The 69537-nt window shown below is 31.3% G+C and overlaps 9 protein-coding genes across 23 annotated transcripts in view; 3 read left to right on the forward strand and 6 right to left on the reverse strand.

Annotated features, from left to right (window-relative positions):
- Nucleotides 1-1240: 1240 nt before the first annotated feature.
- LOC113859888 (REF/SRPP-like protein At3g05500) lies at nucleotides 1241-1666 on the reverse strand. Its single transcript, XM_027492553.1, has one exon. It carries the CDS (start codon nucleotides 1664-1666, stop codon nucleotides 1241-1243), a length of 426 nt encoding a protein of 141 aa, XP_027348354.1.
- A 2141-nt stretch (nucleotides 1667-3807) lies between these two features.
- LOC113857666 (endonuclease MutS2) lies at nucleotides 3808-8546 on the reverse strand. 4 transcript variants are annotated; one of them, XM_027489779.1, is made up of 6 exons: nucleotides 7787-8546; nucleotides 7317-7411; nucleotides 6204-7188; nucleotides 5585-6109; nucleotides 4795-5253; nucleotides 3840-4496 (listed from the first exon to the last, which is right to left on the reverse strand). In XM_027489779.1, the coding sequence occupies exons 3-6, from the start codon at nucleotides 7143-7145 to the stop codon at nucleotides 4185-4187; spliced, it is 2238 nt and encodes a 745-aa protein (XP_027345580.1). In that variant the 5' UTR covers nucleotides 7146-7188; nucleotides 7317-7411; nucleotides 7787-8546; the 3' UTR covers nucleotides 3840-4184. The 4 variants fall into 4 exon arrangements, with proteins under 4 accessions (XP_027345578.1, XP_027345581.1, XP_027345580.1 ...); XM_027489777.1 differs by lacking the exon at nucleotides 7317-7411 and having other exon boundaries at nucleotides 3808-4496; nucleotides 7787-8436; XM_027489780.1 differs by having other exon boundaries at nucleotides 3819-4496; nucleotides 6204-7411; nucleotides 7787-8388.
- A 158-nt stretch (nucleotides 8547-8704) lies between these two features.
- On the forward strand, nucleotides 8705-12017 carry LOC113858743. Its single transcript, XM_027491486.1, has 5 exons — nucleotides 8705-8983; nucleotides 9380-9433; nucleotides 10444-10547; nucleotides 10954-10992; nucleotides 11556-12017. Exons 1-5 carry the CDS (start codon nucleotides 8908-8910, stop codon nucleotides 11646-11648), a joined length of 366 nt encoding a protein of 121 aa, XP_027347287.1. The 5' UTR covers nucleotides 8705-8907; the 3' UTR covers nucleotides 11649-12017.
- A 335-nt stretch (nucleotides 12018-12352) lies between these two features.
- Nucleotides 12353-18082, reverse strand: LOC113857919 (general transcription and DNA repair factor IIH subunit TFB2). 4 transcript variants are annotated; one of them, XM_027490220.1, is made up of 15 exons: nucleotides 17578-18082; nucleotides 16853-17020; nucleotides 16169-16237; nucleotides 15853-15946; nucleotides 15608-15708; nucleotides 15450-15495; nucleotides 15306-15365; nucleotides 15143-15211; nucleotides 14934-15017; nucleotides 14731-14814; nucleotides 14115-14200; nucleotides 13758-13848; nucleotides 13112-13192; nucleotides 12959-13033; nucleotides 12353-12880 (listed from the first exon to the last, which is right to left on the reverse strand). In XM_027490220.1, exons 1-15 carry the CDS (start codon nucleotides 17688-17690, stop codon nucleotides 12746-12748), a joined length of 1356 nt encoding a protein of 451 aa, XP_027346021.1. In that variant the 5' UTR covers nucleotides 17691-18082; the 3' UTR covers nucleotides 12353-12745. The 4 variants fall into 4 exon arrangements, with proteins under 4 accessions (XP_027346021.1, XP_027346020.1, XP_027346018.1 ...); XM_027490219.1 differs by having other exon boundaries at nucleotides 12354-12867; XM_027490217.1 differs by having other exon boundaries at nucleotides 12399-12880; nucleotides 13758-13872; nucleotides 17578-18075.
- A 6956-nt stretch (nucleotides 18083-25038) lies between these two features.
- Nucleotides 25039-26783, forward strand: LOC113859051 (GDSL esterase/lipase At5g14450-like). Its single transcript, XM_027491868.1, has 5 exons — nucleotides 25039-25331; nucleotides 25480-25683; nucleotides 25915-26087; nucleotides 26170-26440; nucleotides 26522-26783. The coding sequence occupies exons 1-5, from the start codon at nucleotides 25079-25081 to the stop codon at nucleotides 26755-26757; spliced, it is 1137 nt and encodes a 378-aa protein (XP_027347669.1). The 5' UTR covers nucleotides 25039-25078; the 3' UTR covers nucleotides 26758-26783.
- Nucleotides 26784-29542: 2759 nt separating this feature from the next.
- LOC113857802 (E3 ubiquitin-protein ligase AIRP2-like) lies at nucleotides 29543-33338 on the reverse strand. Of its 3 annotated transcripts, none has more exons than XM_027490011.1 (5): nucleotides 33084-33338; nucleotides 32196-32338; nucleotides 32051-32117; nucleotides 31725-31959; nucleotides 29543-30202 (listed from the first exon to the last, which is right to left on the reverse strand). In XM_027490011.1, exons 2-5 carry the CDS (start codon nucleotides 32301-32303, stop codon nucleotides 29992-29994), a joined length of 621 nt encoding a protein of 206 aa, XP_027345812.1. In that variant the 5' UTR covers nucleotides 32304-32338; nucleotides 33084-33338; the 3' UTR covers nucleotides 29543-29991. The 3 variants fall into 3 exon arrangements, with proteins under 3 accessions (XP_027345812.1, XP_027345810.1, XP_027345811.1); XM_027490009.1 differs by having other exon boundaries at nucleotides 32196-32346; XM_027490010.1 differs by having other exon boundaries at nucleotides 31725-31906; nucleotides 32043-32117; nucleotides 32196-32346.
- A 10041-nt stretch (nucleotides 33339-43379) lies between these two features.
- On the forward strand, nucleotides 43380-45695 carry LOC113858274 (stem-specific protein TSJT1-like). Of its 3 annotated transcripts, XM_027490825.1 has the most exons (6): nucleotides 43387-43465; nucleotides 43575-43721; nucleotides 43803-43906; nucleotides 44021-44258; nucleotides 44397-44517; nucleotides 45130-45577. In XM_027490825.1, the coding sequence occupies exons 2-6, from the start codon at nucleotides 43695-43697 to the stop codon at nucleotides 45321-45323; spliced, it is 684 nt and encodes a 227-aa protein (XP_027346626.1). In that variant the 5' UTR covers nucleotides 43387-43465; nucleotides 43575-43694; the 3' UTR covers nucleotides 45324-45577. The 3 variants fall into 3 exon arrangements, with proteins under 3 accessions (XP_027346624.1, XP_027346626.1, XP_027346625.1); XM_027490823.1 differs by having other exon boundaries at nucleotides 43380-43423; nucleotides 43550-43906; nucleotides 45130-45351; XM_027490824.1 differs by having other exon boundaries at nucleotides 43575-43906; nucleotides 45130-45695.
- Nucleotides 45696-46624: 929 nt separating this feature from the next.
- Nucleotides 46625-53546, reverse strand: LOC113859077 (trafficking protein particle complex subunit 13). 2 transcript variants are annotated; one of them, XM_027491894.1, is made up of 12 exons: nucleotides 53034-53455; nucleotides 52860-52944; nucleotides 52255-52385; nucleotides 52012-52114; nucleotides 51843-51857; nucleotides 49800-49945; nucleotides 49450-49645; nucleotides 48997-49071; nucleotides 48631-48747; nucleotides 48419-48463; nucleotides 47251-47349; nucleotides 46625-47143 (listed from the first exon to the last, which is right to left on the reverse strand). In XM_027491894.1, the coding sequence occupies exons 1-12, from the start codon at nucleotides 53303-53305 to the stop codon at nucleotides 47123-47125; spliced, it is 1305 nt and encodes a 434-aa protein (XP_027347695.1). In that variant the 5' UTR covers nucleotides 53306-53455; the 3' UTR covers nucleotides 46625-47122. The 2 variants fall into 2 exon arrangements, 1 of the variants encoding a protein (XP_027347695.1); XR_003503502.1 differs by having other exon boundaries at nucleotides 46635-47143; nucleotides 48631-48788; nucleotides 51811-51857; nucleotides 53034-53546.
- A 2504-nt stretch (nucleotides 53547-56050) lies between these two features.
- The window catches only part of LOC113859076 (mediator of RNA polymerase II transcription subunit 16-like), a 20466-nt gene continuing 6979 nt past the window's right edge, over nucleotides 56051-69537 (reverse strand). Inside the window, exons 4-16 of one of the 4 annotated variants that reach the window (XR_003503501.1) lie at nucleotides 69327-69439; nucleotides 68890-68991; nucleotides 68403-68493; nucleotides 66414-67007; nucleotides 65067-65685; nucleotides 64814-64893; nucleotides 64554-64636; nucleotides 63619-63855; nucleotides 61477-61648; nucleotides 60540-61058; nucleotides 60263-60439; nucleotides 59547-59921; nucleotides 56051-58252 (exon numbers count right to left, since the gene is read on the reverse strand). Coding sequence is in view for 3 of the 4 variants with exons in the window: in XM_027491891.1 (XP_027347692.1) it covers nucleotides 58109-58252; nucleotides 59547-59921; nucleotides 60263-60439; nucleotides 60559-61072; nucleotides 61458-61648; nucleotides 63619-63855; nucleotides 64554-64636; nucleotides 64814-64893; nucleotides 65067-65685; nucleotides 66414-67007; nucleotides 68403-68493; nucleotides 68890-68991; nucleotides 69327-69439 (3320 nt within the window). In the remaining variant the exon portion in view is untranslated. Of the gene's footprint in view, nucleotides 58253-59546; nucleotides 59922-60262; nucleotides 60440-60539; nucleotides 61073-61457; nucleotides 61649-63618; nucleotides 63856-64553; nucleotides 64637-64813; nucleotides 64894-65066; nucleotides 65686-66413; nucleotides 67008-68402; nucleotides 68494-68889; nucleotides 68992-69326; nucleotides 69440-69537 lie in introns of all 4 variants that reach the window. The other 3 variants (XM_027491893.1, XM_027491891.1, XM_027491892.1) reach the window with 3 other exon arrangements.

Consider the following 69537-nt stretch of genomic DNA (forward strand, 5'->3'; position numbering starts at 1 on the left):
ATTTTGGGATGCTAAACGAGTGAAAGGAAAAAATAGATAAGAAAAAAAATATTATATATAATTTGGATCAGTAATAGTTTTTGTTATTAATATTTAAATACTAATAAAAATCAATTGTAAATTCTTAAGCACTTAATAATAATATAATAGTCACAAATAATATATAATCAAAAATAATATTACAAAAAATATATATAATATGTAGATACACACATTATCTTATTATAAAAGAAATGCTATATCCTCTTACATGTCTTTTTAATAATTCTTATATTTTTTTAAAATATTATATATATATAATCTTTAAAATAATAAAAACATATTTAATAATTTCTTTATTTATCAATTAATAAAATTTATAAGCATACAAGATTGAATATGATTTAGAATTATTCTATAAAACATATTATAGGATAATAATAATAATAATAATAATAATAATAATAATAATAATAATAATTAATATTATATTCCCCAAAATAAAATATTAATTAGTGTAACAATATAATAATATAATAGGTACAAACATAAGTATTTACAAAATAATGTTCTAGATATGACAGTAATAAAACGTATCTGGCTAAAGTGACATGAGTTCAATGTCTAGTTTAAAAAATACACAATCATATAAATTTCTGGGCAGAAGAACATTAAGTATTTTTATGTTGTCTTTAATTGAGACTATTTTTTAATTAATTTTAAATATAATATAAACATTTTGTCTTTTTATAATATTCCTTCTAAAAGATTTTATTAAAATTGTATTTCAATATATACAACAACATTCAGTACAAATATTTTATTCAAATAACATTTTAATTTTAATTAATAAATAATGTTAGCAACACCTAAAGAATATCATATTATAATAGTTTTTTAAGAATAAAAAGTTAACCAAAATTAAATGTAATTTAATAAAATGCACCTTATAAAAAATTAGAAAAAGATATTTTACAACTGATTAAGATAAACCGCTAATTTTAATTACAAAACAGTAATGAAGCGTCTAAAATGTGGCATTTTTGTTCCATTCAGAATGATGTTCTTAAAACAAAGGTAATAAAATCTCTCTTTATTATTATATTATTTTTTATTTTTATAAATTTACCATTAACTAAGATTCCCTCAAAAGATGACTTGAGCCTTTTCACAAAAACTGGGAAAGAAGGCACAAAGATAGGAAGAGAATAGAAAACATACAAGGATTGATCGCAGTATCGCACCCAACAAACCAACTTCTTCATTCACTAAACACCTTAGCTATCCTCTCCACACCCCAAACCCTAAATCCCTTCTCCGCCGCCGCCACAAACGCCTCATCATACTTCTCCGACACCCGAGGGAACGTCGAAACCCGCTTCAACCGCCGCCATGCCACCGCCGTCTTGCCCTCGTACCTCTCGTAGAGCACCCTCGCCGACGGCTCGCACTTCGCGTAAACCGTCCTGGGGATGTCGGAGGCGGTGGGCCGAGCGGCGACGGCAGGGCTGTGCGCGGCGGCGACTGAACGGTCGGGATAGCGGACTGCGTGGCGGAGGAGCTCGTCGGGAACGAGGTGGAACTTGTCGTAGACGGGACTGATGACGTTCTTGACGGCCTCCTCGACGGAACGGACGCCGGGACCGGAGCGGTCCTTAGCGCGAGCGTAGACGGCGGCGGCACGCATGTGGAATTGAAGGGTGGGAACCTGAACGAAATCAAGGTACTTGAGGTTGTGGCGTTGTGCATGAAGAATATAGAAAGGAAATGAGTAAGAATAGAAATATATAGGAATGATGAGTTGTTGAGCTATTTATAGGAATGGGAAGACTCTTATGTAGCATAGCACCGTCTAATTCCTTCTTCACTTCTATTTAAAGCGACCATACAATACAACATAAGAACATCTGTAAAATATAGATACAGAGCGCAACAATGCGTCAAGATCTTAGGGTGATGGAATTGGAAAGAGAAACCATTTGATGCATTTCAACTTTGTATTCTAATACTCAATTGACGCACAAAAGGGTGTCAACGGAAAAATAGTTACTAATATTCAGATAAACTTTGGTCAACAAAAATAAATTTTATCTTAAACTATATATTTAGTCTTTTCATAATATCCCTTTTTATAATTTAGGTCATATAATTTAAAAAATTATATATTAATTCTCATAAAAAAATTATTTTCAATTTCGTTTTTGCCTGCAAGTACATTATAATAACAATAATTTTTTTTTCTTATTTGACAAACGATTATCTAATGTATTAGATTTAAATTAGTTTTAATCATACATAAAATTTCTTTTTGTAATTTAATTCTTATAAAAAAAATTATATCAATTTTTATACAAAATTTTATTTATAATTTTATCTCTATTGTTATAGTAATATTTTAATATTAGTGTTATGATATTTTTCTACCATCTTCGTAGGAGTATTTTAGATTAGTTAAATAAACTTTATATTTTACTTTATACTTTTTTAATTTATAAATAAATAAAAGTAATAATAATTTAAAGAGTGATTATAATTTTTCTTACAAATGTACTAAAGATATAGAGAAAAAAAAATTCTTAGACTTTAACACAATTTAAAGAACATGATCAAAATTTGAGATATTGAAATAAAAATTATATGAAAAAGAATGATGATTATGATAAAGTAGACAAATAATAATATTTAAAATAAAAATATTGAAAGTTTAATGTTCATATAAATATGATAAGAGAGTGCATGGTCAACACAGACTTACCTAAAGTGCCTATATTGCTTGCAGCCAATACAAGTATTACCTAACTTACATGAGATTCAACAATCAAAATGATCGGTAGATCCAAGAGAAAATATAATTTTCTTAAAAAATGACTTAAACAAATATCTTATTTCTTTTTTGTTTAAAACATTGGCACAAATCTAAGTTATGATTCAATGAAAAGGAAAAAGATAAAATAAAAAAAAAAAGTAAAAAATAAAAACCTTTATTTTTTAACAATTTGAAGAAAGTTCTTACAGAGAAAAAATATTTACTTATATAATTAAGTTGAATGTTATAAATTGAAAAAGTATGAAATAGAATATGAGGCTTCTTTAAAAAATTTAAAATACTTCTTTAAGTATGATGAAAAATATCACTTGATACTAACATAAAAATATTAGCATAATAATAAAAATAAAATTGTAAATAAATTTTTGTATAAAAACTTATATACCAAATTTTTTTAACATATAGAGACTAAATTACAAAAAAAAAAAAACTTGTATAAGGACTAAATATATTGCATTGAATAACTATTTACTAAGTAAGAGAGAGAACTAACATCATTATAAGGTATAATAATAATAAGAAGAAAATTAAAAATAAACTTTTGTATAAAAACTTAGTATACAATTTTTATAATTATATGGACTAAAGTACAAAAATTGATCTTATATAGATTTAAGAGTTCATTTAAATTTAAATTTAAATTTTATTTTTCCTTTTAGGATAAAAGAAAGGAATGAAAATATTAATTAAATTAAGAATTTTGGTAACCAGTGCTATGAAGTTTCGGTTAAAAAATTAATAATATAGGTTTTTATTAAAAATTATTTTGAAATGTAATAAAAATCACGAAAAAATAATGTATGATAGTTTCTGATCAAAAGTTTTTATTTTTACTTTTTTAACCAGTGTTTTAAGAGTATTAACATTTGCCTTAAATTAAAATTTAAAGATGTGATTGTGTATAAATGAGAGCCGAAGCATTCATAGTTAATCAAAATGAAATCCTTAAAATTAATTATTGGAAAATGATAATCGCTTGCAATAAGTATGTGAGAAGAATTAAAGTAAATAAATTTAACATACAGTTTTCTTTATAAAATAAGATCTTAAATCATTGCATCAGAGAGCTACCAATCTGTAGTAATCATATAGTCGAAACAAATGAAAACACGCCTTCTTGATAGAGGAAAAGCTGTAAAGAATGCTTCCTAAGTTGTATAAAAAAACAAAGTGACACGTGAACTGCAAACTACAGCTCTAGTGTAAAAAACAATGATTATATCAAATGCTTTTTACGAACTCTAAGCACATTATATCAAATGTGTTTATGTACATCTCAAATTAATCCTTTGATTGATCAGGTAAGCAAGAAGCAGGGAAACTCCTAACAAAAGAGGGTTCAACCTGGCATTGTTTATTACACCAGAGTAATAAGGGTTCACTTGACATAAGCAATGGTACAACCATAATTCATTGGACTTTCCGGCTCATAATTAGTAACACGTGAATGGTTTTGAAGAATCTCCAGTGCACGCTCCTTAATAGCTCCAGTGCCCATCCCATGTATAACAAAGAGAACCGAATATGGCCGAGTGGCATTAATTGCCATCTCAAGGTGGGTAGAAGCTTCTTCTACTCGCATACCTCGTAGGTCCACAGTATTCTTAGACGTACGCACCACTGGACCATAAGAAATATAGTCGTCAGTTTTGATGTCCACATTACCCCTGTATTCTCCATTCGGCAGACTCTACAAAATTAAATCAAAATGTTAGAACTCAGCATTTTGTTTTTAGACCAATGAATACTTTGACCAATCCCCCCTTCCCCCCTTTTTTTTCCTCTTTCAATTGTGACATTGTCATTAAAAATAATGTCTGGGTCTTGATTGAATGCTCAGCTAGGTTTTTCCATGTTCAGAAAGATCTCTTTTAATTAATGCTTGCCCAACTAAATGGAAATGCATACATCACTTTGTTTTCTTCCCTCCCATGTTAATTATATCAATTGAGCACTTGCATGACAGCTCTAAACTTCCTTATACGTACCTGCCTCCCCTGATGCGTGGAAGAACTAGTTACGGTATTCTTTGCACTAGATGGAATAGCTCTGATGCTACTTTTCTTTACACGGGCTTTCACTTTACCATACTGGACCAGGATTGTTTCATCATCCCCAGGCAATTCTACCACTGTGGCTAATTTACCCCCCAATCCCTTTACATGGACTTGCTCCCCAATTTGTGGGGTATATGAAGTGTGATTGGCTTCATTAGAAAAACTATCAGCAGGAGTATGAGCTTTTACAATGGAGGCAATTGCAGATTCAGATTTTCTGATAAGCGAATTGAGCTGATCATGACCAGGAGTTCTGAGTTGCTTCTCAAATTTCTGTATCACAGTTTCCAACCGAGATTTTGCGTCCGCTAGCTCTTGTTGGACCTGTTGAGAGTCCTTGCCCATAAGTTCTATCTCACGTCTATCAAGGTCTTCAGCCTCCCCGTGGATCTTTGCAATATTTAGAAAAATAGGATAAAAGTAAAGAAATGAGAAACTCTAAATTTCTGGAAAATACTCAGGAATACTTTTGCTTTATCAACAATTTTCCAGCAATATAGGCGTCATGAACATTTTGGAAGGAAAAATCTATGCACTTATTTAATATTATAATTGTGAATATAGTCATTTTGTGATTTTCTGGTCAATTTTACCCGCTCCTTACTTAGGATGCAAATTTCAGATAAACTTGAAAAGCAACATTATTGTGTGTGTCGACCAAGCAAAAGAAATATAATCAAGAAACAAAGAATCTCTTTCCAGAAAAGCATCTAGATTGTACCTCATAGTATACGTTCATAATTTCTGCATGAATGGAAGCAGCCTTTTCAGCCTGAGCCTTTAATCGGTTTCTTTCCTCCTGTAATGACTGATAGAGCATTCCTCTCCGCTCTTGTTGCAGTTCTGGTTTTAACTTCTCTACCCATCTTTGTGCGTGATCAATTACCTTTCTATCAAAGCCAATAGATTGTGCTATGGTTAATGCATTTGAATCACCAGTACATCCCCAGAGGATTCTATAAGTTGGTTGTAACGTTTGGAATGAAAATTCCATTGCTGCATTGTCAAAACAGGTATCCTTTTCCTTCATACTACTTAGATCAGCATAATGAGTAGTCACAACAGCCAAGTTAACACGATCCTTCAGATATTGTAAGATACTGGTGGAAAGAGCCACACCTTCTGAAGGATCAGTTCCACCACCAATTTCATCAATGAGAACAAGTGATTGTTTTGAGGCCACTTCCAAAATCTTACAAATACGTGAGATGTGCCCACTAAAAGTTGAGAGATTTTGTTCAAGGGACTTCAATTTGGAGGAGGAAAAAAAGATCAGACAAAAAATAAAACAATTACATGATGTCAACAAAAAAGTCTTTTATTGTCTATAAAACCTTTACCTGGTGATCTCCAATATCTGCAAGGATAAGGTCAAACCAAGGAAGCTTTGGATTGTTCTTGGCAGGCAAATGCATTCCAGCCTTTGACATAAGCGATGCCAGCCCCAATGTTTTCATGGAAGCAGTTTTCCCTCCTGTATTAGGTCCTGAGATCACCACCACTCTAGTTCCACATCCAATTTTGAAGTCAACAGGCACAGGGAACTCTGATATGCCTTGTGTCGTATACTTAGAAGCCGTTGCTCCATTTCCGTTACTGAACTCAGCAACATTTCCAGATCTAAGACTAAGATTATTTGAAATGTTCTCTAGAGAATCCAGGAGTAATGGATGTCGCATACCATCAATGTTTACTGTTAAATCATCATCATCTTGTGTGACTAAGGTATCATTGCCCCCTTCAACAAAATCACAGCTTTCAAAATTACCTAAACTGAAAATGGGACATACCCCATTCATCCATTGAGCATACCCAGCTCTTGCGAAAGCAAGATCAACCTCAAGAAGTTTATCCAATAAATAATTTATATGTGATTCTGAACTTGCTATTTCAGATGCAAGCATGCTCAAAATTGCACTTTCCTCAGCCTTCTCAGAGTTTGAAAGCCTAACTTCCAAGTTGTTCAGATCTATTGCGTCTTTGGGTTCCATAAAGTATGTTGCTCCGGAGCTGCTAACATTCAGAACTACACCATCAGGAAGCAAATATCTATGGGAAGCCCTGATGGCCACACACATTCTAGATCGGCGCTTAGTTATTAATGGTCTGTCAATTCCTCCGGCCTGAAAAATTTGAGATGATACCTCCTTCAACAAAGAATCCAAAATTTCTATGTTCCTCTTTCTTTCTGATCTAATAATCTCCAGTTCTTCACTTGCTCTATCTAGAATTACTAAAAGATTGCAATCTATGCAAAATTCTATTTTACGCTCCAAGTCCATTTGGAAATTACAATTTTCCAGTATTTTAAGTAGGGGCAAGTACCTGGTAGTAAACGATTGCATCAATAAAGTTAACAATTCTGATCATTATCTTGAAATTTCTGGAAAGAGGCAATAATGACTAAAAGACAAGTGTAATTAGAGTATAACACTCTGAATTTCAGTCATTACCTTTGAGATAAACTTTCTTTTAAGGCCTTATTGAGACATGAGAATCCATTACCATATGATCTATGCTCCAAACTTTGTCAAGAAAAATACAACACCTAGCCAAAATGCATAAGAGAAGCTGCTTGTAAACTGAATCAGACTATAAAACCCTTGAATGCTGGGAAAGCTACTTTTTACTACTTCATACCAACCCTTTGAACTAGCTCAAAATTAGATTCGAGAGTATGAGAGTCATATAAACATTTTGGAATGCAAGTCCAAGTAACGATTGACATAATTTGGATTTACTTATGACAAGAAACTACTACACGCTATAATCCAACACTGATCATAATTCTAACTATCATTTTTTAATTATGTGCTAACTGATAATTTTTACTCTGATTCAATGCATGACAATTTCACCGAAAATAAAAGCAAAGGAAAAAAAAAAGTTGTTTATGTTCAGCACTAGAAATTTAAATGCACACCTTTGAGGATGACTAGAAGCGGAAGCGAAGTGTTTCAAATTATCGAACAATTCCCTGGCAGCGGAGAGTGTGCGGCGAACTGTGCAAAGCTCTCGGATTGTTAACAAGTGACCGGAAATGGCGACGCCGAGAATTTCCGTCAAGTCGTCGATTCCGGAGAAGTCGAGAGGTTGGGTGACGAGTGTGGCGGCGGAGGTTTGATCTAGAAGCTTCTGGCTCTCGCGGAGGGTGCGGCCGATGGGTAATCGGGCGTCGAGGGCGGCGGCGGAGCCCATGGTGGTGGAGGTGAACGCCGATAGCTGCTTGCAAACGGAGCTCCATTCCAGCGTCTTGAGGGTCTTGGCTTGGAGTGAGTTCGACTCGGGCGAGTTGGAGTTGGAGCAGATGAGCAACGCTTTTGGGATTGGGGGTTTATTCACCGAAATCAACACGGTGCTGCCGAGTTGCATCGGTGACTCACTGTGCCCTGTTTCTGTGTCTACCACCCGTTCGTTATGGATTGGGTTTTGGAATTGGACCTTGTTTCATTTGGCAGTGTTATATCCCTCAACCAATCGTGGCCAGCTCAACGGCGTCGTTTCTGTTTTTTACGATTACGAATGCTCGCTACTTTCAACCGAGTTAACGTTAGTGTTTCGCGGGAATAAATTATCTGGCAAACGAAGTTTGTTCTCACTAAAAACCTTGTAACCAAAATGTGTGGTGAAAACACCCCATCAGAGGATAACCCCTATATCTCACTCTATCTGGTGGCTGCAATGGGTTGGGCATCATTCAGCCAACAATTTTATAGATAATATGGTTAGAATTAGAAAGAGAGGTACCAAATTTACTCAAGTTGCTTATCTTATAAAAGTGGTCTATAAAAAACATGGTTGCCTTTATACTATGGGAAACAATTTTTTTCATAAATTATTTTGATTTTCTTGAAAGCTAATGACAAGTGGCAACTTACGATCAACGATGTGAATCATATGTACATAATGTTACTCTTAAAATTGCCCATGAAACTTGGAAATGTGCGGTAGATATACATTGGAAATGACCAAACCACCCTTATTAAGTTAATATGGCTTATTTATTTGTCTTTGCTATCCTCTCGAAGAACAACAGGAACAAGGATGATACCGCAGCAGTGGGCGTCTCCATGTGGAAACCAATGTACCAATAAATACGCTGCCCTTACAAAAATCCCATGTAATGTAACCCCCACTTCAATATACCGTTTAAGGAATGTTCATGTTGGCATATGCATGCATATAAGCATTATGTAACGGAATTTGGGAATTGTGCAATCCTTTTCATTTGCCCATAACGTGAATTCTGGCTAATTTTGAATTTTTGGGTAGATTCTATGTTGAATCATTCAAATAAATTTCTTTCTTCGTTTTATAAATTATTTTGGTATATATTATAATTTATTAAGGTAACTTAAGGAAGCAATATTCCCGGTTCATTGAAGGCTCTTATAGCAATTATGGTTGATAATCTTGATGTGAGGTTATTCTGGTGTTAATTGGTTTTCGGTCTGCCCTCCAAATTCATTGTTTGCGTTCCTTTTTGTTCTCACAAATCCTTCTTGTTTTATTATAGGGCGAGTGTTCTGCAAAAAGGGCTGTAATTCGGATGGAGAGACATGGGAAGAATGTGAGATCACTTGCATCTTTGTTAATATTTTTTTCTTATCAATCTTATGTATGCACACAAAAAGTTTAGGACAAACTAAGTTTACACCCCCTCTTAAGTTTCTCAAAGTTCCATTTGGCACCCTTCTCGTTTTTTACATCACTTGATTCATGTAACTGCATAATAAATCAAGGGAGATCTATGTTATCAAGAATGGTATACGGTGTTATGTTGTTATATAAATTAAGGTGGTCTGTATAAAGTCAAAAAAGAAGAGATATCTGATGAAATTTCATCCAACTTTGGGCAGTGAGTGTAATTTGCTCAAATTTATATCCGCTCAAAATATAGGCTTTACAAAATTCAGATTCTTTGTACTTCGGGAATCAATACTACCATAATAGTCACTGAGTTTTTTTTCCCCTCCCCTTAATAAATAATTTTAAAAATATACAAAATTTGTTTTGACTTGATAACTCTAGGCTCTTATTTTTTTGCTATTGAAGCGACGTAGAGAACTTATATGAGGTCAAGCAATGGCTTTGGCTTTGTAGATGGCAGAAGTAGTTAGCTGATTACACAGTCTGAGCTCATATTTTGAGGAGGATTGCTATCAACTTGTTTGGTTTATCTTAGGTTATGTTTGGATAGAGAATTTAAAAATTCTATAAAATATGAAATTAATAATGAAATATGCTTAGAGTTAGAGTTAAGTGTGAGAGAAGTTATGAATGATAAATATAAAAACTTAAACATAATAGAGAGATTTTTAAATTCTCTCTAAGACAAATCACTTGAAATCTTTTCTATTTGATATAAAAACTATCTAATTATAATTATACAATATTTTAAAATTTCTTTTTTTAACTATCCATATAGTAGTAATTTTGAATTACTGTGTCCAAACACAACTTAGTTTCTTCCTAGCACATTTTAAGAAAAAGAAAGTAAAAAATGTGACTGTAAAGTTGGACTTGTTTGGTGACAGAACTTGATTTTGATTTACAAATGATAGAGTATTGGTTAAACAGGTTTGGAGGACTGCAATCAAATATGCTACAAGGATCCTGTACTAAAGGACCAGCAGTGGACTGCTTATATTGATCGTTCCCCTGGAGCTGCCAGTTATTCAGAGGTATTTGTGTTTGCAACTTCTGATTCTCTAATGGTTGCTCTCTTTTAACTGTTTTAATGTTTGGTTCTGCAACCTTAAAAGAAGGTTTCTAAATGTTGATTGTTGTGTTATTGTCATAGAATAAAAGCTTGATAAGAGGTATAAGAACATAATTATTGAACTGTTACTGTGGTCTCTGGCTGCCAATGATTCTGTATGCTGCTAAATTTGTTTAATAGGACTAGTCAACTAGTTGGCTAGCCAGTTTTCAGCTCTGAAATCTGGACAGGGTTGGGAAGGAATAATGGCCACTGCCAATCATAACAATATTCTTGTAACTTTTTAATAGCTTAAGGTTAATTATAGTATGGTATGGCTACTATCTTTATCTTTACAAATTAATGATGAGTAATTCCTTCTTGTACAGGAATGTTTTCATGCTTGTGTATCTGGCTGCGGTTACAAGGTCAGTTTGATGTCCAGAACATAGATTTTGGTTAACTTGTCATAATTATTAGAATCTTTTCAACAAGCACAGGAGGGAATGGTACTTTTTGGATTTGCTATGCTCGTTTCATATAGGCCCTTTTTTCTACCATTTTTATTTTATTTTACAAAATAAAAGAACCACATAATGATTGTAATTTTTTAACTTCTATTTATAAAAGCTTATTTACCTCCATATGATCATATTGTGTTTGCCTATAGCAAGGTTCTCTTGCTCATGATGTTTATCAGGAGTTTCATTCTCAAATCAGTTTGATAACCTTCAATGAATCTCATGTTCATAAGTTGAAATATTAAATAGGGAAATGTATCGTGAAATTGATTTGTAATCAGATCCTAGGTATTAAATTATGAATCAGATGTGACCGCAATATCTTGGTTGCAATGGCTGTTGCTACTTCATGGTATTTTACACATTCCACATCTAGAATTGAATATCAAGAATTAATAGAAGTCTACAAAACTCTAATGAATATTTAAATATTTACATGTAATAACCTTATATACCTTGGCATGTTGCAGTTTGAGGTTAAATCAGAGGAAGCTGATAAAGTTTGTCCTAACAGGCAACCAAAGCCTAAGACTGAGTCTCTTCAGAAGCCGAAGAAGTCATAACATGTATAACCCCCACTGACCCACATCATCATATGCCTCCTACTTCCGCATAGTCAAACACAACCTAAATTTATTATAAAAAAATGGTATTCTTAACCATTCTTTTTTGGTTATATTTTCACAGGAATTTATATATGTTGTTTAAAATCTTACATCTAGCTTTGTATCAGCATGATTTAGTTTCATTTTGTGGTCAACAGCATCACCGTTCATGCCTTTCTGCCTTGTGATTTTGGAAGTCTCATAACACTGAATACTGGAAATTTTTGGTAGCTGGGTAATTATAGTGTAACTGCGACATTCATGATTTTATCAGAGAAAGTTGATGACCTATATTGTTATTTATATGATTACTTAAGTAATTAAGTTTATTGCAAGTTTCTCCCTTCATCTCAATAAAATTTAGAAAAGAAAATTAAGATATTGCCCCCAAAAATTAGCGGGCCCTTTTATCCTTTATTGACATTTACTTATTACCCCGAGACTTGTTCGTGAACATCTTCCCCCTAACCTTTTTCCTATTACATTGGAAAGAAATGTTATTGATTGACGCAAATAATAATAATACTATATTCTCTCAAGTTAAAATTTCACATGATATGATTATATGCGAGTTATGTGTCTCTCTTGATAAACATTAAATAAGTAAAAATATATAAAAACTAATAAGAAAAATATATACAAAACTTACACACGTATCATGTCACACGAGATCCTCTCAGTTTATGCTTTATAATACTTTGACGGCACAATATTACACTTTATTTCAATTCAATAATGATAAAAATAATAAAGTTTCAAAGCATTAAAATCATAAAGGGAAATAACTTCCCGTCTCCCTTACCAAAACAAAAAGATTTGAAGAGAAGAGGAAGAATGTCAAAACTAATTACTTTGAAGGCTAAGTTCGTTTTGTTTTTCTTCTTAATATTTTTTCCAAAAGTGAAAATATGAAACAAAAAAAGAATACATGTGGCTGCCAATTGTATAACCATTTCCTTTAAAAGGAGCTCAAAAAAGTGATTCTTTTTGGTCCTAATTTTACATTGCATGTTAGGGGGAGGAAGATGCATCATGAGATGGTCTTGCCTTTCTTACTACTTTTGGCGGCGTAAAAAATCTCGCACATAGGTATGTACCTCAGTTTTGACCACCATATGCATCTTCTTTGAATCTTCCCATAACAAGCCATTCCATTCTCTGGCACAGTCACATGCACCTTCAAATACATCCTGTCCACAAATGATACAAATAATCACACACACATAACGCCACATGAACTCTCAAATTAATGATGCTAAGTTGCTTACTCGGGAAGGGAACTCGTCATAATAATATGCTTCTGTCATCTCAACTCTGTTTAGATCTCCTTCCCACAGCCTAATCTGTCACCATTGCAATGCCACACATCAGAAAATGAAAATGAAGCATACACGCACATACATGATATTGAGATATGAAACCTGATCTGTGACATTTTCAGGCACTGATGGTATCCTCTCTGCAACACGAGGATGCGCATTCTGCTGAAGGAAACTGATTATCTGCAACATCAACGCATGCAGTTGTCTGCATAAGAGATTGTCTGAAGAACACTTACTAAAGGTCAATTCAATCGATATGGAAATTCTAGGTTTCTTAGACACTGATCTCTAAGTAACTTAAGGCTTGCATGCAAATGAAAATGAATATAGATTACTATTAGTCAAGATATTAAAAAGGAAAAAAATCTAACCAAAAATAGCAAAATAATATCCGTCAAAACTTTAGTGAGTGTAAAGCATATCAGGCTCCGGAAGTGTACAGTAGTAAAGAAATGAAAGTTAATTTACTAATGAAAGGTCCTATGCACCTCCATCTATTCATCAATGAAGGTCATTCAAATGACAGGTTATGGCCAGAAAGGGTTGATGTTGGTCTGGTAGCCGCATATCGTGTCTAAAATTCCTTTGGAAGAATTACTTACATAAACACTTATTTTACAAAAATTGAAATGCTAAAAACAATCAGAGGGCAAATGGACAAAACATAGCATCTTTCTGTGGAAGGCACTTATCTTAATTTAAAAGTAGATATTACAAGATAACATTTCTATTTTCTAATACTTACCTGCTCTGCTGTAATGCCATTTTCAAAAGCATTATACAAGCTTTCTTTTGTGATAGCCCCAACAATAAGATTTGGAAGTTGGTACTCTACCCTGGATACATCACAAGTACCGAGACTAAGCAATAATATTATTTTGTTAAAATAGGCAGCTCAAAAATTAATAGCTGAATTAATGGTTTTATATAAAAATAGTATCAGAAAAATTAAAGATATTCCAAAATCATCATCTAGGAAGAACAAATTCTGATATCTATTAGTTCCAAAACACAAATGACCGGGAAATTTGAGGGAAGTCTAGAGGCTTTATTTGACACAAGTTGACAAATATAGCATTCTACAAAGTATTTGACGGTATACCTGGAGAATAGCCGCAATATCTCACAATGTAATTTTGAAGTTGAGTAAGCATAAACTCTAAAATTTGTTTCTACAACCACGAATCCCTGAAAAATTAAATAGAATGACATTTTTCATTAATATTCACATCTCTGAACAGAAAATAGGTTTTTTTTTTTTTTTTTAAAGGGCATAATTATTGCTACTATAACAGAAAAGTATCTATTCAATATAGCCAGCCAAAAATTAATCGACATATTAGGCAGTCATTAAGTCTGAGGTGTAAGAGATGATACACTCAACAAAAGATTCTTGAACAAGAATCAACATATCTCCTATGCTTAATCCAGTAAAACTTGAAAACCCTAATGAACATGAGTATATGTGAGTTTAGAATGATTCAGATGAAGCAACCAAGACTGCCTAACCTGTCCAACAGTAATATCCGCATAGAACAAGTAAAACAACTTGGTTATATTGATTTAATAAATCACATTAATACTTACAAAATAGCATGGCCAACAAGGTCATCTAAACCATATACAAATACAGACACACATGAACAACTACATTTTAAAACAAGGCAATGTTCTAAATTTTCCATCAAAATAAATCTATTCTGAAACAAAGAAGAAACCTGCTTTCTAGATGATGAATCAGCCAAGCTCATGGAAAGATTGGTTGCCAGTTTTGTAGGTATGAACCAACTTTCTTTCCTGCCCTGTAAAATTTTCACAAAAGAAGAAAAGGGAGACAGATACTAGTGAATAAATATACAGTTAAAATCATCTTGAACCTTATGATGTTATCTGAAAAAAATAAGCACAGAAATATTATAACCTGCTGAAGTTTGACCAGTCCAAGGTCTGCTAGATCCTTAACTATGTTCCTCTGAAAATCAGTCAATGTGTTTATATTGTAGGCCTAATGCATTGAAAAAATCACGTGTCAAATTCTTACCAGCACAAAACTTGTGGAAGTAGTTTAGAATACCATAATATTGGTTTTTTATGCAACAAAATTCTCATCAAGGAACAAGGATGTCTTACCTCCCCGATAACATGAAAACTAAGCTCCAGCATGAATGAGATCAACTCAGCTGCATCAACACCTCTCTCCTGCACCAAATGTGGATGATGAAGAGCATGTACAAACTAGAAACAAATAGCAAAAACAATATTAAAATAAAATAAAATAAAAAGTTAGAACTACCTCAGAATTTGAGATATATTCTCTGATGATGTACCAAAGCTGTGCATTTGTATCCATCAGCTGTAATCCACAAGGAACAATCTTAATATTTAGGAGAATGCATTGCATTAAGTTGAATTGGCTCATATATCATTTGATGCATACCAAAAACTGGAAACCACTTTCAGTTAATTTTGGAGCTTCTTTGTCTCTGTATTGTCACATAAAACAATGCATCAAACATGAGACACAGTTTGCAATACCCATATGCACTTACAAGAAACTGTTACAGATGAGAAGTAGTACTTCCAAGAAAACAAAACCTTTGGCTAAGGAGACGCCGCTGGAAAACTTTCATCAATGAAGAGCTAATATTTAAGGGCTTTTCAACATGACTTGGGCTTATGAGTTGCAACAAGAAACACTGGTTCATCACAAAACAAAGTTGCAGAAGAGGTTAGGCTTAAAATTATTAAAGTGACTTATGTAACAAATAATATTACGAATAAACTACATAGATGTAGTACAAGATTAAAAAGATTGGAATCAAAAGATCGAAACATGGTACCTCCCATTGTTGTAGAGCATAGGCCTCAAGATCTTCTAATGTTGGGAGCCTCACAGTAATATTAGAAGGCATTGATTCCCTAGGCAAAGTTCCCCTGCCATATTTAATCATGAGGAAATATTAATAGCTGAAGCAAATATTGAATTAGTAGTATGACCACAGTCTACATTTTAATAGGAGTAATTGCTCTTAACAAATTCAGAATCCAGGATTGACTATTAAATGTTATTCTGATCATTTAATCTCATGATATTGAACAAGACAAGCTAACTATTACCATGAACAGAAAAAGAAGACAAAATGATGTATTACTCACCCTTGTACTAAAAGTTTCTGGAGACTTCTCTGAAATGTTGTGTTAAGTTTGTAAGTCTTTTCATTCTTCCTGCCAAAAGGAGAAAAATTTACTAATGTAATCAGGTTGACTACACTCCAAATTGGCAATAGTGATGTTCCAGAACTATGGAAACTCTTAAAGCCAGACGTGAAGATAATAAAGAGATGAATAATAATATATACAATTCAGAAAAATAAACCACGCATTGATATCAGTTCCTCTTACTCATAAATTGAAAAAATAAAAAAAATCAAAAACAACAGATTCAACAGAAGTAAGTTAGCAGTATTAAGCATTTGCCTCATGCTATTGCTATGAAGTGATTGATAATGGTATACACATTTGTGTTCTGAAAGAAACAAAAGGGAAAGCAAAAAAATATCATGCATGCCATGGAGCATGGGTGGGAATCAGATATGCAAATATTATCCATTGAACTACAACATGCCTCAAATAAAGTACGGTTGATTACAAAGACTTTCAAACACATTACAAGATGCAAAAAAGGTGTCCACACTCCATACTAGGGGCTCACATTCATCCAATTGTCATTCAAAATGTATCGAATTGGCTTGAATAATTCAAAAACACAAATGTCTACTTTTCATTTTTTAAATAAAATGTATTAAAAACAAAACTTTTCATTAGTGAATAAATGCATACCTGTCAACAGCTTCAAGAAAAACTCTCAATTGAACCAACCTATCAACGGCTACTCTGTGCTTTGAAGCTCCATCGGGAAGCACCCACTCCTCCAATAATTTAGCTGCCACTTGCACATCAATATGCAGCATCTGTAAGACATATTTCTTGGCAAGAGGCGGAAGAGACCTGATATTGTAAGATATATACGTATCTGTTAAAGCCAAAAGTCAAGAAACTCATGAACAAATAACTTACTTACCCCACTTAACTCTGAACTTACAGAGAAAAAAGATCAAAACAACAATGGCACCATGAAGATGTCAAGTTGATGATCTTTATTTTTGCATTCTAGAATAAGCAAAAGCTACTAAAACTAAACACCATACGAAGAAAGGGTGAACCATATCATAGATAAGAATCTAGTACTGAGACAAATACATACCCATAATAATTTGTGAATTTTGTTATCATCAGCTTTTAGGTTGAGTTTATGCATACAAAAGTAGAAAATTTTTATTGAAAAAGAACAAATTCATTATATTAAAGTTGTTAAGTGCAATAAAAATTTGCTATTATTAGGGGCTTAAACTCAGCCCTGAGGTTAACCTTTTCTATAATTTATATAAGCTTGCAAAATATTCACGCTTGTTTTCCCAAAACCAAAAGAAAAACAGGAAACTTCAAATCAAAAACAATCACTGGAACTCGGAGGCACTGATAAAAAAAGGTACAAAAACAATGACCTGAGAATAGCTTCACAGATGAATCCATTTTCATAGAGCTTATCGAGCTTCATGGCGGGCATGGAAGCCACCATGTCCATGAAATTCTTCGCAATGATCCTAACCTCTGGCATTTTGATTCTGATGCAACCACCTCTTTATTCAACTTTTCTTTCTCTAATCGGATTCTGATTAAAGGGGTCTTTCTGCAGAACTTGATCAACCAAACTGAAAGGAAAAGAGTGTAACTTTACGAAAACCCATCACGAACAAGGCTTCATTTCATAATTGTAGAGCTTCAACGCCAAGCTAGAGACACTTTGCACAGTGAAATTGAAGAAAAACATGGATCCACTCAGAAGGGGCGAAAAGGGTCTTTTTGCAGGGTTTAAACCGGTTCGAACCAATGTAAAACCAGTAACAAGAACCGGTTCAGCGGTTTGGGTAAATCGTCAGAGTCGAGTTAGAAAGGCAGCAATGGCAGCTCTGGTTTTGTGGAGTTGGAGGACCAACACAACACAAACGCAAGGGAGAAGAAATTGCATCTCCTTAAATACTTTTAAATTACTTTAAAAAGGAATCTTTAAATATTTTTTATAATAAGTATTCTATAGTATTTTCAGTTTTTATTGTGTATAATAAAAAAAAAATCAAAGAGTTTGTAGAAACTAAAATGTTCTGTGTGAGGAAGTAGTCCGTATCAATTAAAAATATTTTTTTCAAGCTCTCATAAAATTAATAAAAATAAGTAATTTTTCTATAATAAGCTAAATTGAATGTCTTCTTAAACTTTTTATTGAAATTTTGCAAATGTTTTTCAAAATATACATGAAATATATAAAAATGGAAATTTTATAAATTCAATGTAATTAATATAAAAAATCAAATACTATAGAATGTTTAGTTTTAAGATATTTTAAAATTATTTTACTTGATAGAAAGACTATTTTAGGAATGATTTATAAATACCAATTTTTGCTGAATCAATTTAAATATTAATTAGAGAAATTAAAGATAGTAATAACCTCTTATGAATAATTAATTAAAAATATTAATTTGAATTGATATGAAAGCTCAAAACACATGTATCATAAAAAAAATGTTAATATTAATATTTAGAGTTAATTTTAAGTAATTATTGGAAACTCACATAAAGAAATGAATTCTGTCACCAAAATTTTCAAATACTCCCACTTATTTAATATTTTTTTGGATTTTATTCACATCATCTTGTAATAATAATAAATTCACATCTATTGTCAGAAATATCTCTTCCTTATCATCCTTGTAACCTTTATTTTAATGGCTTTAAAATATTTTTTATATTGACCCATGCTCATTGATGTTGAACATTAGTGTATCAATGTATAACACATCTTGAATATGAATATATCAACACAGACTTTAATGCGTTCTATTTTTTTTAAAATTTTATATTGAAAATTTAGTTTTTATAATTGTAATATTTATTTTATGATTGAAATACATCAATTTTTATGTTTTTACATAGCATATTTTAAATGTTACGGGTGCATAGGTGCAAGCTATGGAATACGTGTGCCGTGAAGTTGGAAGAGTATGCAGTGGAGTGCCTTGTATCAGTACGAGTATAACAAATAAAAAAAAATGTTGCTGCCCAGGATCGAACTGGGGACCTTTAGTTTGTAGGACTAACGAACACCACAGCAACGATATACTAAGAATTCGAGAGAACTTAAATTTTTATAGAAAGCAACAACTGTGAATTGAGGGAACAAAGAAAATTAAAAGTTTCATCCTTTAGAGCACCTTTAATGGATTTTCTTAACCAATTGCAAAAAAAAAAGTAATTTCTAACCATTAAGGGTAGACATTAGTCAATTTTACTTAGATTTAAACTTAAAAATGTAAAATTGATGTGAATCAAATATACTAATATTTTAGTCATTTTTTTATCATAAATTTAAATAGGTTATGAGAGTTGCGATTTTAACGAGTTTTTGAGGGGTTGAAGTTAAGAAGAAAGAGTGAAAGAAATCTTAACATGAGCCTTTAACTTTTCTCAAAAATCATTACTATCACTTAAAAAAACTTTTATAACTACTATCACCTACAACTTAACCACACATTACCAACCACACATCACCTATAAGGTGATAGCATTTTGGATGAGGGCAAAAACAAGCAAGGATGACATTGATGATGAGGTTATTGATGAAGACTTGTTAGACAATGCAAATATGTCATCAATAATAAAGACTTGTATCCAATCACCAAGGGGCAATACTGCATAGGCCCAACTCTGAGGGTAGTCTAGGAGTATGGTTGCCCATGGCCCAGGCCTAAAAGGGGCTCAAAGTAAAAATTATATTCTAATTTCATGTGAAAAAAAATTATGGCTCTTAATTGCAGTGTACAATAGAAAAATAATAGAAAAATTAAAAAAAAAATCCTCCAATTTCTCACACCTCACTTGCCATAAACGCAGTCAACTCCTTGACTTTTTCCTTGACTTTTTCATACTCAAATCTTCCTCTAATTTTCAAATTCTACTCTTCTTAATATTAAAGCTCGTGTAAAATTTTAGTTTTTTTCAAAAAAATTAAACGATTCTCAACATTAAACTTTCTCTATTTTCCCATGACCATGACAATGGGAAAAAAAATTTACAAAGTAAAATGGGTCAAATTTCATTTGAGAATACATCACTTATCAATTACAAATATCAATCAATTGAAGCTATCAATTTTACTTTATACTCGAGAGTCAAGAGTTTGAAATTCTAAAAATAAATTTTCTGGAGAATCTTGACAACAGTTTTGGCATTGTGGTTCTTTCTTTTGTTATCCTGCGTGGTTGTTTAGGCTGTGCCGAAGAATCAGTGTTACACCTACTAGCTGTCGGCCACCATAGTTGATATTTAAGAGTCTCATCTACAATTCAGCATTTTGCTAGAATCTAAAACTACCATTGTTGAAGTATTTTGTTCTCTTCCTCACTTTTCTTTCTTATAAGGTTTTTAATCTTAATTTAATGTATGACATGTATTTATGGGTTTTAATTAAAGTAGCCTTTCATTAGTTGTTCTGCATTCCTTAATTTTTTTTTATGAATTATAGTATATAGTATACTATTGTAAGTCTGTGATTTGGTTATGTGATTGAATTCTAAAGTTTAAAGTCTAATTGATGTCAACTCCCTAATTCTCTTTTTTATGCAGAATATTATACCACTGTAATTTAATGTCTGTTTCATTGAATTTCCTAATTGATTATTATAATTATGTTTTCATATTTATAGTGACTAGATTATACTTTTGGAATTAGTAAATGTGAAAGCAAACATTCAACTTGAATTCTTCTACCAAGTGCTATTGTTTTTTTTATATGATTGTATTGTCTAATTTATCTTTTATATGCAATATTGCCTAAAAATCATTTATTTGGAAGTGAAAAAAGAAAAAAAAAATGTGCTGAAGAGTTAAAAAAAATCACAGAAAGGTGCTATTGATAAATTTTTTTTTAGAAATATAGTTTCTCATGAAAATTTAGATCAATCAAATGAAAGTTTGTAAAATGAAGTAAATGAGAATGATGAAATTAATAATCCAAACGAGTCTAATGATGTGTCAAATGTATCTAATATTGAAAATCTTGGTCCTCTTAAAGAACAAACAATTTTTATTGATATTGGCATTGATAAAGAACAAACAATTCCTACTAATAATGACATTGATGAAAAACAAATAATTCCTTCTTTGGATATTTATAATCCTAAAAATTGGGTTAATCTTGATAACAAAATAAGGGACATTTTAGTTGAAAAGGGACCTCAATTTACGGTTAAGCCTAGGGCCCGAAAAGGTCAAAAACGAGCCTAGCAATGCATAAGCAAATTCAAGAAAGCGAAACTTGTTAGCTTGGTGTACCTTCTCTATTAATACCTCACATTGCATGCTAACAAAGATAAACTAGTCAAAATAACTAAAATGATAGAGTGACGCAAGGGAAAGAGTTTCTTTGTGTGACGCTTAAGACTTGTCCTTTCAAATTTAAAATAATCTTTTGTCCTTCCTCTAGCAAGACTAAGAAATTAAGGTTATGTATGATTTGACTATTTGATTGAAACTGAAGATCCAAAATTAAGTGTCAAGTAGGTTGGTGCAAGTTAATTCAATTTTAGCTTTTAGTTACATATAGGTTGGATCAGACGATTACGGTTGATTTTTTTTAACCAAGTTTATTTGACCCACCCGAATATTAACACTATATCTTTTTATCTCCATTAGAACTGGCTAGCCCATAACAAAATTTGTTCATAACCTAGCCCGACTTATATTACCCTAGTAGAAAAGGAAAGAAACCCTAATTAGAATCACTTATCTTTCTATGTCACTTTGATCCTGAAAACCTTCTCTTATGTTAGTTGTTGTCTTCTCTCTTGGACTTATGCAACTACACAGGCTATAACTAATGTTAGTCTATAACTAATGTTAGTATCTATGTATGACTTTGTAATTGTGTTTTCTTTTCTTTCCTTTTAAAATCTTCTATTCCTTTTCTTTCCTAGGGTTAGGTTTAGATTGGTCTTTATTAGAATTTGTTATTTTGCAACTGTGATTACCTAAATATGATTTAACTAATGATAATATTTGGATTAAACTGAGCCTAAATTTAACTTCTTCAGTTACTTTTAATTGAATTTATTTTGGTTTGAGTTGTCTGAACTTACCGTTGATCAATCTTTTATATGCGTAGTGGCTACACCCACCCACCCATCAGTTATAAAATTCAAGATTAAAGAGTATGGGTTAAAACATACACATGACCTTTGTCTCACTTTGAACACTTACAAAGATAAATAGTATAAGGTTGGGTTCAAACACTAACAAAGAAAAAAAATTATTTGTTCAAACTCAACCATAATAACCCATGAGTAACTTTTTTTAAACTAATATAAACCAAAAATCATATAAATTCGCTCAATTTTAAAAATAATTTTGATTTAAGCAAATTTAGCAAATACATTAAAATTTGCTCAACCCTACTTACAATAACTAAACTAATACAGTTACATGATGCATAGCAACAAAGTTTCTTGTACAAGAATATGTTGTATATGTAATATGTGAGCTTGAGAGGTTTATAAAATAGCTTATAGAATTTATTTAACGTATTTTATAAAGTTGCATTATTAGACGAAAAAATTGCTTAAAGTTGCATAAAAAGCCAATGTTGTAGGTCTCACAAAATAATTATAAACTAATCACTTAAGTAACTTACATAAATTGCACCATTAATAATGCTTTTATATGCTTGTTTGCAATTAAAATTTCTAAATACTATTTTGCAAGAGCTAGTCTACATGCACGGGGGTTTGAGGCCTATCAACAAGATTAATTTGTGAAGGATAAGTTTGACAAGTTTTTATAGAGAATATGTAAATAATTTTAATGTTACAAATGACTCTTAACCTATCAATGAATTCAATTTGTTATTAAAGTCATACGAAAAAGAAAACAAGTTAGAAAAATTAAAACTATTCAATATATGTTCTTTTGTATAATTTTAATCATGATGTGTTTCTTATTTTTATTAATTTTTATTTTATTTAAATTATTTATATTTTATAAGAGTTTAAGATATTTTAAAATAAAATTAAGTCTATTATTATTAAGAGCAAACTGAATTTATATTTAAATAAGTTACTAGTTGATTATGATAATGTTAAAAACTTTAATGTGCATTATTGTTGGATGAATAATAAAAAAATTTATATTCTTTATATCAGTGCAAGATATGTTTGATATTTCAATAACTAAAATAGTATCAAAATTTGCTTTTAATATTGATAAATATGTTCTTACCAAGTATTTAATTTCTACAAAGAATTGATTGCATAATTTGTTGAAAATTTAAGTGATATTATTTATTGTAATAATCCTTTATAATCATATATAATATTTTTAAATTATGTAACTTTCTTAATTTTATTTTTATTACTTTTGAATTTTAAATAAAAAAAATAAGCATTAATATAAAAACATTAAAGTATGATTTATAATAGATGGATAATAAGATTTACTTATATTAATATATTATATTTATAATTTCAAGTATATATGATTGATTTATATTTAGCTATGTTTATGTTTTATTTCATGAAATATTACTTTTTAGAAAGTATTATGATCAATATTAAAACTAGCAAGGAAGTGAAACATGAAGCCTTATATATTTTAGTTTTGCACTATTTTGTTTATTATGTCTATAATAATTTATATTTTATTATTTGTATCCCGAGATTAATCATATTAACCTATAGTTATATTTCTCTTCATATTTAACTTGTGAATAGAAGTCAAAGAGAGTTCAAAACTTGAATTGCTGTATCTATTTTGTGAATGCATGTTGATTCATGTAGACAAAAGAATAGTTTGAGTAGCCTTTTGGTTAAGTTGTTTCAATTGTTCAAGCTAGTGCTTCTCTTATTCATTTTTTTTTTTTTTGTAATTTTTACCATTAAAATTATAATATTTTTCATAAAGTCTTGACTCTAACTTTAGTTTTGTAGACTTTTTGGCCATAAAACTTTTAATTTAGTGAGCTTTTCTTGGTCTGCAGAATTTTTTAACCCAAACTCACATGAACTAGGGATAGAGTTGGGTAGTTGGGCTTTTTGAGAACTTTAGATTATTCTGCCTTGGAGTGAATAAGTGGGCTCTCGAACAGCTCAATGCTGATGGGGACAATAAAAATATCCCAATTCTTGTCACCATTGAACATGCTTGCCAGTTTCACACATTAATTTTTTTTATAACAAATATTATATCTTTTTATTAAAAATCGCAAATGTTGATAATATCAAATTTTAAGTATCATAGTTATTGTAACTGAAAAATAGGTATATAACTGTTATTTATAAATTCAGTTTAAATACTGTCACCCCAAGAAGTATTAAATAGATATGGAGAGAAAAAATATAAAAAGTGATGTTATAGAAAAAAAAGTGAAGTGAAATTGGATCTAAGAAAAATGAAATGCAAAGTAAAATTATCATTATATTTGTATGAAAAACATAAAGTCTTTATAATTTTAAGATTTTATGCTGGTAAAGTTAACTATTGTTAATATTATTAACTTCAATATAATAAATTTTTCTTTCATTTTAAAATTTTACATTTTAATTATTTTTATAGAAAAATTTTAAAATTTCAAAAGTCAACACTAATTAAATTGAATTTTTTTATATTAACATTTTTTTTTGTCTCGTAAAGTGTACCAATCTAAAAAGTACTTAAGTTAACCATCATCCTCAACTTTATTTCTCTTCTTTACTCAGAAGAATTTCTAATTAGAGTGAAAAAACAGTATCTTAAACTACTTATTTTTGAAATTAACTCTTTTTAAAACATTATTTTTTGGCCGTAGATCTAAGCTCCTTGTAGCTTTTTAACTTACATTAAAAAAGACCTTGCGAAATACTGAGGTAGGATAAGTTTCTAAGTGCAATTTCATTTGAAGGTCATTTCTCTAACCCAACCATGATATCTAGGATGCTGATGTTTGTACTAAGATGTCTATTTCTGAGTTTAGTAGGTGTATTCATAGAAACCACTGTTGTACAAGGCTCAAACAGATGTAAGTACCCTGCAATATTCAACTTTGGTGACTCAAACTCGGACACCGGAGCCATATCTGCTGCATTCACTGTGTTGCATCCTCCCAATGGCGAAAACTTCTTGGGAAGTCTCTCAGGAAGGGCTTGTGATGGCTGTCTCATCATTGATTTCATCAGTAAGCAAAACATTCTATTCACTATCTTTCTCAGCTTCACATATAATTGATATTCTATCTAATTTTTAAGCTAAATGGGTTTAGGGTCGTACTTGTTGATTATTTAACTATATATGTGTTTGTATCTCCATTTTGTGAGCCAATGCAGCTGAAGAATTGAAGCTACCTTACCTTAGTGCATATTTGAACTCAGTTGGGTCCAATTATAGGCATGGTGCAAACTTTGCAACAGGAGGCTCTTCAATTCTTCCTGGTGGTTATAGTCCTTTCCATCTTGGCCTTCAAATATCGCAGTTCATACAGTTCAAGTCCCGCACCAAGATTCTCTTCCACAAGCTCTCTCACAACAGTAGTTAGTTTCTCTTCCCCACCACATTTGCTTTCAAACCTCTTCCACTTGTTAGTGTGTTAGCTGTTAGGTTCTCTAACTAAGCGGTGTTTCAACTTGTGTCAGCATAGGGCTATTGAGAATTTAATTTTAATAAATGACTAAAATTGACTGCATTATTGAGAAACCCAGTTTGTCATAGCAAAATGGCTCATTCCTTTTGACAGCAACAACTCATCCTTTGTGATATTTCAGTAACAGAACTATCTTATAAAAGCAGTATTCCAAGACCTGATGACTTCTCTAGGGCCATATACACCTTTGATATTGGACAAAATGATCTTGCCTACGGTCTTCTGCACACTTCAGAGGAAAAAGTTCAGGAGTCCATTCCCAATATCTTGAAGCAGTTCTCCCAAGCAGTGCAGGTAAGCAAACAAAGGCCTTGTGAGAAAAATTAGATTACAAGTTTTGTAGAACTCAAAACTTATCATGTCTAATGTTTTATAGCAACTATACAATGAAGAAGCAAGAGTGTTCTGGATTCACAACACAGGTCCCATTGGGTGCTTGCCCTTCAATTTCCTTTCTTACAAGTCAAAGCAGGGTAACCTGGATGCCAATGGTTGTGTGAAGCCCCAGAATGAGATTGCTGAGGAATTTAATAGGCAACTCAAGGACCAAGTATTTGAGCTAAGGAAAAAGCTCCCTCTAGCCAAGCTCACTTATGTTGATATGTATAGAGCCAAATATCAACTTGTCAGTAATGCAAAGAAGCTAGGTGATGTTCAAGTCTTGTGCATAAGTGGATTGCAGTGGCTAGTCACTATTAGAATTAACTTTCATGTACGCTTTTTGACAGGTTTTGTCAACCCTTTGAAGTTCTGTTGTGGCAGTTACCACGGTTATCAGATAACTTGTGGGAAGAAAAGCACATTAAATGAAACAGTTTACGGTAATGCATGTAAAAATTCATCTCAACTTGTGAGCTGGGACGGCATACACTACTCTGAAGCTGCAAACCGTTTGATTGCTAAAGGAATTCTTCGTGGAGACTTCTCCGACAAACCAGTTACTATTGGCCAGGCCTGTTTCTGAACACTGCATTTTCGATATGATATTTCAATAAGGGAATTAAGGGGTTTATTACTTTAAGAGAGAAAATAAAATATCATAGATTATGTTCTTGTTGGCCTCTCAAGTCTTTCTTTTCTTTTATTACCTTAAAACAATTTTAAAATAAGAACCTTTTGCTCATATATCCTTTTATATGTCACTAACCCAACAACAACTTGAGACTTTATATCTTAACATTTGTAGTTCCGAATTTTCTGGTTACTGTAATCGCAGAGCTGCCGTAGAAGATTTGAAAATATGGGTTACACCGTTCGTACGATATATGGTTGCATCTCAAATGTGAGAAGACACACCTGAATTAGTTTTACAAATAATATTCATTTCTTTGCATATAAAATTGAATTTCACCATTTATAAAATTAGTTAAATACGAATGAGAGAGAGAGTACTTCCTCTGTTTTAAGGACAACTCCATTCATAAATGAAACCTCCTTACATTTTTATTGTTTTTCCTCCAAATTTCTAAACAACGTGCAAACTGGCTATGGCCTATGTGTTTTATATATCTGCAGGTGCAGGTATAAATCATGGAACCTATAATGAATTTCTTAACATGTATCTTTAAGCAACATTAAAAGATTTGTATTTTTATTTAAAGAATTATAATATTAAAATATAAAAATTATCATATCTACAGTTTAGACTGCAGTGCTTTTCTTCGTTTTTTCTTAATCATCATTTTTTTATGATCAAGAGAACACAACTTTGGATGTAACGAACATGATTTTACAAATTTTTTCTGGCCAGTGTGCAGAGAAGCTGCTTTAATCAAAACTCCTTTTGATGTAGTCAAGACTAGATGACAGACACAGGTTAATAAAAAGTAGTAACACAATATTTAAGTTTGGCATGAACAAGACTTTTTTCATTATAAGAAAAGAAGATCATAGAGATCAATAATAAAAAATAAATTGTGTTAAGAGTTATAAAGCAAGGCTCTACGTTATAACTTGAAAATTTAAATTAATATATTGTTATGTTGTAAAGCTACTTGACTATTCAAATAAAGAGACATTGCTTGTCTTTCGTCTTAATGCGGTAGTTCTCAATGTTAATAATGTAAGAAAGTTAGTACGAGAAGCAACTATACTTTTACTTATATGCTAAAAATTGTGTGTATTTTTGCTACATGAAGACCCTACATTGGCAATTAGATTGAAAGGTTGTGATCAATTTAAACTTAACATCATGTAAATGAAAAAATGAGATAGATAGTGTAAGAAAAATCAGTTTTGATTTCACTATTATAAGACAGAATATGGTGCATCTTTTATTGAATTAATATAATTAGTTTTTTTAAAAGAACAAAAAGAGAAAGCTTTGTTCAACCAAAAACGTTTTTCTTTTCCTCTATTATATAATATAATAACGAGTTTAATTAATTTATTTACGGGTACCATAAAAAAAGTGAAGATCAAGCTTCTTGTGGGCTGCGATGGTAGTTTTTAACCAATCATAAACTTTCGATATAGTTAATTAATACTGTATTTCTTGTTAGTGTTTATGCATAAAAGATTATGTCTAAATTTACCCTAAGTAACATTTGAACATTAATTTACTAACTTGTTTACTTATATAATTTGTACTTGAAATAATTAAGTACTTACATGTTACATAAATGTTTGGATTAATTTTACTTTTATCTTTAAAAACTTGATAATAAGATATTAGAATCAAATGTATTAGAACAAGACATGAAATTAAGGAAGTAAACGAGTAAAATAGCAAAAATCAGTAAGTTAAAATTAGTGTCAATTTTAATTGGTACAATAATAGCCACCAATTAACGCGGAACATGTTGAAGATTCAACGGTTGCTTATAACCTTTACTAACTAAATCTCACTTTTTTTAAGTAATGCCATAGCAAAGTACCAAAGCATATATATATACGTATATAGTTAGAATTCGTTAATAGCAGTGTTTAAGACGACACTTTCTTAAATTAAATAAAATAATTTATTAATATTGTTATAAATTTATTTTCAATCAATACTTTAAATTTTTTAGATGTAAAACTATATATTAAATTACCATAATTAATATTTATGTTTACACTAGTCCTTTAATCTATTCTAATATTTAAATATTAAATAATTAAATCTTAATATTTTAACCAACCAATAACTAAGAGCTGATTAAAAATTATTTTAGAAATTTAGTCCTTATTTAAGTGAGTTCTTAATAATTTTCCAAGAATTTTAGTGTTAACAAAAGTACATTTTCCACTGACATGCAACGCAAGTTTGAAAATATTTTGCCCAAGATCTTTTCACAGCACGTCAGAACAAAAAGCAACCCCAATCACAGACTGAGAGCAATGATCTTAGTCTTACTTTCTACGATCTGCCGAAAGAAAGATGTAGAATTCACTTTCTTCTTTTAACAACACTCTTATAAGGAAACTTTAAGCATCCTCCTGAGGTGGGATTTAACACCATCCTTACATAATTACCTCGTTCTTTTACATCTCAAAATAGGTAATATAATAGATTAACTTAAATCTTACACACAAAGGAATTCAAAATTACGGTAAATGTCGTCATATAAGTGATTTGTAAACAAAAAACTTGAAGAAAATGGAAAACCGAGTGATAGAATCAATAAACCAATAGAAATCTGGCAAATAGTAACTAATACTAGTAAGAGAGTATTCTTGCGAAAGCCCAATTAATATTAAAAGTGCCACGGCACCACTTCATCTAATAGTGATTCAAATCTCTATATCGATACATAAATTACAGATGCTAACATGTTTTAAAAATCTAAAATGATTACATAGATATAGGTTGCAAGAAAAGGCTACATAGGAGAAGCACTTAAGAGATTCCGTTAAATACATTCATCCATTCACGATGAAAAGTAAAGTTTTGTTCCTCAAGAGATTCACACTTACATGACAAGAACCCAATGTGCAAATCTCTTGTTAATAAGTAATTCGATCTGTACAGGGATATACAAATGAGCTAGCTACTAGATACAATTTATCATCTCAACTTCACCACCAACCCACAATAACACAGGGCTGGATCTTCAGGCAGAAGTGGGAAGCAAGTGCTGCAACTCTATATATGATGATATAAACTAAATTTGCCGACTCGGGTTCGGACTTTTATGTGACTAACTTGAAGTGGAAGGGAATGACTATCCATCAAAGACAACAACAGCATACATTAAAATCTGTCTGTTGCATTCACTTACCTTATGTGAGAGTCATACGCGTCAAAAAGGGAGTCTGGAACAATCAGAGGCAACTTATCTATGTACATGAAAAGCCTCCTAAGATTATCCCTTGTAACTGTTGCCATATCCACCACATCCCTCCTATCAGTGAATACCCAGAGATCGCATGAGTTCACTCTCTTCAGACTGTCACGGCAAAATGGGCATGACTGCGATATTGTTCGCCTGCAAAACATATCAAATCATTTCAACCTTCAATTTAAACCAAGAAAATACTTTGTTTTGGAGCATGTGCTGGGAGGTATGAAACAGCAACATAAAATTTCGTATACTATGATAATAAAATGCACTGTAGTGGGTGGGGCTATAAAGCTATCGTTAATGGTGAGGTTCAAGAAAGGGTAAGGCCCACTTAAAGTTGGCAGCCTTATGTTGGTTTTGCAAGAGGCTAATTCCATGACTCAAAACTCTGACCTCTGGATCACTTGTAAACAACTCATAACAGTTGTATCAGACACCAACAGGGGTTGCTCAGGATCAAATAGCATTGACCAAAAGGTCTTGAATTCAAATCCTCTACGTGATCCTTTAAAGGTATGTCCTTTGTAAGTATCACTGCAAGCCCTCAGCCCAACTAGCTGTAGCTAATAGGCGAATTAGCTAAAAGAGACATGAGAACAGACTGTTGGAAGTGTTGGTTCATCAAGAACCTGAAAATAAGTCTTCTATCCAGTTAGAAATGCATGACTAAAGTGAAACAATGAATAGTCAAACAATGGGAGCCAAAAAAACATGCCTTTTTCTTCCATCGGTAAAAAATTGATGTGCCACACAGTCATCCCCAATTACACAGTTCATGATCAATCCCTTCAACCAAAATCAATCTAATAATTAAAAGGCAGCAGTCTGGCTTCATAGCCTAATACCTCCCTTCTCATTCACTTCCATTTAACACATCAAGCTGCAAAGAACCCATAACAGTTCCACAGGAGAACAGTGATACAAATTTTCTTTCTAGTCACTTCATTACTATAGTAGTAGTAGTACAGTAATTAAACCCTACTCCATTTCTCTAAGTTAAGAAGACCCTTTATGCTTGCACATTCCTCACATATAAAAACAATAGACTTCATAAAAGGGCAGAGGGCAACCATGAATACTGGATTGAATCAGGAGACATGCAAGATACATCCTCTTCTAGCAACTACTTACGCTTGCCATATTAGATCCAATCAATTTCTTAACATCAATTATTGCCATATTCACATTCAAGCAGCAATAACATCAAGCGACAACCCATACCTTCATATGCATGGTGCTTATGTTGTTGCAATCACACTGCAATCAAGCACAGGATTCCAAAAACAGTACACTTACACTGAGACTCGTAATTTCTAGTTTCTACTACTTACAACCTCTGTCATGGCAAAAGACATTTTACTTTACAAGGTCACAAACAGTTATGACCCAAACAGACCGAACAAGCCCAAAACCTACAAGAACCCAAGAAGGCTCAATGGATTACATTTTACTATTACGGAAATACTATAGTCATTCTATGGTGCATGAAATAAGCAATGACTGTTGGAGATTGGAGAAACATAAGAGATTATTGCTAGAGAAACAAAAAGAATCAAACCAACAACTCAAACAACCCCACATCTTCTTGCTTTTAAAAGAATATGGAGTGTCATACAATAACAGAGAGAGAGAGAGAGAGAGAGAGAGAGTTTGTGAGGTGAAGTACCATTCTCGGTAACATGTCAGGCACATGGCATGATTGCAGTTGGGTAACACAATCTTACTATTCATGTCCATGCATATTCCACATTCATCTTCTCTTTCAATGTCTATGTCAGAAGATTGCCTATACTCATCATCATCTCTTCTACGATACCTCTCCATGCATACGGCCTTTTGCTTTTTATCCTCAGTATCAGTGACACCCTTTTGAAGTTGCAACAGAGAAGGGTAAATGACCGCTGCTCAAAGCAGAAATTCAGTATGTCAGCAACAATCAAAACTAAAATGCAAAGTACCATGTAGTAGGTTAAAAAACAAGGGCAGATATACCATAGAATTCCCTAATACTTGCTTTTCTTTCATGTGTAGACATGGTGGTTGTCCCATCCACATACACCTACAACATGAGGCAAAATTTTCATCCTGTCCAAGTCCCTCATTTCAATATGTACACCTAAAAACCAAAACAACTTACCTTGTAAATAAGGATTCTTAACAGTCCAAGGGCCCCAGCAAGATGACAATCTGTCCATTGCACCAAAAAAAGAAACAGGTGTGCAGCTGGACTGTATGACATTCTCATCTGAAGGCTTGCGCCATCATATTCCCTTGGAAAATCTGAGGCCCTACAAATCCCAATAAATTAATTAGCATAATTATATTTCACATATTTACAAAGAATTATTATCATTGCAATATTTACAGACGACACCATTCCGATTTCTGCAGTGTAGCTTGCTTCTATAAAGACAATTTCACTACAGGCACAACACAAACACTAACTTTCACCGAACCATTGGAAAGCAACAACATGTAGCCTGTCACTTTAGCAGGAGATAGATACAACACAATAACATTCAGAGACTAAGAAGTAGCAATTTAACATCAAAATCATCATACTATGCAACGATTACTCAGAGAACTCAACCCCAATAAACGATTTGACAATTCCACACACACAAACTTTCCCAGACCAAAGAAGGAGACAGAGAGTGAGAGAAAAGGAATACATAGCGGATAATCAACACTAAAAAATCATTTTAACCATAATTTGTCAGTAATATTAAATGCACCCTATTTATGAAGGAACAAAAACAAACACGTGAAAAGAAAATTCACAGGCTAAACCCCATAAAATCATCATACCCAGAACAAACTCGTTCAGCAATCACCAACCAACCCCCCCCCCCCCCCCCAAAAAAAAAAAAATATTTTTTTCTAAAAACATTTAAAAAAAGGAAGGTTAACAGCCATTGACATGCCACCAACCTTTTAGGAACAGTGATCACACTCACATTAAAATGAAAAATTTAAGAAAGGAAGGATCATGAAAGTGAAAAAAAAAAAAACCCAGAAAACTCACAGGGTATTAGCGTGCTGGATATCAGCTTCAAGGACTTTCAGAGAGTCCTTGAAAGACTTGCGCATGGAAGCAACGTACATCTCACCCACTCAAAGGATCACAACCCAAACCACGAAAAAAGCAAACTTTTTTTTATCAATGGAAGAAGAAGAAGAAGAGATAATTTGTTTGGCTAATGAACCCTCAAATCACTGAGCTATATTTCTCGCTCTAGTTTCTCTCTCTATCTCTGAGACACTGAGAAGGAAGAGTGAAGAGAGAGAAAGAGAGTGCTTCGAGTTGCTTCTATGCTGTTCTTGAAAGCCAAGACGGTGAGGTGGTCAGGACACGTGTACGCACCAAAAGCGTCGCCCTCCATTATTAATAAATTCATAATTAATACTAATAAATACTACTACTTAGTACTTTTATCTACTAATTAAGTTATCGAATATCCTAAGACTACTAATAAAAAAATTTAGGAGTATAATTTTGAAAATTTGCCTATTCCCACGCATATATTTCTTTTTATTTAATCTTTTATTAAAAATCTCTCACCGCTGATATAATTAGAAGAGAAAAAAATTATTTTGTGATAATAAATATATTTTTAATTTTGACATATAGTTGATGTAAAAAATTTTATACCATCAATTAATTTTTAACTTTTGTTTGATTATAGCTTAAGATTAAACAATTAAGAAATAATTATTAAAAATGAAATAAAAGATTACTAAATATTGCATTTTAAATCAAATAAATTATTAAAAAAGTCATGAATGGTAGTTAAAAGTAAAAATACATAAAATATTATTTTGATGATGGAAATAGTTGAAATTATTATTAATATGTTAAAAATAGTGAATGATTAGTATATTGACGAGTGCTTAAGTGCGGTTTGAAGCAAAAGGTGTAATTTAATGTAGAAATGTGAAATGGAGAAAGAAAGGAGTGAATAAAGTTGGAGAAATGGGAGTGTGCGATGTGATGAATGAAAGAGGCTCTTATCCAAAATTGCACGCTCTTTTTCTCTCTCTTTCATTGTTTCCCACTTTACCTTTCATGCCTTTGGTAGCTTTGCCCACGCACTCTGTGTTCGTCGTTACTCCTTCTGCTTTTTCATTTTTAATAGGACACACCCAACCTTTTCAATTATTCAACTAATCTAATCTAATCTATTTATTTTACACTTCTATTATTTTATAAAATTATCAAATTTACCTAATCTTCCTTTTTCTTTAAATAATTTTACAATAATTTTAAAGTTTACTTTATTTTAAAATAATAAAAAATATATTAAGCATTATAAGTCTTATTATATGTAAATGAATATATCTTTTTCCATTCAAAATGTTATCTACATGATTATTTGGAATATTTTGTTGAAGGATTCTTTTTACTAATTTCTGAAAAGCATTAATAAAAATAAAAATAACTGTTTTATAGAAAATATATTCAATGTATTAAACATAATAAAGAAATATTTATTATTAATAATTTTTAATAAAAAAAACTTTTACTTTTAATTCTTTAATCAATACGTGTTGAAAGGAAAACATTTTTTCTTTTTTAAACAATGCTGGGGTTGCAAACAAGTGGAGAATTAATAATTGAGTTACATAATTTAAATTATTCTCTTTAAAAAAAAAAGAAGTTTGTTTTTGAATTTAATTAAAATGCATTGATAGAAAATACATTTTTTATATTATTATTTACAAATTTTGGTATTAATTTTTATAATAATTAATTAAAGGCAATAGGATATAAAATAAGGACCAGAGCACGAGCTATATATATATAATCGAATTACAAAGATCTAATTATATCGAACTTTTTGTCTTCCCAATCGAAACATTATCAATATCTGTTAAGCAAAGACAAGTTTAAAAGTTGTAGTATTAATAAGGTATGATTCCAGTACAATAATTTTCTTTTGAGATTGTCATTATTTCTCCAAAGATGATACTTTAATTGAATATAGTACTTTCCTCGATTATAACGTAAAATGTTAATTTTGCTTGATTGTAATATATTAATTTGATGTTAGCAAAGTCTAATTCAATTGATAAATAAGTAGATTCTTTAAGTATATTATAAAAAAATTTAATTATTTGTTGTGTGTATACAAAACTATTTTATTAAAAAACATTTTACTGGTTTTGCAAAATTTTTCACATCTGAAAAGAATAAATTTGATTGAGGAAAACCTTTAATACACACTGAAAGAAGTTTCTACCTAATACTCATTTGATGATTGAAATATATAGTTGACTTTTAATTTTTATATTAAAATATATTTAAGATAAATAATCTTGTGTAAATTATTGCCTTAACAAGAAAAAACGTCGACTAAAGTCATTAATGAACCTATAACTCCATCATCATCATTTTAAGGATATTTTTGGAAATAGTTAATTTTAAAAAATTATTTAAAATTATATTTAATTTGATATTTTCTCCTAAATTAGTAAAAAAGAAAAGAAGTTAAGTAAAATATTTTAAATATTAAAATAATATGATAATGTGAGAAACTTGTACTTGATCAATCTTCCATTGCACTGCATAATTCTAATTTTCATCTAAATATTTGCGCTTCCAATATAAATGAACAAATTAACTAAGCCATTTCAATGATTGAATCGTTCATTTAAGTTTACTACTTTTGTTACTTTTTAAGTTTTTATTTTCTATTTAAAGTTATTTTACACAATTTAAAAAAATAATTTAAATAAACTGAAGTATAAAAATAAATTTTTATATTATCATTTAGTCATAGATTTTCATATCAGAAAAAGCAGTTAATTTTTTATAATAATTAATATAAAATTTATATTTATCATATATTTAATTATTTTATAATGTAATTTTTTAATAAAAACAGTAAATTAAAATTAAAATTTTAAAAATAGTTAATTAATGTCTTAATTTATATAATTTTCAATTTTATCATTTGTTTCTTTAATCCATTAACTTCTTTTTATCCATTAATCATATTCATTCATCCTCAATATTAAATATAAAATACTCTTTTTGTTATTTTTATCAAAATATAATCTTATAATTTATTATTTCAATATATTAAATTTATTGTTTTAGAATTATTTTAACATACTAAGTTGTCAATATATATCATATGATTCTCTGACATCAAGTGCCTTAGTTTCGTTAATTTTTTAAAATTTTCTCGAATACTATTTATTAAAGATAATAATCCTAAACTTTTTATATCTACAAATATGAAATTCATGAACTTGAATTTCAGCACACTATATCAAATTAACAGCACAACTAAACACAAGACAACAACAATTGTAAACAAATGTAGGAGCAAGCAACGTAGCTATAATTAATATATTTCAGTTACAAATTAACGGTTACTCGATGCTAATAATTTAATTTATCCCCTTTAAATTAAATACAGGTAACATCGTGGAAGACAAAGTGAGAGTAGGTACCTATGACTTTTAATAAAACTATCCTACTGGGAGGGTAACCGACATTAATCAATTACTCGAAAAGAAGAAAGAATATTCATAATACAGTGCTACTTAGGTACGTAGTTTATCACCATTTTTCTTAGCTATTTTTAAATGCTTCCATTTCATGTATAAATGTCCACGAATAACAGCTACGTATGCAATAATGGACGACATGATTGAGCCAAACATATGAATTTAAAATAAATAAATAAAATATATTTGTATATACACATGAAGATGAATAAAGATTAAAAAAGAAATTTTTTACCATGAAAATAATATATTTAAAAAAACTATTATCATTTATTTAAAATACAACTCTTTAAAATTTAAAATTGAGTAAATGTTATATATAAAAGATAATAAAATTAAGATTTTTTAAAAATATAATAAAGATTTAATTGTATTTTGTGTCCTTTTAGTTAGACTTATGTGTGATTTTAGTTTTTCTTGTTTTTATCAAGTTAATTAACTATCTCTATTTTTAAAATTATACAAGATTAGTCCCTTTATTGATTTTATTCTACTTAAAATCTTCACATTATTATTATTGTCCAAATATTTAAGAAATTGCTGATAAATTTATGGTTTAAATAAGCTCTTAATCCTTATAAAAGCTACTACATTTGAAATTAGTCTTTAAAAAACACTTGAAAGACTTTTATCCTAATTAGTACAAAATGTTTAAAAAATTAAATAAATATTTAAGTATTTTTTTACCTATAAAAGTTATTAGGTCTAAATTAGGCCATACAAGATTTTTTTTTAATTTAAGATTTAATCTCAGAAAAAGCAAGTGAGTAAAAAATTAACTTTTATTGTTGAGACATCTGTCAAGTAAGTGTTTGGCCGACTATCAAAATTTTAACTTAACATTACCTTATGTCAAGCTATATAATATTATCTTATATAATACACTATTATCCTACTTAATATATTATTAGTCTAGATATCAACTCAGTATTAGCACTTTGTCTTTATTAATTTATTTTTTTTATGAACTCATTTTCTTTACACAACTCAACTCCAAACTCTCCTAATAAGGAAATCTCATATCAACAAATCTTTTACATGTTAATACATGCTCATTAGATTTGTATCTTGTAACAATTATATATTGGTTATAACAATATTAAGTATTTGATATGTGGCAATGCTAAATTAAATATTTGTTAGCTAACTAAACACTTAATTAATAGAAGTTTAAATAAAAATTGTTTTCTTTTACTTGTTAAATTTTTTAGACGCTAATTTCAAACACTAACTTTTATTAGAGCCAAAAATTGATTTAAATTTATATTTTAAAAATATCTTGTATTGGCTAGGATTAAATTCTATCATGTGTTAGATACATGGTAGTGCTAAGTTGAATTTTTTTAGTTCGTCATTTCATCACTCAACTAATACAAAGTTAATAATAAGAATTAATTTGTTATTCGTTTAATTTATTATTTAGTAAATTCTTAAGAATCAATTACAAATGTAACAAATTTTATTGAAACTAAAAAATCATTATATGAAATACTTTTAAATATTAAAAATAAAAAATAGTAAAATTTTGATAAGATTTTAAAAAAAATTAACATGTCAGATTAAGGTTTGATCAAGGAAAGAACAATTTTTAATAAAAAAATTACTAAATTTTGATGTTTGAATTGGTGTATTTTGAGAAAAAAAAATTGAAGCTTTAAATATTAAAATTTTGAGTAAATAAAATTGAGAATCTAACGGCCCATTTAGTGAAGATGATAGGATAAAAAATGATAAAATATAAAAACAAATTATGATAAAAGAAAGATAAACTTTTATTATATGCTATGTTTGATGTATATTAAGATAATAAATCATATAAGATTATGTCATCTTATTTAATGGTTTGTGAGAAAAAAATGTATATATATTAAAAATAAAAAATATTTTTGTGTACATGTAATATGAAAGTTTTGATATTAAATTGTAATAATTTTCTTTAATTCTTTTGCAATTAAAATGTATTTTTTGGAAATAAAATATAATTTTCTTCTTCTTTCTTCATTCTAGTCACCAAAATGTAGCCATGAATATCTTTCCCAAACCCTCATCTCTGTTGTAGTAGCCTAGTGCATGCAATTAGGCAAAATGGTGTTAATGGTAGCTGAAATTTGGTAGAACCTAATCTCAGAAACACTTGCTTAGCTTGGTCACCATTTAAGGATACCCTACAATTCTAAATCTATCAACACATACCATGGTGGATAGCCAACCATGGTGGGTGAGTGCAAAATGAGGATTCTCCATGTTTTATAGGGACTTTTGTTTTAAATTCATGATGCATTGCAGATTTAAAGTTTAGAGTTCGTTATAACATGTACTTTTTGTCTCAAAAAACTTTTACCAAAATATTTTGGATTGGATTCAAAATTGCGCATTTATAAATGCATTTTCAAATTGCACATTTTGGATAATGGTACAAATTAGTGTTTGAGTTAGCATAGCAGTCTTTTTGGTGTTCAATGGTTTATTGATATTTGCCTTGACTACTAAGAGCTTCAATAATGGAGTACGTAATATTGTATTTTGTGAATTCATTATTTAAAACTATTTTCTCTATAATCTATAGCGCTTCTCACCACAAAAATAAACTTGCTATTGCATTCTTAAGTTTTTGTGCATTTTTATGATATTGTAACTTGATGGATGAAGCTCAATTATGGAGCAAAGGGAAATGGGGTTCCCACCATTAGCCATCTATATATGACAATAATGAATATAGTGGATGGAGGTCAATTATGGAAGAAGGGGAAATCAAGCTTCTTAAGGAAACTCCAATACTTCTTTTAAATTTGAACTTACAGAAGATGAAGATTGCTAAGATTTATCATGGAAGAAAAAAATGATGGAGAAAAGATGTTCAAGCCAAAACATTTTTTTACATCCACATGACATTCAAGGTGTCATTTGATGTGATATATGAGCTATTTTTAGCATTTACTAACGTTAAGGGATGAAGCTAAAGGCATGTGGCTTGAATTAACACAATTTATCATGAAGTAATAGTATGAACTATTAGCTTATTGTAAGTAATTAAAAGTGATAAACATTATTAAAAATAATTATTATGTTTTTATTTTAAAACACAATTTTACCACTGTAAATTCTTCTAAAGTAGTCATTTATCAATGCAGTGTAATAAAAGCCAGAACGAGGGCATGCAACTTGACATTCCTAGCTGCTTTCTTGCCTCTCACCACACATAAAGCAGACAATATTTGAATGTTAGAAAATTGACGTAGATATGAGAATAAACAATTGGGTAATCAAATATTTACGTAGTTTATAGAAAGGCATAACATTTGCTTTCCGGAAATGTAATCTTGACGAAAACTAGAACTGTTGTTTATGTGAGTATTTTAGTTAAATGCCCCTTTAATTTTTTTAAAACGTTTATATATATATATATATATATATATATATATATATATATATATATATATAGATTAAAAATATTAACTTTATTAAAAAAATTATATTTTTTTATCACACATTATTCATTTTCTTTTTAAAATTTAAATTTTTTTCTTTTTCTTCCGCTCTTTCTCTTTTTTATGCTTGGTGTTCTTTTTTCTTGTCCTCTTGACTTTTTCTTTATTTTTCTTTCTTTTTTCAACCAAATGTGAGAGAAGAAAAAGGATAGGAAGAGAGAGATGAGAAAGAAGAAAAATAAAAAGAAAAATAAAACATGAATATGAATATGAAGCAAAAGATAAATAATGAAAAGATAATAAATTTTAATAGAATTAATGCTTTTAATGAAAAGGACTTGTTTTTTTAAAAAATTAGAAGACTAAACTAAAATTATTAAAAGTTAAAAGACAATGAAAAAAAATATAAAAGTTAAAAGAAGGTAAAGCTAATTGTTAAATTCTAATGCTAGTGTAAATAATTTGAATTGTTTGTGAACTATTTAATTTTGACTTATTAAATACTCAATTTAACTTATTTATTTAATAATAAATAATCCAAATTTAAAATTCATACTTTGCATGTTTAATATATATATATATATATATATATACACACACACACAATTTATCTAATTTTAACTTTTAAAATTTATATTTTAAAAAAATAACTATAATTTTTTAAAATATTATTTTCATAATAAAAAAATTATTTTTAACTTTACTACATATTTCTATAAATAAAATCATATTTTATTTAATTTTTTAAGCATAAATTTTTATTAAATGCTAAATTAATAAAAAATTATTGAAAGATTGTAAAAAAAAGTATAAATAAATGATTGAATCAAATTTAAACTTTAAATTTAACTCACTTAAATATTTTTTTAATACATAGAAGTCAAATTTACACTAAAAATATTTAGCGTAACTTCAATCATTCACATGACTCCACAAAATTAATGAGTATAATTTGCAGTCGAAAATGAAAGAGAGGTTGGATGAAGAATAAAAAAGAGTTAATATGGATATGAATAGGTTGAAGAGATGAATGTGCAAGTGCAAGGGTGTGGTAAGGGACCACAATTATTGTTCATAAATGTGGCAACTACATTCGGATCTACCATCCCAGTAATTAAGATTTATCATTCTGATTCAACACACGCACCTCCCAATATACCTCCCATCACTTTGTTGCCACAACACCCAACAATCAACCACTTACCTACCACTGTTACATTATTATTATTATTATCATACGTTTAAGTAACTTAATTACTATTTAAACCCTACTACCAATTTTTATTTATCAAAGGGAATAAAAATCTTTTTTAGCCTCATATATAAATACTTATTTCTATAATCAAATATTATACAAAAGGGGGGCATGAAACAACGATAATAGCTTTATGAATTTTGCTAAACCAATAAGTCAAAAAAATTAATAAATATAAAAGTGAATATATTTTTACTTTTTAACTAGTGCTTTGGGCTAGAGATGTTCGTAGATTGGACTGATTGATTTTTAAATAAAAAAACCATCTGATATATTCATAATTTATACTAGTTTAGTTTGGGTTAATTTAAACAAAATTAATTTGAATTCAATTAAAAGTGGTTTGAATTAAATTGGATGATTTATTTTTTATCTTAAAAATTAATTTTATCATTTTGCTACATTGTTTTTTAATAAAGTGAATTTTTATGTACAACATAAAATTTGTATAAAAATGTATAATATACAAGAATAATTTAAATTATTAAAAAAATACTTAATATAACCATGAAGAAAAATAAAATGTATTCTTAAAAATAATAATATAGTATAAATTTAAATTAAAACCATAAAAATAGTTAAATACTATACTTCTGTTAATATATAATCTTAAAGTATGTGTAAAATGTTAATTACACATACAAAGTTGGCTTGAATTAGATCAGTTTTTTAAAATGGAATTTGAAATGCAATCAATAATTTTTATTTTTATTTTTGGGTTTATTCAGTTTTATATTTTAGAATAAAATTTTTATTGTTTGCAATAAATCGGATCAATTGATCAATATCTCAACTTTGTGTCAAATATAATTTTTATTTTACCATTAAACTGTATTCTTGTATTACATTAGTTATTTGTGTCAAATTTAGTTAAAAATTGAATTACTATAAGATTGAGAATAAATAACTTTTACTTTTATATATTTTTAAAAATATATATTATGTTGATTTTAGTGTATATGAATAAATATTAAATAATTTTTAATTACTTGAAATTTTGTAAATTTTATATAATAGAAATTTTAAATTCAATGATTGACTTTATGATAAAATTATTTGATAAAAAAGTTAATAAAAGTAATATAGTTTATATTGATGTAATTTAACTTCTCATATATTTATATATCAAATGAAATCTTCAATTATTTTTCTCGAAAGTAAATTTTATAAAATTAATTTAATTTATATTTTTTTTAATTAAGCAGTTAAATTGATAAAGTTCAATTTTAATAAAATAGTTTATCTTTATTCTTTAGTAAGTCGTATTTCAGAAAAGAAAACTTTAAAAACATATTTGACATAGTATTTGATTGAATTTTCAAATAATACAAAATCAATATACTTATGTAATTATATGAATTTCTAATCAAACATCTAAGATCAAAATCTCTTTACTTACTTTATTAGAAAATTCAAAATCTTAGACAAATCAAAATGACAGAATCTGTGGGTGGGAGAAACACAACCACAAGTACCATAGTCAAAGTACACACAGTTTTCGACGTTTAAGGATTGAAAATATTGCACGTTCTGACTCGGATCCCTCTCATATTTTGTTGGCTACGCGGATAAGTTGAACTGTGAAACACTGAGCTATAGATATGATTACATTGACCAACACAACACATAAACACACACATTATTTATTAAAGAAATAGTAATAAAACTAAACAAAACCATACAACATGATTTGTTAATGAATTTATATAAAAAAGATACCATTTCTCATTGTAAATTAAAATAAGGCATGGTTATTTCTATATTTACTTCCTCTGTGTGTGTAGATTATTTTTTACTTAAAGGAAGCTAATTTTTGGTATAAATGTAAACAGAAATGGATAAAGAATACAAGTATACAAATAAATACGTAACTAATGTACAACACACACACACGTGTCCCAATTTAAATCTGTTTTCTGCAAAGCAATATTTAAAATGGGCATCAACCATTATTTTCTATTAATAACATAATAGTTGTTGGTGATCTGTCTAATAACAATATATTACTTTTTTATATATTAGGTCGCATACCTACTTGTCAATTTGGATAAACCTTCCAGCTAGACATAATCTCTCTCTTCCTATCTTTCATTCCCTATATATATTTAGCCACATACTATGAATGACTCATTCTACCTTTCACTGTCCGTTTTCTAAGGCTATCAGAATCACATTCTCTATCTGAAGCTATTTTGATTGCTTATTTTGGTAAATTATTATATTATATTTTATTTTATTTTTCTCTATCTCTCTCTTCCTTCCCTGTGTATGATTGCACGTTGTTCAATAGCTCAGAGAATTGATGTTGTACTTGCAGCTAATTGCTCTATTGATACTGGTTCATTTCATTGATAAAGTCTATAAACTCCTTGGAGGAGGGAAAAAAAAGAAAGTGGTGACGTTGGAAGGGAACACAGAATCAAGGGCAGAGGCAAAGATGTTGGGGATCTTCAAGGAGAAATTGGTAAATCCACCCCAAGAGCTGAATAGTCCAGCTTCTTTGAATTCATCTAAAAAGTCTATGCCTCCAAATGAAATCCTTCAGGAATTTCTATCCTACAATCCCTCTAATGCTTTCTCCTTGAACTTTGGAAATGATGCTTTATTAGCTTATTCCCCTTCAAACAAGCCCTCCATAATGCATAACGGGTATGTGCACATAACAGTGAGAGTTAATGAATTGGATCTAAAATTTCAAAATGAATTGAGTGTATATATGTGCATTGAGTAAGTTCAATTTCTCATACAAAAGGTATGTCACAGGTTTTGTGTTTTGGATGACATATATTGCACTTTCTTGGGGAGCCTAAACAACCTAAGTAAACTCATCAAGCAGTATGGTCTATCAAAGGGAACCAATGAGGCCATGTTTATCATTGAAGCTTATAGGACACTTCGTGATAGGGGTCCTTACCCTGCTGATCAGGTTCTTAAAGAACTTGAAGGCACTTTTGGATTTGTGATCTATGACAACAAGGATGGAACAGTTTTTATTGCATTAGTAAGACCTTTCTAAATCTATCTACATGCACAATTTTAGATATATTAGAGGAAATGTGAGATTTTATAATAATGTACATGATGATGTTAATAATTGATTCCTCCCAGTGCTAATATCCAGCATGTTGTGTTTGAGCAGGGTTCTAATGGACAGATTGGACTTTTCTGGGGTATTGCAGCTGATGGTTCTGTAGTTATTTCTGAAAACTTGGAGCTTATAAAAACAAGTTGTGCTAAATCATTTGCACCATTTCCCACTGGTAGTTGAAGTTGGTTTCTCTTTCCATTGCAACATAACAATTTTATTCCATCTATTCTTTTCATAAGAAACTACTTTAAATAATTATAAAAAAATAAAAACTTATTTTTAAATATATTAATTATTAAATTCTTTTTATATCTATAAAATTTAGTATTAACAATATTCAGTGTCACTCATATAAAATGTATGTAGTTACTCATTAAGTTATTAATTTGACCGTTTAATGCTACAGATATTTTTGATATACAGTATAAATTTATAACATATGATTACTTTTATTTTATGTTAATAAATTATTTATTTATTTACTATAAAAACGACTGGGTTGAGTATAATTTAGCTTTGGGAGAGCACATAAAGGATATTTCTAATTTTCTATTCTATTGTGCTCTATTGAGATGTCATTCATAACTAGAATTTAAATACTGAAGCTTTGATTAAGAACATTTGTTTAAAGCAACAAGTTTTTAATTAAATGAAATCAGTTCAATAATAACACAAGTGTAATATTGATTGGGAACTAATAGAATTATAGAAGCATAGGAACTATATGGATTATAATTATTTTGTTTGGAAAATAATGCATGAAAGGTGTTGAATTAAATTGTAGGGTGTATGTTTCATAGTGAACACGGTCTTATGAGCTACGAGCATCCTACAAAGAAGATGAAGGCAATGCATAGAGTTGATAGCGAGGGGATTATGTGTGGGGCCAACTTTCTTGTCGACAACCAATCAAAGAAGTCAGTGATGCCACGTGTTGGAAGTGAAGCCAATTGGGCTGCTTGGGGCTCGCAAGCCTGATTCGTTTAACTATGATCCAAGACGTGGCCCAAAAAAAAGAAAGATATATAAACAACTTTTTTATTTTATTTTATTTTTAATGCTGTTAGCAACATAATATAATGGGAGCTGACTCCTCTGTTATCAGCTCTTTTAGGAAGTTTTCTTTTTCTTTTACCTTGTTTGGTTCCATTGAGATGTGTATACAACATATTCATGACTGTAAGTTGAAAATGACTTTGGTTATTTGCTACATAAATTATAGTAAGTTTAGTTTAATTTTGTATCATTAATGTTATTCTTGTGTCCTTCTCATGTCGTAACGAAACTGGCAAGGAGAAAATCATTCACATAATGTGGATTATAGATTTATAGAATAAGTCGGGTTTGATGAGAAATTTTAATTTAATTTTGATATATTGTCAATATTTATTTTTTTGTTCTCAACTAGTTGTAATTACCTTAAATATGTTTTTTAAATTTATTATAAAAATTAATTTTTAATTATATGACATTTGACTGTATAGAAATATTTTAATTAAATTAAAAAAATTACCTAGAGCCTAGAAATATAAAAAAACATAAAAAATTAAACCATTTATTATTTTTTAATGTTCTATATATAAACTTTGAATCATAAATCATATCAATTCTTTCTTTTATATTTCAAACACAATGTTACTATCGGAAACGATTCACTAATATCTGGTTTTGACTCTATCTTATGTGACTAAATTTAAAAAAGAAATATATTTATGAATAAAATAAGAAAAAATAAAATGAATACTATGAATTTTATTATATAAATTAAACTTAAGCTTTATTTAATTTTTAACAATCGAGGAACACTTTTTATCTTTCGCATTATTTTTTGCAGTACTTGCATAAATAGAATTACGGATCAGACGTCAGCAAGAGTGAAACTGTGAAAGACAAAGAGAACTGACTCTTGAGAGTCAGGTAATAGTTTTTTACTTTCAAAATTCTTTTTAAATTTTTAAATTATGTAAAGCAAATCGAAAGACATGCTGGGTTTATAATCTTAGAGACAGATTTTATATTTATATCGATATGATATGATGATTTCATACAATAAACTTCTTTAAATTTAAGCTATTAATTAGAAGCCAAAAGCCTTGTTATTTTTTGAAATATAACCTTACGTATGTTGAAATAGATATTCTTATTCAAGTAATTTCTGATTCGGAATCAGAATGATCTACCATTAGGCTTGCATAAATTATTTTAATATGCACAGTTTGAGCTGGATCCCTGCTCTTCTGGATTGTATATAGCATTACACTTCTTCAATTCTTTTGTAAACCCATAATAAAATGATAAAGTTTTTTATAATGAATAAAATTCTGTCTTTAAGAGACATCAGTATAGTTGACCAGTTACTACAATAAGAGAAAAACTGCGATGTAAACCGTCTATAGGGATGATGATTAAGCAGTTGGATAAATATATTGTGACAATGGTTTGGTTTTCAATGACAATCAAAATAACTGAGCTCCTTGAACCAGTAAAAGCACGGACTTTCCCTATCAGCACATAATCAACCACTCATTACTCCAATTTAGTTACAGAACTTTGCAATTAGTCCAACGATGCTTTGATGATCATGCAGGATTCGTTGGTCCTAACTGGAAGGGAATCTAAGTCTAGTGGCATCAGCGAGTCACCAATTGGGGATTTAGTAGGTCTGACTAGGCACATTGATGACCCAGAACATTAACTGCAGATAACAGCAGATCAAAGTTCTGAAAATATGGCATTGTCAACCACTTCTGACCAAACTGGTTGCAGTTGCCACAATTTTAATCCATGTCCACAAAAATCTGCAACAACTTGAGAAGTCAGAATGTTATCCTAGCTTTTGGGGTTTGAAGGCAAAGGCCACGTCAAATATGATATAGAAAATTGATCATAAGGAACTTGAACTAACCTCTAAATCAGGAAGTGGTTCATAAGATTTCATCTCACTAGTATCAAAAACAGTAATGCCCGTAATTCTCTGAATTCCAGGTTTTGTAGCTATGAGATTCTGCATATTTGTAAATAGTAAAGACGCAACCCATCAATGCACTGAATTGTAATTTGCAATGTTTTTTTTTTCTCCCTTCATATTATCATCAACTACTTCTACGTGTCTTATATTACATCCTGGAAGATGAGGCCTAAATAGGTAAACCAGTATTACGTAATGGCCAGAGATGATAATGATAGAAATGTATATTGAATAGAGATTGTTTTATTAAATTATCAAGAAGAATACTCTTCCAACAACTGGTCTTGCAGAAATCAGAATCCAAAAGAGCTATCACACTTCATATAGATGAACAAAACACTCGAAAACAGAATGAAAATGGTTTCAGACCCTTTGAGGGATCTGCTGCCTCTCTTCCCACCATTTTCCCACTCAGAATTCCAATCCCCCTTCTGTCATGATTCCCTCTTTAGTCCCCTTGCTAACCGAATGTTCTCTCAACTAATCCTGCCCCAACATGCCATGTTAGCACAACGTAAATCCCAAAGCATATTCTTTTGCATGTTTCCCACACTTACTGCATGAAGCTCAGTTCCTCTACTTTCCATCTTACTTTTCCTAGCATACGCCCTTGTGATGGATGGTTTTCTATCAGACAATAGTAACACTTCCCCCATTTAAAAAAGAAAGAAAGAAACTACAAACAAGCAATATCAATGTAGAGGATATCCCCAATCATTCTAAATATAGGAGTGTCTCATAATCAATGATAGACGAAAACTACATAGACGTGTCCAGGCATAAACCTTCCCCACTGATAAAGACAGATAGATGCACTTTTTGAGTTTTTGTTGCATCAGAATCCAGAAGACCCAACTCATTAAGGAGTGAAAAGATACCAGAAGGTTAATAGTGACTAATCCACAAATGAGGCTGCCATGATAACAGCAATTTGGAGAAAAAAAAGATTTTATTTGATGAAAAAAAGCAGATGGTTATAAATGAAAAAATTTTACCAAGTAGGCCAGAAGCAGATTAAATGCTGCTTGGTAATATGATTTCAAAATTTTGACACTATTACCAAAGATATTTGATAATGTAAGAGCAGAATTCCTTTAAGTCATACCAGGTGGAAATTTCTGGACCCTAAAGCCTCTACCTGTGATAAAACCTGTACATAGATTCCAACATCAACAAAATTCAAGCATTATGATTGTGCAATGGCAATATCTATACTCCAAATAGAAATTATGATACTAGAAGAGCCCCATTTACCAGGGAAAAATAAAGGTATCATGTTGACAATCTAAGACAGAAAATTCAGACAAAATGGATTACCATTGATTGAAGGCCATTAATCATAACAACTCTCTCCCCATATGAACCATTTTGAGAAAAGCTAACTTCAAACGGACCCAGCTCTCTATCTGTCTGGTTTGTAAGATTCAGTTTCAGCTGCAAACAAGTAATCAACTTCAGCAAATTTTTGCTAATTCCTGTTAGTACAATAAAATTAAAAGATTAAAAGTATAATGTGATCAGGAATAGCTATCCCTTTTCCCTAAGATGGTGACTAGATTCAAATGACAGCTGCTAGCCTGCTACAAAGCATAAAAATGATCCATGGCCCAGAAACCTAGACTACAGTTTCTAGTTTATATATAATTAATAGCATAAAGAGCAAAGCAATGGATTATAAATTACCATGAAAGGTTTTTGAAGGTTAATTACGGATGGAACTTCTACAACTTGCAACTCAATCTCCTTCTTTGTTGTCGGCTGCAAAGAAATATTTCCAGAAAAAAAATACTTGTGTTTTAGAAAAGTAAACAATCATAATACAGAAAAATGAAGGCATATTTCAGGGGGTAGGAGGTTTAAATGCATTAAATTTTATAAAGTAACAATTTAACATGCATCCAGCAGTATTTGAACATTAAAAATGTCATGAATTATTGTTTTGAAAGTGAAAGGGAAATAGGAAACACATTCTACTAGATTCAGTTGCATGTTATGCAGAATTCAGAAAAAAGGAACTGAAGAAGTCTAACCATCAGCTTTGTCATTGTTTACTGATATTTAATGAGGCTAAATGAACAAACAAGATAACTAATACATCTATTGACTATCATTATTCAAGGAAAAAAAAACACTTACAGTCCCCAATATTTGCTGGGTCTGCAGGCGACCTGGTTCACCCAAATTTGTTCGCCATGTTATCTGGAGTTTACCAAGAACATTACTTCCTTCAACCTTTGTTTGAGCAGAACCATCTGATGATGATTTCAATTGATAAAGATAGTTGTAAATTCCTCCACCGGATCTAATTAGTATTGGCGGTTTAAATGTCTCCCTGAATTTAATTTGCTTTATATTCAATGACAATAATAATAAAATGTAATTGAACTAGATTAACTACTAAAAAAAAAAACTGAAAATAATGGCCACAATTTGGATGCTGTTGAATTTTACAATGATTCACTCCAAAAGGAATACATAGCACTGACCTTGTAAGACTATCGTATTCAGAATGGTGCCCGTCACCTTTAAGTATTGTTGCACTATAATACTGAGCAGGTTCAAAATCAACTTGGTCCATGAAAAGGTTTGATTTTGTATGGTTTTCAATACAAGCTTCCAAATAGGTAGCTTCCTGAAATGAATCAAGTAGATAACTTGATACACAATATTAGGCAGGGCCAGGCACTCTAGTTTATTGAGGTAATATTATTTCCAAGCATGGGTTTTTTTCCCACTGAAATGCTGATAACATACAAATCCCTTGCAAATATGTATGTCTATAATCAGGGATACCTTAACATGTCAAAACTTCTGGAAAAATTAAAAAAAGGTGGGGTTAATATTTTAAAGAATAAAGGTTAAAGAACATAGTGTCTGGTTCGTATCTTTTTTCATTTGAAGTTACTATGTATTCATTGATAATTTCAAATGAGTACCTTGTTTTTCATTTTATTCCCGGTTTTCAACATTTTGTGAAGGAAATTGTGGAAAAATGGGGAATGTTATTTTTTCCATTTCCATTTCCTAAACCATGAAACAAAACAAAAACGAGGTGGTAATTTTATAATTATTAATAAAAACATATCAAATGAAAATTAAAAAAGAAAATTAAACCAAACAGCCCCTCAGATAGTATTTTGATTGATTATGAGAATTTGGTTCAAAAAGACGTGAATGACTAAACATCAATCCAAAATCAAGGATAGAGCTGTGACAAAGCTCAAACAAATGAACATACGGAATATGTTTATGCAATTTCTGGAGTTCAAATATGTTAAGTATTTTACTTAAGCATATCTACTAATCAAGTTATATTTGATTTTTACATAAAATAATAAAATAATTCATAACACAAGATCCATCATGTATTCATGAATAAAAAATTACAAAAAGTGAAAACATTTAGATTTTAAGGTTTGTATAACTTGTGGTTTTTCTGTATCATTGTTCATGAAATAATAGATTTGCAAGATACCTTCCTCACCTTATTTAATTATACATTCAAAAAGAAAGCCAATAAATACTTGCAAAAACCAAGAGTATTGTAGTAACGATTCAGCAACAGGTTTTTGTAAGATAAAAAAACAGATATTTTAAATGGATGTGAAAATATAGATGGTAAGCATGCTGTTTATGATTGGCTGTACCAGATTCATTGCTGAAAGCATCTAGTCAAGAAAAATTAAAAGAAGCTGATAAAGGGGATAAGATTGAAATGACAAAAATACAAATATACAGTTATGCACATATTCATTATCATTTATCAAGAAGATATTCCATTTCTTTGAATTGATTTTTATTGATCTTAAGGAACAATACAAGAAGAAGATAGGAGTCGAAAAAATGAGAATGTTAAGGTGAATGAGTGTCTAAATGAGAAAGAACAAGATAAGAAATGATAGTATATGAGAGAAACTTGGAGTAGTACATACTGAAAATTGTTTAAGATGGTTTAATCACGTGCAGAGAAGACTTTTGAAGGCACAAGTAAGGAGAGTAGATTCTATAACTTATAGTCCACTAAAAAAAGGTCGAAAGAGATCCAAAAGAATCTTAGATGAAGTTATTACAAAAGACTTTTTGGTTAACTTGATTTCTAAAAATTTGATTTTTGACCAAGTTTAATGGCGTCATGTGATTCATATAGGCGACCTCACCTAGTAAGATAAGGTTTGGTTGTTGTTTTTGTTATTGATTTTTATTGATCTTAGCAGCTTTGGACAACAAGATGTTTGACACGAGGAAACATGGAGAAAACTATAATGCTATTATGGAATTTATTGTTGATTTAATACAAATGAGTTTTAGAAGAAGAAATGTTATCATGCTTTTCCATTTTAAGAATGTGAACATGCAAATAATACTGATCCAATTAATTCAGATGATGTAATCTTAGAACCTTGAACAAAAACAGAAAGATACAACACATTGAACACAATGTAACTTTTTAACTGCATTAAGACCAGCATGTTTATCTTGAAAAAAACATTTACTTACACTTTAATAGTATATTCAAATCATCAACGTACCTTGATAACGCGGACCTGCAAAAAGTTTTCAACAAGCACATAAGTCATGTAAATACAGAAAGATCAATTAGTGAGCATTCAATGACTCAGGCATTATATATTTGTTTGATTTGAGAACAAGAAGTCCTTCAAACTCATTCAATATGATTAACAAAGAAAGAGATATTACCTTTGTCCTAACTGAAAGCGGATTAGCAACAATGAACTTGAAAAATTGAGGAAGATATTTACGCTCACCATCACCATCATTGTACAATGCAGTGCAGACCAGCCTAAGGACAGTGCACAATCAAATCAATAAAAAAATAAAACCAAGAGAAAGGAGAAACAAAGCATATCCAAACAAAACCACATGCAAGCATGCACTGATGCCAATACTGACCCGAGGACATTATTGGAGGGTACAACTTACGTGTGAGGTCCAAGCTCTTTCACATCATGTTCCACAATAAAATCATAACGCCCACCAGCACGTATGGATTCAACTGGTGACTTTGAAGTGTCCAGAAGAAGTATTCTCTGTCTTTCTGTTTGAATTTCAGCCTGTCAGTTACAGAGTTTTGAATAATTGAGTAAATTAAATATTCAATGGGAAAAAACAAAAAACAAATGCAGCATTCTGACAATTACAAAAAATTTTCATTTCTTGCGCTCAAATTCCCCACTTAAGACACAGGTAAAATAATATTCCGCCTGTCCTTTTATCCAACAAAAAACACAGGTCGTGCTATGAACAAAACAACACCATAAAGTCTTCCCACAGCGATCTACCAATGATTAAGAGATCTTTCAGCAGTTATCTCAGGAAATTCACTTGAATAATCTCACCCAAACAAACAGAGCACAATACAATTAGAAACAAGAACAGCGAGTGATTGACCCGCAGCAGCAACAGTCATACAAAGCTAACCATTTCCTTCCTTAAATGCATTTAAATTTGATTTCCTAGGGTATGTATAATATAATGAACATTTAAAGTTGATTGACAAAAAGAAGCAAGCAATAGAGTGAACTGACCTTGATGGTTATTTCTCTGACTTCAAAAGTGGAGCTGTTGTTTATACTGATATAGCTGCAGAAAGTCTCTCCCAAGTAAATGGCTCTGCATCACCGCCAAGCCAATTGAATAGAAATTAATAATTATTATTATTATTAATAGAAAAATAAAGAGAGAGAAAGAGAAGAAAAAACCCGAAAGACTGAGGAAGAACGAGGAGGCCAGAGAGTCCCATGGAGTCGGAGAAATGGTTAAGGAGGAAGCGGTTGCGATAGTTGGGATCGGAATCGGAATCGGAGGGGGAGGAGAGGTTGGGGGCAGCGGAGGGATCGTCGAAGAGATCTTCTCCGACGAAGAGGTCGGCGGGGTCGAGGCGGAGGGGAGGGTCGACGTTGAAAGAAGGGCGGCATAGCCTCATCACCCGAAACGCGAGGGAATGAGATCCTCCTTGACCCTGAGTACTCATCCTTTCTTCTTCTTCTTCTTCACAACTTCCAAATGCAAATTCAAATGCTCTTTCAGATCACTTCTTCCATTCAGATATGGAATCTCCAACTTATCAGGGTTCTCTCTCGGGGTACCACCACAATTCAATTGCCTTCTTCCTCCGCACTCCAAAATTTCAATTAAATTAACTTCAACTTTAACTTTTTCTTTTAAGATATTTTTTGTTTTAGAAAAAAATTAGTTCCCCCCGGTGAAACAATAACAACATAGATTGAAATGAAAAGGTTTATAACCTTCTGGTTTTTGTTTTTTTTTTAGCTTTAGTATATTTTCTTAGTTTTTTAAATAATTTTTTATTTTTTATAAATAAATATTAAATTAAAAATATGTATATTATTTAAAATAAGTAATTTAGTTTTTCTTTTTTAATAATGAGAAAATAAATAAATAGTAAAAATCATTTTTTATTGATAAACAATTTTAATGCAAGGAGACTGGTATTTCGGTTAAGGTTAATACTATCCTAATAATTTAAAAATATTATTTATGACAAATTTTTATTATAATGTTTGGTAGATAAGTGAAAGATATTCTTTTAACCAAAATATTAAGTTTTATAAATAAAAAATAAGCATGGAAAATATATTTTAGATAAAATTAGAATATTTTAATTATTGATTTTATTTTTTATATTTTAATTTCTTAACTTATAAAAGTGTTTTTAAATAAGTTTTTTTTTCAAAAATGTTATTATTATTTTCTTTCATTTTTATGACAAATATATTATATTTTAGAAAAAAATTCTTTTTTTTTCTTACCCTTCGTTCACATATCTAAAACTTATTTCTCCTCCCTTTCTCTCCTTTGAAAATTTCAACAAAAATACGATACATTTAATAGGTCTTTTAGTTGTATCTCATTGTTGTAAGATAAAAAATGAAGTAATAATAATGTTGAATACAAATGACTATTTTAAAAGAGACAAAGTCTCATAATTTTTCTCTTTTTCTTCTCTTTAAATTTTTTTTTTCTTTTTTCTTTTTCTCAATTTTTTTTTCTTCTCTTACCCCTGCTATATCTTCACAATCAACATGTTTTCTTTAATACAAACTTCGATAAAAATACCTTTATAAACACATTATAACATGCATAAAGGTATTTTATCACCAACACTTCTTCTTCATATTATTGCTACGACTGATAATTTTATAACAATGTAAGAATAGAAATTCAATTAAAAGGAGATTCATAAGTAAAATAAATAAATCATAGAAGAGTGCATGAGGAAAAAGAGGAGGAAGATAATGAAAAAGTAAAGAAAAAAGTTTTGAGAACAATAAAAAAAAATCATAGAAGTTTTGTCTCATTATTATCTTGTTTTTCACCTTTTCTTAAATTTTGTTTGCATATATTATGTTTTTTAAGGAAAAAAAAAGTGAAAAGTCTAAATGAAGGATAAAAGAAGGGGAAAAAAGAAAAAGATGAAAGAGAAGAAGAGAGGCAATTTAGATATAATGTGTTTTCATTATAATTCACAAGAAAAATAAAGATGAACAATAATTTTTTAATAAAGTTAATATTTAAAAAAATTATTTTAAATACTTTTGTAAGTTAAGAAACTAAAATGAATAAATAAAATAAAAAACCAAATTAAAACAAATCAAAAGTTAAAGAATCAATATACTAATTTAACTTATATTTTATCACTTTAATAAATTTATTGACATTTTTTTATTTAATTAATTAACAAAGAAAAATAAATGTTTTTAAATATATTTTTAAACTCGTATAATAAAATTGCTTTGTCTACTTTCTAAAAGTACTAAAAAAATAAGAATTTCTTAAAACCTAAATTAAAATAATTATGAACTAAATTTATTTATCATAATTACTAATTTTTTTAATGACTTATTTAGTATAATTATTTGGTTTAAAATTTGAAAATTTTAAAAATTAAAATTAATTTTATATATTTAATTTTAAACTTATGTTAATTTCAATTTTTAAACTTTAATAGCAAATCTTAAATTCGAACTACAAAAATAGCATTTTACTTCTTAGTTATATATGAAAACAGAAACAAAAGTGAGGTATAACATAACAATAATAGTGAACTTTAAGATAAAAAAACGATAATATTAATATTAACGTCGAACATAATATTGAGAGACTTTGGATGGTAATTGCAATGATAACGAAAGATAATAGTAGAATGATGCTCCCTAGTTAATAGTTGCAGCAACAATTAAGAATTTGAAAGAAGTAATATTCAAACTGTTAAATCAAATAAAAACAATTGAAAATTAATCAAACTGAAGCCATTTCAAATTTTATTCTTCTAATCAACATTTCTTTTCTCTTCTTTTAAAAAAAAATTTCAACAAACACAATTCAATTTTATTCTTCTAATGATTTGTAAGAGAGAAATACTTAGATTTAAAAAAAGCAACCAATTTTTTTTTTTTTTATCTCTTCCACAAAAAATTAAATTAAACTGAAGCCTAATAGAATCATTGTAGATAACAAAATTCAGCTTCCAAAAATTCAAGTGAAACCCAACCAAAGCCCATTTACAGAAGAGGAAAAAAAAGATGTCTCTTTCCCTCATATCTCTCCAATTGTTAAACTCAGCTATTTAAAAGTGATAAACTTTTATATTAAAAAAACATATTTATTCCGCTTTTGTATCATTAATGTGATAAATACTGTTTTTAAATAAAATTTAATACTTTTAAATATCTAAACTTAGATCCTAAAAGTTAACAAAATCACAAAAGCATTTAAATATCACACAAAAAAGAATAAATAAAATAATACGTTTAATCAATTTACAGGGATCACGAGAAGATAATAAATTGCTGTGCTAATCTAACAATTACATGGCTTTGCTGGCAAACAGACAAACTACTCAAGTTAGTACGGAATCCACTTGGCAGCTAGTCACGAACAAAGACGGTGTTAATGTGAAGGTGCATCATCTAAATACTATAAATACAGCTGAAGAGACATTTATGCAGAGCTTTCTCGGGAGTGACAACTAATATAGGCTCCTAAACTCTCATTCACCAGCACCAACCTCAGTAATCCTTTACAGCTAAGGATCCCACATCAGCATGCATCAAACACCACATACACTAGTGTTTTTACATAAATTTCACAATCTGCATTATCGAATCAGTAGTTTATAAAAGCCATTATTTGGTAGGAAGGGAGACAGAATTAATTAAACAATGATCCTCCAACTGATTTTTCATGCATTTTCCACAACAGATATGTTATTTTAATGTTATAACTTCGCAACTGTCCATCTAATTTCAAGTCTCGGGCGAACATGGTCCCACAGTGGACAATGTCAACAGTAAAAATCCAAGAACTTAAATAATAAATAATTGAAGTGTTTGACAGCACACATGAAGAAGAGGAAGCCTCTTAACTAATAATTTGTTATAGGAGTAATTATATTTCTCGATTGTAATAAATGCTCATTTAGTTAGATGCAACTAACTGGATGCCATTTTTCCTACTTCTATTCTATATAAACCAATATGTACTCATACTGATTTGTGAATATTATCATTTGTTCTTTTTCATCACTACTTTCTGTTCTATCATTTTTCATAAGTGCAGGATTTCAAGTATTATCATTGTTTTTCTTAAATGGTTTATGATGGACCACGTCCGTCTAAGAAATAAAACATATCTTGAAACAGATGAAAAATTCATACCAGAAACAACCACTGGGGCTTCACAAAAATAATTTAGGCCTTCCATCTTATTAGCCTTAACAGTTTATAATTTTACTTAGAAATTTAGGCCATTATGTCTTAAGATATAAAGTTAAGGCTTAAATATGTCTCTGTCCCTTACATTTTAGCAAGCCTTTTGTTTTAGTCCCTCCAATTTTTTGTTTCTTGTGGTCCCTGATTTTTCAAACCTCAACAGTTCTAATCCTCAATAACTGTTAAATGATGACACCATTGCCATGTCAATTTTTTGTGCAGCCGCCACAGTGAAAGGGACCAAAACAAAAAATGCCAAAAAAATGTAGAGACTAACTAAAATTAAAAATATAGGGATCAAAACTAAAAAGGTTTGAAATAAATAGATCTAGAAACTTGTAAATATTTCTAGAGACCAGAATCATATATAAACCTAAAGCTAAATAATAATGACTAGTTCACACGGTAAATGCATTGTACATTATAAAAACAAAACTACATAGCTTTTGAGTAAATAGTTATCTCAGAGAAATTTGGGAAAGTTACTAATAACATGGTGGCTCTAACAAGTTCAAATGTAAATTTAAAACATAATATAAATGTTAGAATTTCATCTCGTGGACAATCAGATTGAATTTTTTCTCCAAACAAAAAGTTAAAAAAAAAAAATCCAAATGTCATTCATGACGGGATGCACTTTAGTGATTTCAAATATAGATAAGTCAATATTGTTAAAAAAAAGAAAAAGTAGATTAGTCAAAACAAGATAGTACATACCTGCAAGGAGTTAACTACAAACAGCCCAGGGATTAATTAACACCTATTGGTGGAGTGACTTGAGCATAATTCCCAAAAAAATTGAGATCTGAATGAACTGATTTCAAATAATTGAAAACCAGTAGTGATCAGCAGGAAAACTACTCAAATCCATATGATAGTATGGCCACCAACAATAACATGCTGCAACAAACTTGTCAAGGAAATCTACACCTTTTCTGCTGTACAATTCCTATAAGCATTCCATATCATTCATTTCACAGTTAGCCACAAATATATGCATCCCTCCCTTTGAAACTCATACTAAAACAAAATAACGAAGCCATCTATACAACCCGAACCCATGTTCCGCCACACATTGGGCAGCCATGTACCCAGCGGCTGATCCACCACATCTCCCGGTCATTCTGACTTGGTGAAGCAGCATCTGGAGAAGCAAAAGCAGAAGTCTGCCGCTGACATCTTATGCACTGCACCACGGAAGTAAATAAAATCACCAAATAGAAGATGCCCTTCCAGTCAGATTGAAAAAACTAATGGATAATGTAGAAGAATACACACAAGTGTTTAAATTTTTCAGTCACTATCAACAATAACATCAGTTGGCACTTCATAATTTTTCTTCTATTTAATTTATAATGATAATTAACACAAATACAATATCAAAAAGTTAAAAGACTTGCTATTTATTAATTATGTTAAGATTCTTCTGACTTTAAAAATCACAATAGATATATTAACTCTTGGACCAAACACAAAATAGTGTTTTAAAAGCTGCCAAAAAGTCAACCACTATTCACAAGGTAATAGCATCAAAAGTACAGTAATCAAATGATCAAAAACTTTAACCCCAATTGCCATTGACAGCCGATACAAGTGGTTTTAAGTAAAAGATAATGCTGAGGTTACACTTCATTTCAACTAGAGTTGCTTTTCACACATCAAGGCAATAGCTACAGATATAGAAATAAGTTAGACCTTGATTTCTAGGTCAATTATTTAATAAACCTGTTATCAAAATCTTTCTGACTCAGTGGTACAGATACAAATGTTTAGTCCCCCAACCCCTAAATAAAATGTTAGGTACAGTTCAGCACTTCCTAACCGATTCCTTCTTTCCAGCCTAGATCCATCTCAAGCTGGTGCATGATTTTTTACTTCTGTGAAGTAGCTTGATTGATAAGAATTATTTTTCAAAACCTATAGGAGTTTATACAACATGTTACAAGTCTATCTACAGTTAAAATAAAATATATCTATATCTCCCCAACATGTTCATTCAAATTTCCAATACAATAAAAAATTTAAATTCCTTAATTGAATATCGGTTATAGAAATTCTCCCCTTAGGTCCTTTTTACAAGGCACTTTAAACAATTACACAAATTAATAAAAGTAGTTAAAATTAGTTAATTTCTTTGACCTTCTAAAAATATTAAACATGACAATGTTACCCTCATTTAATATCATTGTTCCTAACTCTACTATTAATGTTTACCCTTATTAATTTTAATTTAGGTTTCCACCAACTTCATTTTTTAAGGGCAAAAGGAAAAAATAATAAAAATGCTTCATAAAAACTATAAAATGCCTTGGAACAACCTTCTAAAATGTGCCTTATAAAAAGGACCAGAGGGAGTAGTTTACCTAGGCCTGCAGAAAATTGCACAACTACAAATAACAACCATTTTCAAGTTATGCAACCCTTAAATGTACATAATTACAGAAAATAATATAAACAAATGAACAGGATTTATTTTCAAACCTTGTACCAGACCCCTTCAAGGCCAGTCTTCCATGTTGCAGTAACAACATCTCTTCGAGATCCCATTATACCAAGATAACCTCCCAAACCCACAGAAGTGTTCAACCCAAAAGCTGCATCTCTTTCAGACATCCTGCGCTTCCTTGGCCATAGGCGATGAGTTCCATAGTAGGCATCACAATGCTCCAATGAGCTGAAATCCAGTGGGTCAGAACAAATAAGTTTAGGTGCATCATTTGTACAATCCACCTCCTCTGGATCAGACCAAGGTCCACCAAACATGTTCCGTCTATGCCACTCTTCAGCTGGAGGGTGGAGTTCTAGTTCACGTAATAGAAGACCAGCAGCATCTGCACCTCTAGGACGGGGCATATTCTGCAAAGTACATTTTTGTTTTCATTTTGGCAGGGAGCATCCATCAAAAGTTCATACATCCAGAAGGAAGAAAAGAGAGATAAACATCAAAAGCTTAACTTCCAATATTCAACATACATAATCTAACAATGCTGTATCACAAAAATAAAATAAAATTTTGCTTTATAAAGGAAGCCTCATGTAAAGAAAGGTAACTGAGCTACTTTCTAGGGCCTACTTAATCATAAACTATCATCGATTAAATATCATAAAAAATTGAGACAATTACATGAAATACCAAGTACAATTAGTTTAATTTGTCTCCCAGAAATAAGAAACTGATAAAGGAGAAAAACAGTTACCTGCATATGTGGACCAAGGGATGCTTCCACAACCTCTGGCAGTACAGTATAGTTTCCATCAATATAATGCAGCCGAACCTGGATGTTGCTGCTCCCCACCTGAGAAACTGGCAATGGATGTTGCAGCCCTGCCGTTCGGCGGCATAGATCCATAAGCATCATAAAAAGCACCTTGACCTGCATTGCGAGTGAGTGAGAAAAGTAAAATTACACCCTACTTCTAATCCCTGTAAGACAGAAATTATAAAAGAAATGAGCCTCAAGTCATAAGACTCACAATGTTTATGACTGCATACCTCTTCAAACGTATATCCTTGGCCAGCATTCCCACTACCCAATCTTGAACGTCCAGAAGGTGCTTCTTCACCTCCTTTTGCTCCAGCTCGACCTGTCTGACCATCATCTGACTTAACCACAGCTGAAACTGGTTTTGCAACCTCCTCCACCTTGCCAGGAGGAGGTCCATTAGATTGAGGCTTTTGTATATTTGCATCGGCAGTTCTATTAGCAACCCCCATATAGCGAGGAAGTTGCGTTCGTCGAAAGAAAAAGCAAAAGAGCAAAAGTTGGCATAGTCTGTGAAGGAAATGACAGTCCCCAATAAGTCTAACTGCTGGTGTTCCAGGGAATGTTCCTGTATTAATGCTGATAGGCATAAATGTAGAAGGGCCACTGATTGGGTTAGGAGTTGGATTGGACCCTCCATCAGCTGTGTTACTAATCTTGGCAATAGCTCCTTGCACCCAGGTTTGCAACTGTGTGCTTCCCATAGAACTGCTGGTCCCATTTTGACCACCTGGAAAATATTGTCTTCATTTCAGTTAGATATGTATAGTAAACAATACATCAGGCTAACAGCGAACAACCTGGGTCGAGTGCAGCAGGATCTCCGTATAAAGGGATGTCATTAGATAAAGCAAACTATAAATAACAAATATTTATCCTCAAAAGGTCAAATTAATCTACAGGTCCTTGTATTTTTTGCGAACTTTTTAAATAGGTCCATAGCTTAAAAATTGTAAATGAGTCCCAATAGTTTCAAAAACTTTTTCAATTGAGGGTTGGATGAAGGACCCCATTAAGAAAGTTTTGAACCTATAGGATCCCCATCATAATTTTTAAATTATAGGTACCTACTTAGAAAATTCCTAGGGAGTAACGCACCTGAAAATCAATTTAAACACCAAAAATTAACATTTGATCAATGGACAGACCTTGACTTGTTGCAGGTGTTGCTGAGCTTTGCGTGGGACTAGCCACCATATTGCGGTTGCTTCCAGTGCCTGCAGTCACAGCATGACTTGCCAATGTGCGACAGAAACTTGCATAACGTCGCAAACGAGTAATAAAATGCGAAGCCAAATCAAGAACTGAATCCACATAAGCCTGCAAAGACTTGAACAATTAAGAAACAGGAAATTGTAGAAGTAATCAAAATCAAGTGTATAATAAATTTGAAGGACAACTCATGAAAAAAGCAAGCCAAAATTGAAAATTAAAAATTCTAAAGGGGTTTAATAATATATAGACTCAGAGCTAGTTGGCATGCATCTTCGTATATGAAACGCATAATTATATGCAAGCATCTCCATGCTAGTGTGGGAAAAAAAAATAGTACAACTATTGCACAGGTAGCTAATAGTATGCTATTGCAGTTTGAGAATGATACAGAAGTGGCACCAAGTCACATTTTTGTGGAGCAGCAATAGCAGCTTTGTTCAGCAAATATCAAACATACCACCGTCATCACAGACACTATGGTTAGCAGACAATCAAATCTTTGTTTAGCCACTCTTTTATATTACCCCAGATTATTAGGGTAACTTTCGAAATTCCACAAGTCCTCCCACATCAGAATGAAAATAGGATTCAAAATCCGTCATTCTTCGGAGAATGGATGAACTAGGTTACTACTTTCTTCCTTTGTATCTTCCATCTTGAACAGGCAAGTAAATCCCTTGCTTTTCCAACAGCCTATTCTAGCATCCCATAACCATAGTAATAAATAGCAGCCGCTATTACAACAAAATGGAGTGAAGCAGCTCCCTGCCGCTAATCCAAGTGCATATCATTGCGATTCTGTGTAACAGCCGGAGCACCGCAAATCAGGCCAAAATAGCGGAAAATTGTGGCTGTCACACAGCTGCTATTTGATGCATGACAGAAATGTCAAATTTATCCTTATTTACTTAACGTTAAAGGCTTTTGGGGTGGGGAGAGGGGCAATTTAGGGACTTTGCTCCCTCTATACATTGTCAATTTTTGCACGTTGTTGTACTTGTATCTTTTGAACTCAGTACTCTCGAACCCTAAGTGCTCCCATTCACCATCTTTGGCAATTTCTGCTTCATCCAGCAGGCCTCACAGTGGCCAAAATCCTCCAACCAAGTTCAAGTTAGGGACTACTTTCCAACCAAAATCTAACTCTGTTCACTATATTCAGCCAAGTTCTAGTCATCTTCTTCATTTCCAGCAAGACCCACACATTTTCCAGCGAGACCATTGTGTTGGGCTTTTTCCAGTAAGAGCACTCTGTTTTGTTCTATTTTTATTCTCTATTCTGTTCTGACTTCTAAGAACCCCCTCCAAACAATTGAAATTTGAAATCTTCAGCATATATATGTGTAGCATAATCTATATTTGGTGTATTTTAAATGTTTAGAATAATAGTCATCCCACTATCAGCTGTAGCATTTTTGGAGTCGGCACTTCGTGCTACTATCCAGGATTGACTATATGTCCATAATCACTGATGATTCCGCTCCTTCTAGAGTGTACATAGTTCATACTACCAAGTCTGCCACCTTTTCTTGCTGCAGTTCTTCCATGATTCCATTCTTTCTTTCATTTTTCCATGAGACATGTCCTCTGTTATGTCTCTTTTTGCTGTTGATACTTAAATTCAAACCCCTCTTTCACACTGCAATGCATCATCTCAGACACAATTAACCCAACAGAGCACCTAAGGCACAGCTTCAGTCTCTTCTCATCATTGTTGACTTGTTAAGGATGCCTTATATTGACATTTGACAGTGGTTGAGTCTAGGCTATGACCTTTAATTATTAAAGATGATATAGCCTTAATTTGGGCAACTATAATTTTTTAGCATTAATATGTGTAGTAATATACATTCTTTTTCACATAGTGGTATATCAGCCATCTTGCTATAGCAATTTTGGGATCAAACATTCTGTATTGCTATTCAAGATTAACAACTACACCATGGCAAGACCAAATAAAACAAAGATGAAATGCAAGCAGGAATATGAGCAGATAACCATAAAAAATAACATTTTATATTTTCTGATTAAGCAAAATAAGGTAAGCAAGTTTCCAAACTGTAACAAAATCAAACCTGAATATTAGGAATTAGTGCTGGTTCAACAGCCATTGATTCAGGGTCTATGTTGGATAATGTTTCACCTGAGGCTTGCCAGAGCTCAGGCAGCAAAGCTGAAGAATGTATCAATGCAGACTCAATTCCTTTCCCAAGCATATCCAACAACAACCTAGCTTGCATATCCAGAACCATCGCCCTGACCTCTTGGGCAGTGGATCCTTCCAATAATCTACACTTTATCCTGTCTAGACTCTGCAATCATTTAGAACAAGTTTATTTAACCAAAAAAAGCACTAACACGGATAAACCTTACCACATGGCATATGCCAGTCTGAAAATACAACAATAAACAGAATAAATTAGTAGAAGAAAGTCAATATTGTTTAGATTATAATAATAATTCTCCCATCTGAAAGACGTAGTACAAGGGTGGTACAGGTTTGGTTGGAAAGATATCCTTAGCAGCCTTTTTCCAGAAGTTGAAAAACTAAATGCAGACTTAAAACGACATGGAGAATTAAAAAATACAAAAAATGAATCAAATTTAAGCAGTGAACTGACCTCAGATCAAATGTTAACTATGAAAAGTTCAACATCAATTGAGTACTTTCTCATCCATAAGTTATTCAGTGAGTACAATCAATGCATTAAGTGGTTATAATTAATGATACAAATAGAAGTTTGACACAAGATTCCAGATTTCCAGGTTACACTCTCATCCATGAAATATCCAAATTTGGGGTTATGCTGGGTCCAAAATTCCAGATTACGTTTATATCCATGAAATATTCCATCACAAGTTGATATGAAACAATTTATCCTCCCATCACAGTTAACCGAAAAAGAATGTGACCCCTCCAAAGATAATAATGAAGTTGACAAACAGATCAAAGTAAACTATGAAAGCCAATGACAAAATGCTGAAAAGGTGATAGTAAACAGTAACGTACAGGACCATACTGTTGCCTGTGCTGAACTGAAGGAAGAGAATGGAAATCCGCATCCAAAACTGCAATAACGCTGTTAAGTGAAACTGAAACCAGGACAAAAAAAGTAGCACTTATCAATTTACAGCACTAACACCAATCATATTAGCAAATGCTTTCTGTGAGTGCACAAAATATGAAACAGGAAATCAAACTCTCCTTGCTGGCACAAACTTGAACAAAACAAAAAAAGCCAAAGGACGTAATAATAAGAACTGTCTTACCAATACCATCCTCAGCAGCACTCTGTGTGCATCCCACAGCATCCCACCAATCAACTCCAACTAAAAGGCTCCACCAAAACCTGTTTTCCTAACAGATGTAAGTACTAGGAAAAAGCCATGTAAATCATTGACAAAAAAATCATAACTTCTACTACCTGTCAAAGTCTGCAAAAAATTGGCAAGAGCTGTAAAATTATAAGCATATTAAGAAACAGTTAACATATCACATACTTAAAGCAATTAACAAAATCACCTTTCAGCAATTGCACGTTCCCAAGTTGACGAATTAGCCTTTACTTGACTAATGGGAACAGAAGGAGGAAGAACACGGATTATTCTCAATATTGTACAATTTTTGCTAGAGTCATGCCAAACAGAAGCTGAACAGCAGCTTGTTGAAGAAAATGCAGGAGCAGCAATTGCAGATCCAACATTAATCTGATAATTGTCTACAGGTGAAAAATTTGGACCAGAAAAGACATGGACACCACCTCGAAGAAAAGCAATAGCAATTTCACCACCATGAGCAGAGTAAACAACTCGGGCAAGCGTCCTGACATCACTTGGAAGATCAAATGGATCAAAATTGACCCTTTTTGATTTATCAGAAACAGACTCAGATACCCTTTGCACATCAGCAGCCATTCCATTTGCAGGTGGTTGATGGTTCTTGAAATCATTGGTAGGAGGTATGCTCAGGTCCACTTTCGACTGCCAAACAGTTTGCATGGGTGGTTGTCCACCCATACTAGAAGTAGGGTTCCCAAATATAGGATGGAGAACAACATGCTGCAAAGATGACTCCCAGCGTTGCACTCTCCATCCTGTAATTGATGGGCCTTCATCCGGATCATAAGGGGACATGTACTGTCCTGTAAGAAAAATCAGTTATACATCAATGTCTTAATTCAATTATCTGTGCACATGAAATTCTGGTGTAAAATCCTGACAAACTTGCATCACAGCCAATATCGTCACAACTAAGAGGAGTAAGAAGGCAACATATGTATAGGGTGTTTCTGTGTTTGTGGATCTAGGTAATAATGTTATCTTTTACCCAAGGATGTATAGTGCAACCTTCGAAGCACAACTATAAGGAGAGAACTTGATAACACTTTATTCAGTCCATCATCAGTAATTTGATATTCGACTTTTTCTTGGGGATACTTAATTTGTTCCATGCCAGATTAATTACATTTTAAATGACAACAGATGGCTTAAAACAAAATATAAGGTTATTTAAATGGGTTTCATACATGAATCCCAGATTCCATACCAAAAAATATACAAGAAAAGTGCAATTCTAATGTGCATCACTGCATCAAACATAGGATAGGATAAGGGTCTATCCTACTCTTATTATATTCTATCCTTATCAAACCCTCATATCCTATCATTTCTTATCCTACCATGTTCAACAAATGGGCCCTAAATAACATACACGAATAAACAAAATAGAGCTTCACCGATTTTAGAAGTCCTTCATCAGGACTCAGTAATAAAAACAGGTACAATCAATATCAATAAAGGCACACACCTTAGCACTGAACAATTTGCAAACTTGTTTGAGAAATAAAAAAAATCAGAATAGGCTTCATACCCTCAACTATCACAACAGCAATCACGGAACCAGCACGAGTTGGATCAAAGGCTACAGCTGTTACACCAGAACCCCATGTGGTGGTTGCTGCAGATTGAGCTGCAGCTTCAGGACTCACATATGCCGAAAAATTTGAAACTGGGGAGCAATATAGAGGTACAGCATCACCAACATTTTGGTCTATCTGTTTTTTCCCTTGCTTTGCTTCAGATAATAGATAATCTTGCCAACTAAATAAATATGCAGCTAAAGGCGCAAAACCAGCCCAGTTGGGTGGGCTAAGAGGTGGAACACCACAAGTGGTACTTGTCTTTGGAGTTACTTGGAAACCATTTCCAGGCCCAGGTGTGACCTCCCAAACAACAATGGTAGATGGATTAACAATTGGTACACCTGCCACGTGCATGGCACCACTATCTGTTATGATAGCATCACCAGCCATAATCCCACTGGGCCCACAACCCAGAAGTCCTTTGCTAGTGCAAAACCACTTGGGTGTTGTGCCATTCTGACTAGGAGGCCACTGGGACCAGTGAAGTTGAACTGAGCCCGACGAGAACACAGAACAGACACAAAAAAAATTCGGCCATCTAGCTGAAACAAAAACAACTGCATAGATCAGATACATTAGCATTGTACTATTTAATACTACAAAAAATATGCACTCAAACAAGGGAAATTTCAGGCACCATCATGGCACTGGCCATCATCACCCATCATTTATCACCATCTATAATTTGTCCTAGCATCATCCGATCGCAGATGGTTGAATAATTAAAACAAAAAATGTCAATGAACTTGTAACACAATTGGCACCAACTCAAGTATTCAAGCCTTGGGTAAAGATAACGTAGTGACCAAAGATCAGGATCTTATCTATGATCGGGGGATGGGGTTAAAGATCAAAAATCATAGAATCAAAAAATAAATTGCAAGATTCTACTATATATATATATAACATCTAAAAATATATATTATTCTAAAAAATTATTTATTTAAACAAGATTTAATAATCAATATATTTTCACCCGATTAATGGCTTATATTAATGGGAAGAAAATAAAGTTTCTGGCTTAGTTGACCAGAGAACACCCAACCCCAGAGAACCGCAAACCACCCACGTCCAGAGAACTCATACCACCCACACAGAAGCACAAAGACAAAGAAGACGTCACTCACGCAAAAGCACAAACATGAAGAGAAAGGAAGAGGTCGCCGTGCATGTGATAGGGTTCCAATAGTGTACGCGGGTCCAAAAAGCTAATGAAAAATGGGTTTTTTAATTGGGTCATTATATCTGACCCAAACACCAAGATTGGATCAGATTAAAGGTCACATGATCTTAATGGAAATGATCATGATCCTGGAAGGGTCCGATCTTTTGTGCAATCCAGATCATGGAGGGTGAGAAAGATTACAGGAAGTTTGATCATCCACCAAATCACCCATCCCTCTCCCCTACCAGAAAGAACCTTTAGCTCCAACTACCTAAAGAAATTAATCAACAAAATAATTCTAAATGAAACTAATCTGAATTTCAAATAATACATGGAAATATTGTTGTCAACAAAACAATAAAACAAAAATATTGCTAATTGAAGCTTATGTCATTTCAGATAATTAAAACAATAACAACACAGAGAGAAAAGAGTGAAGAACAAAAGCAAGGAAAAAACTTCGCTGATGGGTTCACCTAGTTTGTCACTATAACAAGGAAAAATTATCTGCAAAAGGTCAAAAGCAATACAAAAGTGGTACTTCCAAACATACATCTTAACACTGACAATTAACAAGACTAACGTGGAAAAGAAGAAAAAAATGCAGTCAATCACAGCAAACGAGCAGGTAGACCAATTGGCAGCAGCCTAAGAGATGTCAGAGGTTCAACCATCCAACAGGGAAAATATCCCCCCAACCAATATGGCCAGAGTTCCAATGTAATCAAGAAAAAAAAACCGGCAATCAAAAAGAATGTACAGAATAATTGACCTGAAGTTTGAGATTGCTGTGAAAGAAACTTTTCCTCAAAGGTTGACTTTGAATTGGCAGGAGCACTCGATTTGGATGAAAGCCACCTATACTATTAATTCACAAAGGATTTGATTCAGCTTAAAAATGGAGCAACCAGTAATACAAGGAATAGATTTGGGTTCTAACAGTCTGTCAAGCCATGTTTTAATCTCTTTTTGCAGAAAAAAGGATCCATGTTACAATTCGAAACTATGGTCTATCTTATTCAAAAATGATAATATATGAACCCTGAACTACTTGCCCAGAGGTTCAATCATTGCAACTTCGCAAGACTATGTTTGAAAATTATCAAACCAGGGGAGCGAGAGAGAGACAGAGAGAAACAGAGTATCCCTCTTATTTACATAACCACATAAATTCAAAAGAAAAAATTAGACAAATAAAAGACTGAATGAAATGTACAAAGAATTTGAACATATCAGTAGATGACTAGCCAATGTCATACCGGAGACACCCCTGATAGCCACTTTGTAACAACTGCAATATCTTGCCGCCACTCATGTTCACGCTGCCAACAGCTAGTGTCACGGACAAGATTAGCTGGCCCCTGAATGGGAAAACTACATTAAAGAAACAAACCTACAACACAAGCAAATATGTGCAATACAGAAGCCAAGAAAGGATAGACCTGGGCAAAGGATAAGTCATAAGTATACTAAAAAGATGTCCAAAAAAATAATTAAGCTCCTCTAAAGAGAGTAAGAAAAGGCATATCCACCATTGATTTGAATTAGAATACCTTGTAAACTTAACCCACTTCAACTCAATAGTGAATGCACCCCTTCTCGCTTAAGAAGAAGCAAATCCCCAAGAATATGCAATACAACGATAGTAGCAAATAATTCAGAAGCCCTAGGAATGAGATTGATAAACCACACTTACTTGAGCAGGTTGCGTCCAAATTGTTACCCTCCCATGGAAATTTGCAATCAATAATGCACGAGGACAAGAGGTAGGGGACCATTCAAGAAACTGGACAGAATCACGAGGAGAATCTGCAGAATACAAATAATTAAACTTCCAAAAAGAACAAAAACAAAATTGTTCAGTTGGGAAAAGGAAAGCTCATAATGAAAAAAGAAATCCAAATGGT

Source organism: Abrus precatorius, unplaced genomic scaffold (genome assembly GCF_003935025.1).
Source record: "Abrus precatorius isolate BTA unplaced genomic scaffold, Abrus_2018 Scaffold2, whole genome shotgun sequence".
Lineage (NCBI taxonomy): Eukaryota > Viridiplantae > Streptophyta > Magnoliopsida > Fabales > Fabaceae > Abrus > Abrus precatorius.

Coding starts and splice junctions, on each gene's coding strand:
- LOC113859888 (XM_027492553.1), bottom strand. CDS start 1,666: ATGCGTGCCGCCGCCGTCTACGCTCGCGCTAAGGACCGCTCCGGTCCC.
- LOC113857666 (XM_027489777.1), bottom strand. CDS start 8,235: ATGCAACTCGGCAGCACCGTGTTGATTTCGGTGAATAAACCCCCAATC. Junction 6,110..6,203: donor CAGATATTGGAGATCACCAG/GTAAAGGTTTTA, acceptor TCCAAATTGAAG/TCCCTTGAACAAAATCTCTC. Junction 4,497..4,794: donor CCACGCATCAGGGGAGGCAG/GTACGTATAAGG, acceptor TTAATTTTGTAG/AGTCTGCCGAATGGAGAATA.
- LOC113858743 (XM_027491486.1), top strand. CDS start 8,908: ATGATACCGCAGCAGTGGGCGTCTCCATGTGGAAACCAATGTACCAAT. Junction 9,434..10,443: donor TGGAGAGACATGGGAAGAAT/GTGAGATCACTT, acceptor TTGGTTAAACAG/GTTTGGAGGACTGCAATCAA. Junction 10,548..10,953: donor GAGCTGCCAGTTATTCAGAG/GTATTTGTGTTT, acceptor CTTCTTGTACAG/GAATGTTTTCATGCTTGTGT.
- LOC113857919 (XM_027490217.1), bottom strand. CDS start 17,690: ATGCCAGAGGTTAGGATCATTGCGAAGAATTTCATGGACATGGTGGCT. Junction 14,815..14,933: donor GACTGGTCAAACTTCAGCAG/GTTATAATATTT, acceptor AAAATTTTACAG/GGCAGGAAAGAAAGTTGGTT. Junction 13,034..13,111: donor CTGAAAATGTCACAGATCAG/GTTTCATATCTC, acceptor CAATGGTGACAG/ATTAGGCTGTGGGAAGGAGA.
- LOC113859051 (XM_027491868.1), top strand. CDS start 25,079: ATGATATCTAGGATGCTGATGTTTGTACTAAGATGTCTATTTCTGAGT. Junction 25,684..25,914: donor CAAGCTCTCTCACAACAGTA/GTTAGTTTCTCT, acceptor GTGATATTTCAG/TAACAGAACTATCTTATAAA. Junction 26,441..26,521: donor CAGTAATGCAAAGAAGCTAG/GTGATGTTCAAG, acceptor GCTTTTTGACAG/GTTTTGTCAACCCTTTGAAG.
- LOC113857802 (XM_027490009.1), bottom strand. CDS start 33,163: ATGTACGTTGCTTCCATGCGCAAGTCTTTCAAGGACTCTCTGAAAGTC. Junction 32,118..32,195: donor TAAGAATCCTTATTTACAAG/GTAAGTTGTTTT, acceptor CTCATGTTGTAG/GTGTATGTGGATGGGACAAC. Junction 30,203..31,724: donor CTGACATGTTACCGAGAATG/GTACTTCACCTC, acceptor TATGTTTTGCAG/GCGAACAATATCGCAGTCAT.
- LOC113858274 (XM_027490823.1), top strand. CDS start 43,380: ATGACTCATTCTACCTTTCACTGTCCGTTTTCTAAGGCTATCAG. Junction 43,907..44,020: donor CCCTCCATAATGCATAACGG/GTATGTGCACAT, acceptor GGTATGTCACAG/GTTTTGTGTTTTGGATGACA. Junction 44,259..44,396: donor GAACAGTTTTTATTGCATTA/GTAAGACCTTTC, acceptor GTGTTTGAGCAG/GGTTCTAATGGACAGATTGG.
- LOC113859077 (XM_027491894.1), bottom strand. CDS start 53,305: ATGAGTACTCAGGGTCAAGGAGGATCTCATTCCCTCGCGTTTCGGGTG. Junction 48,748..48,996: donor ACCTTCAAAAACCTTTCATG/GTAATTTATAAT, acceptor ACTTGTTTGCAG/CTGAAACTGAATCTTACAAA. Junction 48,464..48,630: donor TTAATGGCCTTCAATCAATG/GTAATCCATTTT, acceptor ATCTATGTACAG/GTTTTATCACAGGTAGAGGC.